The 72,089-nt window shown below is 42.1% G+C and overlaps 1 long non-coding RNA gene across 1 annotated transcript; it reads right to left on the bottom strand.

The window, feature by feature from the left end:
- Positions 1 to 36,863: 36,863 nt before the first annotated feature.
- Positions 36,864 to 62,026, bottom strand: LOC120497538. Its single transcript, XR_005626531.1, has 3 exons — positions 61,885 to 62,026; positions 61,505 to 61,621; positions 36,864 to 36,952 (listed from the first exon to the last, which is right to left on the bottom strand). It is a non-coding gene; the product is annotated as an uncharacterized LOC120497538 (long non-coding RNA).
- Positions 62,027 to 72,089: the final 10,063 nt, after the last annotated feature.

Below are 72,089 nucleotides of genomic sequence, written 5' to 3'. Positions count from 1 at the left end.
CTCAAAGAATTTATGGCAGTATTACCTTTCCTAATTGCAAGACCCAAAAGTAACACAGGTTTTTTTCTCTAAATGCATCATCTTGATTTGTATTCTAAGAGGTCACAGGAGTTCTCAGACGCTGGAATAAGAACTCGTTGTTGTAGGTTCTGTCCAAACTTAGCATAAAAAAATATAAAAGCCTTAGAAAGCCACAGATAAAAACAGCCACAGCAGGAAAGGGCAAAGAAAGGATGGAAATGTTTGATGGGGGAGGAGAAGGAAACAGCAGAGCCCTATTAGAGACTGTGAGGAGAAGCCATCCTCACATACCAACCAGTGACCATACAAACTGTCTTAAATATGGGTTTTGATGAAGAATTTGTAGTGGAGATGAGACTAATGGAGACTCCATACCAAATTAATGCATCAGCCCAGGGAAATCACAAAGATTCCCTTTTGGAGATATTAAACACCAAAGGTGGAGATCAGAGATGGGAGATGTAATCTTAATGAAACATCTTTCAGTGAGTGAGAGGTAATAGGTGGGAAAGGTCTGAAGGGTCCTGTAAATGAAGGCAAGAAGGCTATATCCCCAAAAAAAGGAAAAATAAGTGGATAGATATTAACTGAAGGGAGTTTCAGTCAAAATGAGGTAGGAGAGATTTGTAAGAATGAGATAAGCTGGCCAAAATCTCTGCCAAAAACCTGATTATTTGTGTTACAGCACAAGATGTGAGGACCTGACCGGTCATAAGTGATGTAGGTAGAGAAGACACAGTCACGCAAAACGTGATGTGAAAATAATGTAAAGATTAAGTTATGACATGGATCTAAGTTTGTGAAGAAAGCTGAAGACACTGCCCAGTGTGACAGGTGATTTTCCATTGTGAGCATCTGAACAGAAGAATGATGAAGGAGCTCAGCAAGTAGCACAACTAAGAACTCTTTTGGGTGGCTGTACCTTGGTCCAAGGACTAGACACCCAGGTGGGTTTCAGAAACAGGCTTAGATTCTAGACCAGAGTGAAGAAGACCAATCTGGGTAGCAGTGTTGATTTCTTTATCAGCAGCATACAGTAGTGATGAACTTTGGAAAATGAAAACACCAGCTCTTTATTTCATATGTAGTTTTGTGTACGTGCACATATAAGAGCATAATATACCTATATGAGCCAGACCATTAGTATCCTGTTTCTGACAATGGCCAGAAACAGATATAATTAGACACAAAATGTGTTCTCATTCTAGAGTTAATAATATTGAATCACAAGTCCAAAATACTTTATGTTTATTTATTTCTACACAGTTATCTTCCTCTGATTTTAGCAAGGATGAAGTTGCAGCAGATTCTACATTTTAAGAATCTTAATGTGAAAGAGAATTGTGGGGATGTAAAATGGCAGCAGGACATTTCAATGGCTTGCTCTATTTAGTCTCGCTGATGTAAATCATGAGCAAGGCAAGAAGATTATGTGAATGGGTAAGAGAAGGATGAAATACAGAATTAATTAATCCATATCCTGCACTGCAGAACCTGCTTACCTTCCTGTTAAAACTTATGGAGAGGATGTTTTGGAGTCACAGTCAAACTGCCTTTTCCTTCATAGATTTCTGCTACTTATCTGCAGCCCAAAGTATTTTATTAAAGAAAATTAGATCAAAATTTGCATGACCCATCACCCCTCTTCGCTTCTCTTTCCCACACAACAAAATCTCTGTGACTCCATTAAAGGAATACCCAGGAGCTGTTTGGACATTTTGATTTAGAGCACGTCAGAGCTCTCTGTATATTACACATACCAGACTTTGAGCAGGGAGCTGCAGTGAACAACAAAGGGCTGTGGCTGCCTCCAAGAAGAGGCTTTTTTCTTCAGTCTGGTGGGTTGAACAGGAGAAAACTGGTGGCCTCAGCCACCAAGGTTCACAGTCCTGTGTCCTCTCAGATGCTCAGACTGGCTGTTGGCTTCTAGAGCTGTCTATTTAATTTTATTTATGGGGAACAACTTCATTCCTTAATGCCTGCGATGGATGCAGTAAGAACATATAAAGGAGAAACAGGCCAGCTACATCCAAAAATCTGTTCAATGAATTTTATCAGTCTTCACTGAGGTTTATGCATCCTGCCAGCTCTCCCATATGGAATAGCACCTTGCTCTGATGGAAGCTGCATGGAGAACATGTGAAGGATCAGGTGTTACTGATCAAGGCTAAGGGCTTGAGGAGTTGGCCCACTGCAAGGGAATTTTATATTATGCCATCTTGGATGAGGCAGTTCTCCATGGAAGGCAGTACTTTCCACAACGTATGGTGACAGCAGATTGGGGTGCTGAACAACTAGGAATCTGTTAGCTCAGGGTGTTCATAAGCTCTCCAATGCATTAAAGATCACATTATTGGCTGTTTGTTGTAGATAAAACTTAAACCTAATGCAAGCAAGGAGAAGATTCTAGCACTGACCATATCAATATTAGATAGAGCATTTATGATTGTTGTCACACAAACACACACAAAAAGAAAATAAAGGAGGCGCAGCCTCACTAACATTTAGAGATATAAAGCTTTTATATCCCTCGTCCTTCTTTCCTTTGTGATTTCCACAGGATTTTTTGCTTCCAGAGATGTTATGCACTTGCTTTCAAAGGAATTAAATATTTTCATTCAGCAAAGTAATTTCACAGCAAAGTAACAGAGAGCAATGTCCTGGGTATTCATTTTCCGAGCCAATCTTTCAAAGTCAGCTTGTGTTCCAAGAATCAGGGAAGACATGAAGAGGCGTAAATTCCTCTGTACTTGGTTTCCACAACCCTCCTTCCCTGCTCTTCCCCGAGCAGAGGCTGCCTGTGCAGGGAGCAGATGAAAAGGAGTGCATGGAGCTGGAAGAGGAGAGCTCTGAACTCCCCACCGCACCGAGCCGAGCCCCGCGCCGAGCGCTGGCTTCACCTCTCATGTCTTGCACTGAGTGTGATATCACCAGGCCCATGGCAATAATTCAGTCTATTTTCTCCTCACTGTTCTAAGAACTAAAGGAGAAAGCTGGGAGTCTTAAGGTGAAAGAAGATGAGATGACTTACTTCCTTGGATACTTCTGTGCAGATGAAAAGCTAATCCTGATAAAACCAACTCTGAAATCCTTCCAACCCACCTCTAGTCAAGGTCACACATTATTAGACAAGCAAGGTTAAAGCCACACAATTTTCAGAACCAAAAGAGATGGCCGGGGGAGGGAGGAAAGGGGGGGAGTTGTAGGAAGCGGGGGAAGCATCTCCCTCCTCTACTCACGGTCTTTGATGTGTTTCAGGAAAAGAAAAAAATTAGAAACCTTCCTGGTTTTTCATGAGAGGTCCAGGGTGCGCTGAGAACTAGGTGGACAAACAAGGCCCTGGCTACTCCTTTGTTTTGCAGAGCAGACATGCTCCATAACCTTGAGGATGACAACAACATTTGTTCCTCACACAAAGATAAAGCTGGCCAGTGACTGCACTTCCCCCTCCCCTCGCCCAACCACAAGCAGAACAGGCAGGATGTCGAACAAAGAAGCAGCAGAAACAGCAATGAGCATTACGCTCAGATTAGAGGACATTCAGGGACTGTAAAAGATCCATTAAAATAAGCACAGACCCACTTTCAATGAGGAAAGGGTCTTTTCTCTCTTCTCCTTTGGTTTATATTGTTAATCTTTCTTCCTGGATGACTCCTCACAAATGCTTTTTGTTTTCTCCTGTGGTTTTACGTGCCAGGACTATAAGGAGGAAGGGACTGAGGCTCTTTCTTGGCAAGATTTCAAATCACTTCCATAGGAGACATAGACCCTATTGCCATCTCTCTAAGGGTATAAATTAAAGGAGTGGTGATGAGCAGTCCAGAGCAATTCAAATGCTGGTAAAGCTTAGGTCCTTCTCCAGTCCCTCATTACAGTGAACGCTGGCATCTGCTGCACAGGCTCAGCTGGAGGAATAAAACTACACATGGGAAGAAGTGGATGAGCAGAAAGCCTGCATTTACATTGCATCATCCCATGATGACACAGAAATTACTAATTATAATACAGCATGGAAGGGGAAAATAATTGCAGACAATTCCCATGGCAAAAAGGCCACCTTTGGATTATATATATATATGTGCATATATACACACATATATATTGGACATATTTTGAGTAAAGCTATCATTTCAGAGAGGCAGCTATTTTATGTTGTTTACAAACCTTTTGCCAGAGTGAACGCTACTGTGATGGCATTTTTCTTTCAATTTATCTGTCTTCCTCCCTTATACATATTTAGGCAAATAAAAATTATTCTTGACAGACGTAGCCCACATGCCAGCTTCACATTTTCTGCAGGTAACCTATTTTCATTCAGCTTCAAATACATCCTATAATTTTTATTCAGGACTCCAGCCATTTGTACCAAGTGAAAAGTTTTCAAGGTGCCTCACAGAGTCCCAAACACTATTTCTGGGAGAAGTTGCGAAATAGATATTTTCACAGTTCTTTCACCTCTTTTCCTCTTCCCTGACAACTGGTAACTGCAAATAAACATCTCCAAATAACACAAAGCTGAGCTTCTCATTCAGGCTTGGAACTGAATTTGTATAGGATGAGATTTGGATTCACAGGTCTAGAGGAGAACATCTTTCCCCCAGATGGATGCACAGGAAGTATCTTCCTCTTGAGTGTCAGACTGTGTCCAAGCCTGCACCACTCTGAAGATGAAGGAAGTTTTCCTTCTCTCCAGAGGTCTAAGCTACACTGGCAGTCAACCTGTTAGCTCTCATGAGTTCTTGATGAAGCAACCTGATGGTGATGGCATTTTGCACTGCAGCCAATGAGGGGGATGATCTACTGACATCTCTTCTCGTATTTTGTGGTGACAACTCCCTCATGCATCTTTGTACTGAGGCCAGGAGCAGATTCATACCCCCATCTCAGAAGCCAAAAAGGGATTTTAACTGGTTTTAGAGTTATCTTGATTAAAGCAAGTGAGTTTGTCAGGTTGTCTCCAAATTAATCTTCATCCAGTGTGTCCATCGCAGTGCAGCCAAGTCCATGTGGATAACTGGAAAATTACTTTTTCTGTGAAATAAATAACCCCGGAATGAGGAAAGTGTTTAAACAAGATGAATGAGCAGGTTCCAGATATACTTTTTGCTCTTTGTGGCAACAGTACTCATGCAGACACCTGTACACATGCATAATGAAGGGGAAATGGAATAAATGGCAGAGAGTTTCAGAACTCAGTAGTGTTTTGGGGTAGCTGGATCCAAATACTTACAAGCAACCCTCCTTTTCTGAAAAGCACTGGAAAAGAGGCCAGATTTTTTTTTTTTAAATTCGCCTCCTAAAGCAGAGCTCCAATTGACCACCTATAACCTGAGGACCTCAGGGGGTTTCTTGCTTTTCTTTATTTTTAATCTTAATCACAGGATTTCAGCTGTCATCAGTGTACTCTCAAAACCAGATGTTAGATTCTTCTTGTCATCTTCAAAATCCACTTCCACTTACTCAAATGCTACTCCTATGCTTCCCTGGAAACATTCTGACTTTGTGTTTCTGAGCCATCCCTCTCCCAGCATTTTTTATTTCTAGGTGGCTGCTGTTGTTTATCAGAGCTTTATGTGTGTTACAAAGCAGAAACAATTACGTGGGGGAGGCCAGGAGCATGTTAACTACAATAAAAACAGTTGTCATAAACACTCTGCATCTTAATGCACAGCCTCAATCTTTACGTAAGATTAATTAAAGAGCAGATGTTCTGTCACACTTTGCACTAGGTGTGGTTATCTCTGAGATTCTGGCTCTCCCATTTGCTGAGCTTTAATTTGTGTTATTATGCATTTTGAGCCTGAGGCATGAGTAGTCAAGTGGTAAACATTAGATATACAGAGCCACATTTCCAAAATGCACCTTCACTATTAGGCTGGCTAATATGATTCTATTCTATTTTAAGACAGATTTGCTCCCCCCCCTCCACAATCCACACCTCTCTTTTTCATTTCCTTCTGGCATGTTACATGGCAAGGAGGCAGACCACTGGGAGAAGACAGACAGACAGACAGACAGATATATTCTGTGTGAGTGCATGAATTTGTGCACATGAGCAACAGTAACATGAGGGGCTTTGTGTAAAGGGAGCCATATGTAGAACATTAATTGCACATATCAGCCACTGCTGCTGAAATTCTTTATCTTACACACAGAAGAAGTTTCTACTGAATACCCTGCATTTTTTTTTTTTTACTGGAGGTTTGCTTACCAGCTACATGAAGGCACTTTTTTATTTCTGTTGTTTTGAATCTGAGGCTCCAAACTGAATTCTCATTTTCTAAATGCAACTGCTGGAAATTGATGCCTGAAAACTTTTCAAGCAGTGATCAAAGTCTGATGTGAATTAATTTGTCATCATAACAGAGCGCTGCTTACAAGTCATTTCAGGCTGGATTTCAGCAAAGGCAATAGATATCTAGGTTGACAATTTCATTTAAAAGGATAGAAAGCCTTACACTTTTCTTTCATTGGTATCTTGATTTAATGAACATACAAACACATCATCACCATATGTTCTAAATATCAGCTTCAGTGCTTGTTCTTAGGAAACATCTTGGAAAAATGCCAATGAGGGAAGCTTGGAAGAAGCTTGAAAAGGTTTTGAGACATATTGCTGCAGCTTGGGAAAGCAAATCCACTGGTGACTAATTACTCAAGAATTTAATTTGAATAGCAATGTCAATAAATTGCCAATACATACTTAACAGATACATAATGACAGAATCCATGCTAAGCATAACAAAGCCAGTTGTGTTAGTGACTGGATTTCCAAATGCATATGAAACATTAATCTCCACAGCAGGTCATAAATATGTGATGAAAATGTCAGGTTTCCTTCCTCACTGTGAAACCCTTGGATAAGGTATTATCACAAACAAGACTCTGGGCCAGAGGGTTGTTGGACACTTGTCCTTGCATCCTGAATGTCATCCTCCAATGGAGCACCCCACTCCCCAACTCCCACCTGCTCCCTGATCCCCCACAGAAAAACCCCCACGCCAGCACACAACCCTCCACATTTTCCCCACCCTTAACATTCCCACATCTTTGATTTTGCTTTTTCCTGCCCATGAGTGCCCCTTATAGTATTTCCCATTGATTAGTGGCACTTATTTGTGTGAAGTGACTCATCAACCAAGGCCTCCACTGCTGGCTTTTGCTAACAGAGGGCTTTTAAGCTCTAGCAGTCTTCTTTTTTTAGACAGATTTTTTTTTTTTCCACAGCAGGAAACTCAGTGAGCTTGAAATAAGAAAAGTGCTGACAATGCTGTCAGAACTTCAACCAAGGCCCCTAGGACAATGTAGTTGAATAGTCAAGTGAGATGTGGTTTCATTTCCAAAGTACTGCTCCTATCCTTCAACAGAGACAATAATTATTGAACAAACCTTCAGGTTCACCCACATTTTTGTTCTCTCATGTTTGTTTTATTTGTTTTTTTCTCTCAATTCGATGAGAGCCAGACTTGCCAGCTAATGATGTGGTGGAGGTGGTGTAGAGGATTAACGACGGGTATCCGTGAAGAGCTTTGTTCTGAGCACTAAAATATATTTAGGTATTCTCTGCAGCCCAAGGGATTGACAGCAGGATACAAAGCCTTGTACCTCTGCGTGGTCAATTCACAGCCACTCCAAGTTAATAAATCATGAGAGCCACAACCCCTGCGTGGCTGCCTGTCAGATGACATGAAATGGCTTGGGGTTTTTTTGCGCGTTAGCCACTTGTGGGTGGGTTTGGCAAAACAAATTTGAGGCAGCTGATGCAGTCTCTGGCTTCAGCACCAGGGCTGCCTGGCATCTCCACCTGTTCCCACCAGAATTTGGTGGGAACTATTACCACCAATTCACCAGAATTTGGTAAAGTTAATTGCAAATTCAGGGCAAGAAAGTTGAAAGGTCATTCCAGTTTTCATTGCTAATTCCACACAGACCTCCCAGCCTAAGCTCACCAAAAAAAGTGCTTTCTTTTACTTTTCATCAACAAAATGGTCACAGTTGCATTGATGGGACTCGTAGGACTTAGGGAATGTGGAGGGCTCCATCAACAACACTGGAGAATAAAACTTGGAGAAAAAGATGTATCACCACTCAACTGACTCCCCAAATGAGCTTTTGAGGCAGTCTAACATCACAGCTTCAAGATAGCTTGCTAGGCTTCTGGAAAATGCTTCAAAAAATTCCTTTTCTTGATGAGAAAGACTCACCAAGCTAGCCCTCCTGGCCACTCCCCAGAGATGAGTGCACTGGTCCAAGGATGGCAAACAGGCATCTCTCTGGAGACAGAGCAGATTTTGAGTCTGTCCTGGAGGAAGGTGGTCTCTCTGGTGGAGAATAGTCTTCCCCTTTTTTAGGTTTCACTTTGAAAAAAATAAGTGAAAAACAAGTCAGCCATCAACAGCTGTAAAACCAGGCACAGGCACAAGAAGAACCACCAGCTCTGGAGGTGAAACTGAGCAAGGGACAAAACAAGGAGAAGAGCTTTGATTGATGGTTTATTTATTTATTTATATTTACCTTCCAGGTTCTGCCTATCCATCAGCTTGTGATGAAGAAGGTATTTCTTGCTCAAGTCATACATTTCTTTCTGTTTTAATAAGAACAACTTCTTATTCTGGAAAGCCAGACCTCAAACTCTTGAAGTCTAGTTTTAAGCAAGCTCAGCCTTTCTAATGTAAAGGCAAACAACATTAGACTCTTTTTGCAGTCTGAGTGTGAATTAAACTCTCTGTCTAGACACCACATGTACTTTGCTTGGGCTTGAGCTAGGATCCTTTAAGATCTCAAAAGCCAGTGAGACAGATTAGTACTTGCATGGGAGAACTACATGAAAGGCTGAGTAACTCAGCTAAGAGCACAAACAAATCAGCTGAAAGTAAACTTAATTCAGTCTTCCTTTCTGGCTTAACAATGTGTTCTGCAGGTTCACTCTCAAGGCCGTTCTTTGAGTTTCTTAGAGAATTACAAGAGCTTTTTTTTTTTTTTTAAAAAAAAAAAAGAAGAGAGAGAGAGAGAGAGAAAGCGAGAGAAAGAAGAAAGAGATCATACTGAAATCTAATCCAAAAGCAAATATCAGCCCTGCACTTAGACAGGTTTATCTCAAGGTACTTTTATAGCATGCCATAATCTCACTATTATTTAGGGTTTGCAAAGTGACAGTGCAGGCAAAGAACTGACAACTGCTCATCCTTTCTGAGGCTTTGTTTTATGGGGCAGCAATAAGATAGAGAGGGGATGCATAGGTAAATGATGGCAGTGTTTGCCACTATCTAAGAGCAACAGAAAAGATATTGGGAGAGAAGAATTGCTCATATTCTCTCACAGCAAAGATGAGTTGATTCAGTGTCAGGGGGAAGATACCACTCTCTTAGAGATGTGCCAAGGAAAAGGAGGATTCAAGGAGCTCCCTTGACCCATTTGTGGGAGGCTGAAATGGCTTGATGTGCCATGGTCACACATGATCATAGACCTTCTCTGAGCAAGCAGGGGTTAAAAAGCCCAATTCCTTTTCTGAAAGTACAGTGTAATTGTCTAACTGTTGGGTGTTTACCCATTCTGGTATGCACCACACATAGTTCGCTCCAAAAAAGAATGTCACCTCTTCGGTGTCCATTGCTTGTTGACTTTTTATCACAAACCTTTCTTCCCCTCACAATCAGCTTTCAAAGTAATAGCTGCATCAGCTGGCAGAAAAATATAGATATGAGGCTTTTTTTTTTTTTAAGTCACAACTATCTTATTCATCCTCCACTCTTCATGCAAGACGTTTCTGAGAGACGGACTGAAAAAAAAAAAAAGACAGCAGATGAGACAGTCTCTGCAAAAAAAAAAAAAAGCTTCTAATGAAAATAAGTAAAAGAGACAGAGGTTGGGAAAACAGTCATGCCACTGCTATTGTATCTGGGTGGGGAGGAGATGCTTTCAGACAGGAAGGGTGTAAGCTCGTGGCAGTACATCACGCACACAGATAGCTTTGAACAATCCCTCTCAGAAACCCGGGGAACTGCGGCCACGTAAATGTGTGCTCACTCAAAGCAAACATGCTGATGGCTCCTCCTATCCAGAAAATCAGCCAGGTGGTATCCATCTTAAAATGATTACAGTCTTCTGGAAGGAAAGGTAGTGTACCTTCTGCCACCCACCACTTTCTTTGACAGGAAAACACAGCTTGGGAATGAAGAATATCCTGGAACTGAAAATTATGCCAGAACCCCCAAACCCGACTACAACTCTTTCACCACAATGTAATCCCTCTTCTCAAATTATTTAAGCAGACAGAAAACAATAAACCATGTTCAGGGGCTTTGTGGGGGCCCTGTGTACAGAAAGGAGGAAGGAAGTGATTGGTAACGATGGAGACAAACACAACCATCCTCTTGAAATGCTAGCTCCCTTATTACATTTTCAAGACCTCTTGATTGAGACGATAACTTACTGTTTTCTGCAGCCATTATTGAAAGATTGTGCAGTCTCATCTCTCATATTTTTCTAGTATCTATTATGTGTGTGTAAGACGCACTCTTAATGTGGAGGTAAAGAAAGGGAAGCTGTATTATCTTTCTGCTGGAGAGGTTTTATCTTTAGTGATTGCATTAACCTGAAAGAAACACCAAAACCCCCTCTAGCACACTTGTTCTGCTCCACCACTCGTCTCCTCAGCTCTCACAGCTCATTGCAGCTCTCTCCCTGGAAGATCAAGGGTCTGCTTAAAAAGAGTACAGCATTCAAGCCATGGGAAAATCCCCAGAGGAGCTTACATCTTGTGATCCTGGCCTGAGGAAGGTGTTGTTCCTGGCTTCAGCAGGAGCTGGGTGATGCTGGAAGGTGCCAGCACAGACAGAAGTGCAGTTAGTCCATGCTGGAGGTGACAGGCATTTATTATTAATGAGGATCTCACAGAGCAGCTCGGCCCTCAGAAATCCCCAGCACTCTGGGGACAGCAGAGATGTCCATTTGTCAGCAGAGCAGATGCCTTGCAAAGATAACTCAGCCTGACTACACCACGTTCCTGGGTTAATTTCCTTCTCCAGGGTCCTCAGAAGTGAACATACACCAGACCTGCTCTGGTATCAGCGACATCCATCCCCAAAGATTCTCTGCTCTGAGAGCAAGCAGGATCTGGACAGGATCAGGCTGCAGGAAGCCTCGGTGAAGGACCAAAGACACAGCTCAGAAGCAGGGTGATCAAAAGCAGCATTCCCAGGAGCGTGGTGCTCCAAGGTTGCCACGCACTGGATGCAGCAGGCAGAGCAGAATTGGCATGCACGTGCAGGAGAATTCAATCCATGGTGGGGAGAAGGGTGTGTGGCACACCCCAGCTGTAAACATGCAGACCAAACCATCCAGGTTGGTCTGCTGGAAAGGCTTAGTGCTGTCACTAAGGGCCACGAAGATGAGGAGGGGTCTGGAGCATTTCTCTTGTGAGGAGAGACGGTGAGAGCTGGGCATGGTTAGTCTGGAGGAGACAGAGGGGGGATCTCATTAACACACACAAAAACCTTGCAGGTGGCAAGAGAATGGTTCCAGACTCTTTCCAGTGGTGCCCAGAGACAGGACAAGGAGCAGTGGCCATAAACTGAAACATAAGACGTTCCACTACATCAGGAGGAAGAACTTCTTCCCACTGGGGGTGGTAAAGCACCTCCAGTCTTCTGGAAGCACCCCAAACCCAGCTGGGTGAGGCCCCCTGTCACCTGCTCCAGGTGACCCTGCTTTGGTGGTCTCCAGAGGTCCCTTCCAACCCCCCCCTTTCTGTGATTAAGCACCAGGCAAGGAAAGGAAATTTTCAAGCACGACAGATGCAAACTACATTGGAGCTTCTTCCCTGACTGAAAACACTAAGGAGAGGAGGTTGTGGAAAACATGGAATTAAAATGAGTGCAAAATGCTGGTGGGCAGACCCTTAGAAGGAACACCCTCACGAGAAGGTGCTGGGTGGATTCTGTAAGGAAAGAAGCCTCACCCTCAGACAGGTTCTGGATATTTAAAGGACAGGCTCAGAGCCAAGAGGAGAATGGTGGGAAACAGCAACAACAGGCTTGGTACCCCAGCAGAGGTGTAGCAATCCATAGCATTGTGCAAATCCATTCCTGTTCATCTCCCAGTGATTCCAGCCATGAAGGAGCTCAGCCAGGTGCAAGTTGTGCCAGGTTTCTCCCAGCCACACACTCAGAAGGATTTCAGCCCTGTTAGTGCTGTACTGCTTACCAAGCCAAGTTTTGCCTCAGTGAACCCACAGTTTCCTGAATACTGTGATCAGAAATCCCTCATTAATTGAGTTTTCTCCATTTTCTTTGGGGGTCCAAGGGCAACAGGGAGCATTAATGGAGCAGCCACCTAAAAAGGCTGTAACATTTTACTGAAAGAGGTAGCTGTTGTTTTGCAGAAGTAAATCAAGGCAAAAAGAAATGGTGTGATATTCCTCAGGTAACAGAGCAGCAAATAGGTGTATTCAAAAAGAAAATTCAAACCTCCCCATAAATAGTCCCATGTTCTATTTATTTTTGCAATGAGACCAGACATAGGAAAAAAAGATTTTTCTGAGACCAGACACAGGAATAAAAGAAAGAGTGCAGGAGCAGTGCTATTTTGAAACCTATATTTAATCAAGAGCAAGCAACACTTTATTTTTTTTTTTTTTAATTCCATATGTATTAAAACAACAAGGTGGGGGAGATTTCTCCCAGCCTTAGCATTTTCTGTCAGCACAAGGGGTTTAGAATAGCCAACGCAGTGTTCCTCACAATGATGTTCATCACAGAGGTGACATTTGTCAGACACGGCACGGGCACAGCATCAGCTGAAGGCAGAGCTGTGGCTTCCTCAGGGAGAAAATCTCATTCCTGGATTAACTGATGGACCCACCTTATCTCCTTTTGTCAGCACGGTGCCATCTGGGACACTCCTGGGGAAAAGTGGAGGTTCAGAGGGCTGCCCTTCCTTCCCTGAGTCCAGTTCTCCCGGTGCTAATCGTATTTTATTTGCTACCTGTGATTCTTGCCCTGGTAACCTCACATTCCCTTGGTCTGGGGACAGAGCAGCATTAGAGCCCTCTGGAAGATAGCACAGCTAATCAGATCAGCTGCTAGATGAGCCTGAAATAATACCCCTCACCAAGAGAAGACAAAAAAGTGAATACATGAATAAACAGGGTACAGCACTTGGGCTGCAGATCAGGAGTAACATCCCTCAACATAAATGGAAGTTTGTCTTCCAGAGTGCCTTCAAAGGTGAATTTTTCTGCAGTGTTCCATGCTGTGGAACTGCAAAGGGTGGGCAGAGCTGAGTGAGGGAATGTTGGGACGGAATGTGGGGATTGTCCCTGTCCACAGCTCTGTCTTCTTCCTGGTCACTTGAAGGTGGAGCACTGCTGCTGATTCAGCCACTCACACCCAGCACACAGGCAGGTGGAGGTGTGTTCCTGCCTCTCCTGCCTCAGTGGTCAATCCTCGACAGCACCACAAACCCAGACTGGGACGTCAAATAATGAGTGGTATGAACAGATAATGGAATTTTCTAGGCTTGTCTAATTCTTGTGGTCACAAGCAATTCCTGACATAGCTCAGATGAGTTTAATTTCCCCAAGACATTTCTGTAGATGTAGAAGAGAAAAAAACCCAAAAACAAACAAACAACCAAAACCAAACAAACAAAAAAACAAAAACAAAAACAAAAACACTAAAAAAACCCCCAACAACAAAAAAACCAAACCAACCAACCAACCAAACAAACAAACAAAAAAGAAAAAAAAGAAAAAAAACCACCAAACCATAAACAAACGCCAAAAATCAACAAACCCACAACAAAAACACCAACCAACCAAACAAACAAACAAACAAAAAAAAACAAACCAAAACCAAACACCAAAAATCAACAAACCCACAACAAAAATTCACTGTTGCACACTGGTCAGATGCACTGCACATTGATTCATAAGAAAAGGAGGGTTTATAGACTTCATCCTTCTGCAGAAATGGATTTTGAAGCCCTTGTATCTGAATGATCATGAGGTATTTGCATGTATGGAGGTCTCAGGGTCCTTACCTGTTGACCACCATTAGCTGCAAGAGCATCCTTTCACTGTGAAACATAAAGACTTTCAATTTTACAGATTATTATTTAATTATTGACCAGCATCAGGTTATCCTGGCCTAGTGGGAATTCTCTTTGGCCACACATGCTGTGATATAATACAGAAACATGAATCAGACAAAGAAAGGAGCTCTTTTTAATTTAAAACATACATCCTGATTCCCATTTATCCTATTATGCACCTTCACAGCAGATTAACATGTCATTCAACTAGAAAACCAAAGAAATACAGCAAGGTGTCACACACAGCAAATGCCTCCATGACAGAAGGCACCACCACCTTACATACACAAGGGAGCTTAAGCAATTAAGGATAAGAAATATTTTCTTAACAGGAAAACATGCACCATGCAGCAAAAGCAATTCCTTCCTCTATTTAAACTGTAAAGAAATATTCCCCCATAGCAGCAAGCCATGATGGATGGGAGAGTCAGTCAGTTTTTAACTACTGTAGCAATACTGCAGTTATCTTGATTTACACCAGCTGAGGATCTGAACACAGTGATCTTCAATGATCTGCCAAAAGCTCAAACTTCTTTTGTTCTTCCTTCAAAACATTTTTTTGTGGAAAAGAACGGCAGTTTCCAGGCATTTTGCCATGGTAATGGCAAGGGTCCACCAGGGAAAAATTCAGGATGTTGTCCTAGGAGCACAATCACACTTCTTTCCTTTTTTTTCCCCTCTCTCTCTCTTTCTTTTTCCTCTTTCCCTCTGACTGATGTTTTTTTTTTTTTCATGAAGGAACAGCCACAGTAAGCCCAGGATCAGTTTTGGGAACACTCACAAACATGTCAATCTTTGCATATGATTACTCACAGAGGAGGAATGCATTATATAACTGCTGTCTTTGTCTGAAATCCATCAGTCTTCTGGTTGTTTAGTGAAGACTCTCAGATGTCCTTTCTCTTCTCCACTTGCAGTTTCTCTCACCCTTGGACTTCTCTAGTGCAGCCTGCAGTTTCCAGAGGAAGAGGAACAGACAGATACTCTTTTGGTAGCTGTCAGTGTCTATTCCTGTAAGGGATGGAGAGGTTGCTCTTGATCATAGAGAGCAGATAGTCTTTGGCTGCAGACTGACTACCTTTTCCTGCAGTAGTATTCAGCAGGAAATAAATACAGGCAAAACCAGAAAAAAAAAAAGGCAAAAAAACCCCAACCAGTTTATGAGTAACAAGTCTTACATCAGCACCAATTCCCAAAATGCAGTTTACTCAGGAACACAAATTCTGTCCCCAAGAGGCCAACCAGCCATGCCACAGGTCTACTCACAAGTATGAATTTCAACATGTACATACAGTCAAAGGCTTGTTCTTTGTGCTGTTCTCAACATTACTGTAAATTAGCATATGATAATGCTATTTCTCCTATTAGAGCCTTGGTATGTTTTGCCCTGTAGCTGTGATTAGGGAAAGAAAAGGAGGATAAGCTTAAAACCTGGTTTTTTTCCCCCAACTAGGTTAACACAAACACAGCCCAAGTTGTGCTTATAAGAAAAAGCCATTTCAGAGCAGGCATAATATTCCATGCCTGTTATTAAAATACTTGAGCTCATGCTGAACAGATTAATAGGGCTGAACCAGCAAAAAAAGAAATCTCATAATGCATTTCTTTGCAGGGATTCCGCATCCATGTCGCATTCTTCATCAAGGCAGGTACAGAAATTACTTTGCTACAATGCCTTTGTTAAAGCCCAGATCCAGCTCAGAATGGTGTGTGTTTGACACTCACTTGTCCCACGTGTCTGGACACACATACATGTGCAGAGGGGCGACAGCTATTGCAACAATATGTGGTCACTCACCACGTGTTTGTACAAATATCATCTTCTCCCCAAACTGGCATCCTATTTGTTACTCTAAATGCAGTGCAGATTGCTGGTGACTGACAGTTATTATCTTCCCGGGGCTGCTGGGTGGCAAAGCCATCAATTCAGCTGACGTGAGGCAGAGGGGAATATTTAACCTGCAGAGGCTGGGAACCCAGCATTCCTAAAAAGACATCTTGCATACCTCATCTATTACCACCACAACTGGAGCACACGCCTGTGGCTTTGGCAGGCCCTTCCTTTGTTTGTTCTGTATCCAGGTCTTGTTGCTGCTGTCATGCTAGCAACTTGCATGATCACCCAAGACAGCACAAATAGATATAACTTAATATCTCCTCAGGAGATTATTACGGAGCTGTTATGCTTGAAATTAGGCACAATGATGCATTCTGCATCAGGAGCGCACAATCAGGAGCAAAAGGCCTGTCAGCAAAGCAAATTTCAGATGAGGCACGCTAACACTGAGCTGGAAAAGGCCTTCTCACCAGCAATCATTCTGTGTGGGTAGTGAGATATTCCAGCCAGCCAGCCATACATCATGAATATCAATTACCACACGGACACATGCAAACAGACGCGCACATGCACACACACAAACACTGAGCTGGCTTGCTAATTGTCTGATAAAATCTGGATGCTTCATAACAAAGTGATTTCAGTGGCTGCCAAGAAGAAAAGTCTTTGTGCAGCAAGATATTTTAGCAGGAAAAAAAAAAACCCCAGAGGATGAGTAGAAATGAGGATTCAGTTCATGAAAATGCGATTTCAGAGCTCCTTGCTCTGGATGAAATCTGCTGACACAAAATCTGACGTTGGGAATAGGCTGATGTTGGGAAGGCTGCACATCAAGTTTGAGTGAAGAATGGAAGAGAGGGGGATCTCTACATGATTTGTTTTTGATATTCTGAGAATCTTCCCTTCCTGATACCTTGCAACAGGCATGAAGGTGACTGTCAGGGTCTTGCTGTGCAGCATCTCTCTCTCCCTCCTTCCCTCTCTCTCTTTGTATATCCATATATCTACATATCTATATATCTGTGTATCTGTATCTATATTTATATATCTGGGAGACCCACCAGATTTCCATGATGGCTGCAGCTGTGTTCTGAAGGTTCATTCAAAGCCTTCAGAATATGTATATTTTGGCAACTATGGTGGGGAATCTGGCTCGGGGAGACCTCACCTGATTTGTGTTCTATCATCACCTGCATCGTTCTTACTCCAGACAGAGTGGGAGGCAACTCTGCTCAGTTTTGGAGGAACACTGGGGGAGGAGAGAGGATGGAGCTATCAAGATGTGTGCTCCTCCACATCTGTTTCTCTCCCCAGTGCTTCAGACCAAGTATTTCTTGCTTTCTCCAGGCTGGAGAACAATGCACCTTGTTCTCAAGGACATTTTCCTGCTTGTTTTCATTCAGGCAAACAACTCCTTTTTAATCCTCTCCTTTAAGGTTGGTCTGATATTTTTGGTGTTGTTCTTGAAAAGCAGTTAAAAAAAAAAAAAAAAAAAAAGCAACCAAACCAACAAAAGTAAATAAATCAGCTTATAGAAAACAATGTCTCTTCCACTTGTCAGATTCACACACCATGCTCCACATGGTGGGTCCCACCCAATAAGGTTGGTCTGATATTTTTGGTGTTGTTCTTGAAAAGCAGTTAAAAAAAAACAAAAAAAAACCCCAAACAACAGAACCAAATAAATCAGTTTATAGAAAACAATGTCTCTTACACTTGTCAGATTCACAGACCATGCTCCACATGGTGGGTCCCACCCAGTTCCATGAGTCCACTTTACATCACCATTGTCATGTCGTGGGTGTGCTGATAAAAACAGATAAGAGGTTGGGATATTTCCAAATTCAAGAGGTGGGGTTTTTAAACTTTAACAAAGAAAAGAAAAAAAAAGCCAAAAAAATCAAGACACAACACCTCTGAAACCAAAAATAATTTTAAAAATCCCAGAAATTTGTAAAGTACTACTTATGTACATTTCATTAAAAAAAATACTTCATATTCTGGATGGTGATTCAATTTCTCTCCATCTTTATGAAAACAATTGAAGAATCCAGTATGAACTGAGCCATGCCACATGCAGCCTCCTCCCCTCACTTGGTACATGTGTCAGAAGCAGAGCACTTTGGCTTAGCACGAGGTATTCCACAAGCTCATCCCATTTGCTAGTTTAATCCTCATCAATACTGCTATCCTCCACGCTCCACCTCATCCTCTGAAAAGAAATGCAAATGAATGAGATTTATAGCCTGGGATGTTTTAAAGTTTTCAAACAAGGTGGGGCTTCCACTGCCCACCAGGCTCAATGAGGAGCCTTTGGCTGCAAATTCCTTTGACTGAGCAACTCTGTGTGCATGTCAGCAACACTGCCCAAGAGTGCCAGCATCCTCCACCCCCTTCTTTGCTTTCTTAGAAGCACATTTCAAAGCCTCCTTGGACTGCTTGGCCTCTTGCTGTGCAAACAAGCAAAGCAGGGCACATCTGTAATCACAGTAGATTCTTCTGTATGCATTGACTTCAGCCCAGACTTAAAACCAGTGAATATGTCCAAGCCAGGGATCACAAGTTCATTCATTCCTTCTCAAGACCCTGATATTCTTCTCTCTCAGTTGGGTTTCTGGGGACTAACAGCACCTGGTTTTGCAGTCAGTAATTCTCAGACTGATGGCAAAAAAAACCCCCACCATCACCATCCCCCAGCATGAAACACCAGGATGATCCCTTGAAACAAGCTCTCTCATGAACTTGGAATGAGCTTTTCAATGTGGTTTTGCCACTCATGGGTATTTTTGGTCGTCTTTCCTTTCTTTCTAGAAGACCCTAGGCAGACAGTGATATTTCACTGTCTGGCTTGACTAGGGTGACTTAGACCTTCAGACAAAAAAGAGGACAGAAGCGAAGCTCAAGGTTGTGCTAGCTGGTTCACTGTCAGCAGACTACACACAGACCTTTCCCGTGTGAAAGCCAGCACAGCTGGTGGGGCTGAGATGCCTGGAATGTCTTGGCAGTGTGACCCAAGCCCAGACAAACTCTTTCAGGGCAGCAGCACGAGTTTGTCCAACATAGCCACGATGATGAACTGTTGTTGCACAAAGTAAAATTCATGGTTTCCGTCCTCTTGTAATGGTCAGCTGTCCACATCACTAAAATAACCTGTGCTAATTGGCACCTACCTCAGCAGAGAGCCCAATGATTAGAAAGATGTGGAGAATGAACTCCAAGCTTGAGGTGATACCTCTAGGTCAGAGATGAGCAAAAATTGGCAAGACAAGTGAAACAGCCACTTCCTCTACCTGCGCTGTGGATGAATAAAGGACTTTATATTCCAGAACTGTCAATCTGGCTTCTTCTTCTTTTTTTTTTTCTTTTTTTTTTTTTTTCTCCAACAGCACAAGTTTCCCTAACAAATAGAAATTAAATTTGCTCGAAATTCAACCTGTAGGGAAAGGAGCTTGGCTCTATTTTAATGGCCTCTTTAAAAAGGAGCAGGAGGAATAATGGACAGTCTCCGTGCTACTGTGTTAACAAGCTTCCATTGTTGATAATGGACACCCTAACACACTGTGGAGAACAAAGTGCATCAGGTCTGCACACACTGGGCAAGGAGAGGGCTGGAAAACTGAAACCTTCCTCTCACTTTGCATCCTCTCTCCTAACTATTTCCACCTGTGCCAGGAAAGTTTTCCCAATGTCAGGAGGTGAAAATGACAATTTATGTCGGGAGAGATGCAGGGAAGCATCAGGCACTAGTAAAAAGTATTGGGATGAACAAAAGAATTTCTGAGTTATTAGAGAAGAGCAAATGCAAGTTTCATGGATTGTGAACAAAAATGAGTCTACAGGAGTGGAAAGCACCTTATTATCTGTGTACCTCAGACAAAATTAAATCTTGAAGGAATTACGAAGAGGAGCTTCCTAAGAAATGGCATGGAAAGGAGACAATAAACAGCAATGCATTTCAGGTGCACGCAGCTCTCTTACTGTGCCATTCCCAGTGTTGAGATGCACCCGTAGCTTTTGGCAGAGTGAAACACAGAGCAGCAATATCACCTCTGAATCCTGCCTTTGCTCTTGCTGCAAAACCACCAAGCACAGCTGACTTTACAGGAGTCGTAATCGTAACCCAGCAGAGGAAGGATGGGGGAAGTTCTAATCAGTGGAGGGCTAAAAAAAAACCCACACAGAATGTTCAAAGACATATTTGGTTGGCATTGGTGGAGAAAGTAGCATCAGCGAGAGGAAGTTTGGGGATTTTCAGCACGCAGGTGAAACTAAATGTGGTTTGTGTTTTTTTTTCTTTTGGTGAAGATTTGCCACATCTTCATCAAAAAGAAGGGACAGATTTCTGTCAGATTAACATCCAGTGAAGAAAGCCAACATTTTCCACTACCACTGGGCAGTCTCTTATCCTCCACCACTTGAAGCCTTTGACTGGGAGGCTGATGGCCACACCACAAGATGATTTTGATCATTAAAATGCAGAGTGGGCTGTTAAAGGTATGTGCTGAGTGCTTTGAAAGGGTTCAGGTATGTAAATGGATGGAGCATCTGTAACAGAAATACAAGAATGGGACCAAAAAAAGCATTCCAACCACAGATAAAATAGCAATAACCTCCAATGCAGACCTAGAGTATGCACTTATAGTGTCTACACAACAATACTTACTTCAATTTCTCCCATTTCCCCAGGCTCCCAGGAGCAGCATTTGCCTTGCAGAGATCTCTTCCACAGTCATTAGCAAAGCCTTGCATCAGAAAACTGATCAGCAATACTACTGCATCCATACACATATTATCTTAAGTGAATTGACAGTGTTAGATTCTTCAAGAAATAAAAAAAATCAATATGAAAACAGGCAATCCAAGCAAAGGCAGTTTGTGTAAGGAGAATTTTTATACTGTTTGCAAAATGAGAGATCTCAAATTCTCTTTATTGCTGCAGCATGTTAAAAGCTAATTAAGAGATGTTTGGTTCCCTAGAAGTATTTCGAAAAGTAAATTTCTTTCCATTCATATCAACATCTCCCTTTAAATTTTTCTTTCAAAAATCCATGAAAACTTTAAATTTCCAGTGGATAAAGGAAAAAAAAAAGGAAAACCTTTCTCAGCTTCTGAAAAATTAAATAGAGGAGTGCTGATATTTTAGAGAAGAAAATTAGCATGATTGAAATTCTAGTCCCTGACCAAAAAAAGTTTCCATAAAAAAAAACGTTTTGATCAACAAAAATTTTACATTCTGCCTAATCTATACATGCTTGATTGAGCCATCTGTTTTATTGGGGTGACTTTTGGATAACCAGTGTAGCCAAACAAACAAGAATGACTGGTACTTAGTCAGGAGTAAATTAGAGTAAGCTTCAGAGAAACATATTTAGTTATCGCCAAACAGCAAGAGTCTTGTTTTGAGGTGTGAAATTATCCCCACTGCAGCACAGCAGGAAGAGAAGATTTGCCCCCGGGGTGGATGCAAAGGAGATGGACCTCAATCTGTTTTATCTTTATAAAAAAATTGCTGCTCCGTTTGCAAGCCAGTGAGGGCCATGGCATGAGGGGAGGGGAAGAGAAGGGGGGAAAGAAAAGGCTGAAAAGCACCAGGAAAAAAAATCACCTCCTCACCAGTCTCTCCCTGCTGTCCAAGAAAACACCAATAGAAATGCCAAGCATGTTCTGCCCCCCCTCTCCATGCAGGAATTCTCAGGTTTCCTCTCCTCCACAATGTTTTGCTGCTGCTTCCCTCACTCACCTACTCCTCTCAGAAAACTTCTGCCCTGCTCTAACCATCTTGGAGACCAAAGGAGCTGCCTTCGGATGATTTAGTATGCTTTCTTCCTAAATTATTATTCTGCTCATCATGCCACAAGGATGCCCCAGTTAGAAGAATGTGTCTGAAAAGATCAATGACCAGCTAGGACATTATGGTTAGTGCCTCACAATGCAGCCATTCAAAGCTTCTCAGTGACAGCAGAGAGCAAGCCTGGGTTTTCTGATCTAAACACTCAAGCTTCCCTGTGCTCAAGTAAAAGGAGAGCCTTCACTGCCTGCGAGCTTTGAAGAGATGGGAACATGGGGAGGAACAGAGCTGTCTAAAAATTTCCTTCACTCGCAACTTAAAATGTTCTTTTAGGTGAGGCAGGGGCCAGGCCCTGCAGGAGAGAGGGAAGGAGGCCTGCACTGGAGGCAGTGATGGGACTGATACCTCCAGGAAACAGATGAGAATCTGGCCCAGAAGTGTATTCAAAACCTTGTTTCCTCATTTTGGAGGAAAATTCCTGGGCCTTGCAGCACAGACAGTGATTTATTTGGTCCTTTGGTCACCTGAAATAAAGGCCAATAGCATTCCCTTCCTCCCCCTGCCCAGCACGTCCATTCAGTTCAGCAGTTAATCCAGTGGATTAACATTATAGAGCCTCTTCCTATTTTTAAATTTGACAGAAGCCATTCCACTTCCTCCTGGGCTTCCATTCCTTGAAGCATTTTACTGCTAAGAAAGCAATCACGTTATCATTTTGTAATGGTCACCACGTTTCCACAGGTAACATGAATTCTACTGCATTTGTGAGTAAAATTGTATTTTCATTGCACATAAGAGTAAACATGGGCAGTGGCTATTTAACAAGTTAGCTCTCAGATAGTACTTTAAGACATCCAACTCTTTCTACCACACAACCAAACATATTTTCCCAAAGCCACTGAATGATTAGCAATTTTTTACATCAGGAAAGGCTGTAAGCTGTGAGAATAAAATATATTTTGCTGTTTACTTTAAGATTTTTATGGAAAACAAACAAGCAATCCATCAAGCTGGCTGAGTTTGTCAAGTTACTGGAGACCAGTTAACTGGATGAGAGTCACTGGAAACAGTTGAGTAAATATTTAAGAAGATCAAATGGAAGAACATTTGGTACAGCACAGCTTGCTGAAAGATTGCAAAGATACCAGCATGTTTCAGGAGAGGCAGGTCACGCCTCAGAAAATTGCTGGAATTCTTTGAAAGTGCTGTATTGCCACCAGGACAGACAAGGGAAATAGAGTGGACTTCGTGTTTCAAAGTATTTGACAAAGTTCCTTGCTTGAGGTTAATGACCTAAGGAGCCAAGGCACAGTACAGAAGGAAAGTTGCTGGAGTGAAAATTGACTTCAGGGCAAAAACCACAAGGAAACTGTAAATATAATTCGTGAGGTGGGAAGAAAGTTGCTGGTGTGTTAGCAGGTGAAAAAAATGTAAGGACCTTCTTGGGTAATTTTTTTAATAATAGACCTCAGTGTTGTTTTTTTATCCTTCACTTCATCTCTTAGTCTAAGTAATTATTTATAATGTACTGGATTCATAGCTTGAAGTCTGCAGAACTATTCTTTTAATCCAGGGTGCAGGTGGATTCCTGCAAATTGGGGTTACCCCCATGCCCTGCTCTGCAGTGGGGGAAGGAGGGTTGAGCTTGTCCACTCTGCCCTCCCTGCCCTGCACATTGCCTGAGGTGAGGGCACCAAGTCCAGGTTTTCCAAACAAACGCATTTTTGCATTTGTAAGATATAATTTTTTAAAAAATGGTCAAAAGTACAGAGTTTTTTCCCAAACTATTTGTAACCCAGAAAACCAAACAAACAAAAAAGTAAACAGTAACATTTTCACCACTTGCAAATAAGACGTTCACAGATGCTGTTCTCCAGAACAAATGTACAAAAGGTACAAAATCACATGGAGCAAAAGGGAAAAAAAAAAAACAGACTAGAGAAAAAATTCAGTAAATCCCATAAAGGGATGCATCAAATATTAGAGTACCCATTTCTAAATAGCTTAGCAGTGATCAATAAGATATTTTAATGGCTATAAATATGAAAGAACTGGAAAGTCAGTTGTCACAGAAGGCTGGTGGGTCCAACTGTGTGCTTCTAAATGCAATTCCCCACACCACTTGCTGATAGAATAATGACACCATTTATAATAGCTTGTTATTTGGGTCTGTAACATCATGTATTAATGATTTATTAACCATCTCTAATGATATATACAAATGGACCATGAATACAGCGGGTGCTTATCATGCATGGATTTAATAAAGTTGCATTCCCAGACTCAGTTCCCTTTTCTGTCACTTTGTTTTGAGACCTGAGTCTTCACTCAGTGGCAAAACCAGGGCCATGGAGAATTCAGAACGAGGTGTTTGGTGCAGAAAGGCATCTGTTCCTTCTGGCTGACCATGTAGATGATGAACAGAAGGATTTAAAGCACCTGCAGTACGTGCACCAGTAAATTGTAAATGCACCTTAGCCCAGGTACACAGCATATAAACAGAATAATGTCTTGAAGCAAAGAATAAAAAGCAGCAATATTTGCTGAAAAGGCAACGCTACGCTTTATGGTGTGGGAGAGAGATTTGGGAGCACTTGAAGAAAAGTCCCCCGAGCCCCCAGCTCCATCTACAGCCCTGTACAGCTGCAGTGAACAAAGCAAATGTGATTCTGTATTACAGCACAGGAGCATGAGATAAATCAAGGGAGGTGGTAGTAATGTAAATGTTATATTTATAATGGAAATGCTGATACAACCCCTGACTTACAGAGGTGCTTGGCAGGAGCTGCCATAATACGGAGAGATATCATTTTAGCAGTGTTTGCAGAACTGATCATTGTGTCTCGCAAGGAACACCCTGTGCTTGCTCTTCAAGACACAAACTGCTGGCTATGAATCAGCCAGAATGACTAAATACACACTGCACAAGCCTAACCTGGAGAGAGAGAGAGAAAAAAAAAATTAAATTTATTCAAATACCATGTTTGTTCTTTACATTTCAAAAGCTGGAGGAAGCAATCAAATCCATAGTACTCTCTTCTTCTTCAGTGAGTTGTATTAAAAAACTCAGTTGGTTCAGGAATTATTGATCTGAATTGACAGTGATGTTCTCAAATTCATATAAAAGAGTCATCTCATTGCAAGCCCATTTAAAGAATCTGTGGTTCAGAATTCAAAAAAAAAAAAAGTTCTCATGGAACATAAAAAAAGAAAAAAGGAATAGAAGAAAATAATTTTTGAGAAGAGATGGTGCAAATCATTTTGCTTTAGTATCGTGTAATTTGTCAGAAGCAGACAAAAAATTCTTATTTCAATTTTTTGTAGGAAATGTTGCAAGATTTTTAGCTTGACAAAACTTACACATTGGCAGAAACTATTGGGAAGGGGTGGCTGACAGGAACAGAATCTTCTGATGCTGTTGGGGCTAAGCTGTGAAGGTGGTACCATTAAATTTGATCCATGTGAAAGTGTTAATAGTGACTAAAATCAAACCTGACAGTAAAAAAGCAGTTTTTTTAAAAAATGCAATACTTTCTGAATCTTTGTGAAAGAAGTAAGAGTTTTTATAGCAAAGCTCTGGGCTAAATGAGGAAATTAAGTAACCAACATTAGAAATCAGAAGAGAATGTAGAAGTCTAAGAGTAAAAACACCCAGCCATACTTTCAAGTGCATTAGAGCACCTAATTCACAGGAGTCAAAGAGTTGGAGGGCTTCAAAAACACTCCAAAGTGCCTATCATGTATGTGAAAATAAGCCCAGACCTAAGAACACGTAGCACACTGGAGGAAGAGCATTTAGCTCTTGAAAGAAGGGAGATGGAGCTCAGCAGTTCTGAGTTCTCTCTGCTGATCACTATGAGACCCTCTCAGTAACAATAAATAACAGGTGAAGAAGGTGTAGAAGTTGCTGTGGAGAGAAGAGTATTAGAACAAAATGGTTTTGTACACACAGTTCTTGATAAACTCTGAAGATTGCTTCCATTCCCATCCTCCATTCCTATGCTTTTTTATTTTCCTTCTTCACCAAAGTGAGGACTAAAATCCAAATTCAGCAAATTCATCTCTCCCTTTTGACTTCAACACTGGCTGCTCCGTCTGTCTCAAAAGAAGCTGGAGCTTCTGTCCCACTTCAAGAGGTGAGGTTGCTAATTCAGGGAGTAATGAGTTCCTCCAACTTTTTAAAAGACATTTCTTAGCACAACATGGGCTTCAGATAGCTTCATGCCATGAGTACAGTTTGGTGCAGTCTCATTCTCTTCCCAATGGGCTTTAAGACTTACATGGAATGCACAAAGCCTTGGAAGAGAAAACAGACACCACAGAAATTTCAATTAAGGAAAGACGAAGGAAGTGCAAAGAAAGCTTTTTCTGTGGGTGAAATACAAAATCAAAAGACAGCCTCCCAGCACTGACATTCTTCCCTGGTTTTGCCTTTGGCTGGCAGCATAGGAAAGGACTTTGGAGCTTTGCCACCCACCTTCCCCTTCTTGACAGCCAGGTGAGATTGGGTTCCCTCTCAAAAACTCTGCAGCAACCCCAGATCACAAGGTGGGAAAAAAACCACACACATGAGAAGTTGTACCAGAAACACGGGGATATTTCCAAGTCAGATGGAAGGTTTATCATGTCCCTGAATGAAGCATTTAAGCTTGCATGCCCTAATACCCTAAAAGCCACTGGGCTTGCTCCTGTGCCTGAAGTTGTACCCCTGCCTGTGCATGTTACCAGAGCAAGGCTTCAGGCATTGTTGTGGAGACAAAACCTTGCACAGAGATACAGAAAAACACAGGTATCACAGCTCATTTTCCATTAAAATTGATTCATGTCTGTCCTCTTGCACTGAGGGTGTTTATGACACCGGTGACTCACAGGAAAACAAGGGCTATGGAGGTGACCATGCTCATAAAACACTGAAACCTCTGCTAACAAACAGGAATGGTGATAAATATGCTGTGCAGGAGGTATTGGATTTATACTGTGGCAGATTCAGAAGAAAGAGCATCAGAGATACACATCTCAGAGGCACTTGAGCTGTAACAGAGCCTCACAGCAACTGGAAATGCCGACTTCTCTCCAGCATTTTCTAAGCTAGTCTTGATCTTCACAAAGAATGCTAGCTGTTGGTACAGAGGATTGCAGCTCAGCTTTTTGCATAAAAATTCATGAGACAGTATCTATTTCAACTGTCTTATACAGCAGTGAAGAGGAAGAGGGGGAAAAAAAAGTTTAGCCCTACAACTGAGACAGGATTCATTTTGAGTAATGATTGCAAACCAGCGGTGGAAATTACAGATGCTACTTGGTTCACTATTATTTTGCAGCTTCTCCAGTAATCTTCAGTGATCATTTATAACAGCATGTCTGATGACTTTCAAAACATAACTGGAAAGGATACTTCTGTGGAAAATATGGCTACTCAGAGGAGAAATCAATCTCTGCTGCTCAGGGAGTCAGCTTCATGGGGAATATCCTAATGTACAATGGTAGAAAGGCCCTGGCAAAACACAATAGAGGACAGCCTTGCTTGTGTAGGGTAATAAGAAGCTGAGGTGACCGAAAAAAACCCAGAAATGGCATTAATATGAAAAATTAACAAGTAAGTAAAAAATGACAGTAAAACAAGTAAACACTAAGAATGCTTTTTCGAAATGATTCGTTATTCCCTGAGGAAAAAGATGAATAAGGACTTTTGTTAGAATGGTGAAGTTCGTGCAGAACCTGGCAAAGCAGCCATGTAATGGCAACAAGAAAGTAATAATAAGTAATAAGCAATGGCAACAACCACGTGAAGTCACTGGGTGCTTTGTGGCCCATGCAAGTGGAGAGTGTGGTTCCCCCCTCCACTCACATTGGATATATGTCAGTGTCATGTGAGCCACCATATCACACCATCTGCAGGCTCAGCCAAGAGGCCCCAGACTGAACAGGAATGCAGAACTATCTCCTTACAGTTTAAGGAACACTTGGAGCAAATACTTCCCCCCAAAAAAGCCTGAAACAGGCTATGGTAGAGCAAGCAGGAGGGTGTTTCAATGAAATTTATGTGGTTGCTAAGGTAGTTGAGCAATCATATTAGCTTCTTTGGTTTTCTATTACAGCTTGCAGAGTGTTCAAATTTACATTTAAACCACTATAAAGCAAAGAGGACAGGCAAGGGTCTCCTCTGTCCCTGATCCCACACCTGCCAGTCTCCTTCTGCTGTGGCTCACCTCCAGCTTCCACCCCAGCTCAGCATCTCTTACACCCTCACAGAGGTTTGCCCAATTGTTCTGCAGCCCAGGGTTGCTCTGAGTCACAAGTTCTGCCCAAACTTACATCTGTCTGGGTTTTTGGTTGTTTTTTTTTTATTTTTTTGCTGTATAATGCACCACTACAGTGGTCCTGGCCATTCATGTTCAAGACAAACACATGGTGTGCACACACATGCATATCCATTTCAAAGAACGTATTAAGTGCAGTTCCAGCTAAATTGCAAGGTGCAATTTAATACCAGCAATTAACTGTGCACATATTTTTGAATATGAACTGCAGCAGCACAAGTGCTAGCAGTTAGATGTCTTTTCATATGGTGAAGTTTAAAAATAACTTTAGGGTACTTTTGTCATGGCAAATGCTTGCACAAGGTATTATTAGAGCAGTTATTCACACAAGCTGCAGACAAAATGTGCACCATGGTAGACAGTAGAGGCATCTGGGAAGTAAAAATGCAGAAGAGATAGAAAATATAACCAGGAAATATGCAAACACTTGCTTGGATTTCCACCATGTCTGCAGCCAGGAGCATGCTCTAATTGGCTCTCTATTTCATTTGTTCAAAAATTAAGAGGCAAAATCATCATAGGCAAAAACTGATCATGGTGTTAGAACAGCACTCATTCATCTTTCCATTTTATCCTATATAAATAACTTGGAACTGGTCACTTTTCAACTTTGGGAGTCCTTCCAAGTGAGAACTTTAAAACATTATTTCCTACCAAGAAAAGAAATGTGGAAGGAAATGCACAGGAGCATGTGCAGGAGTCCCCATTAATCAATCACAAGTGAGATCCACTGATGAACTGGATAAATGTGACGAACTGGACTGCAAACCTGCCACGTATTGATGACTATCATGTGGACACCAATGAGTCCTATGGAGTGGAACCAGTCCTACAGGACTGAATTCAGGATGGAAAATGCCTGGGAGCCCCAAACCCCAGATCTCCAGTGGCTCTTCCACGTGGTGTGAGCAGCAGGAATGGGTGCAGCTGCAAGAACCAAGGTCCAGTGGCAGGGAGCCAGAGCTGACCTGACCCTGAGGAGCCCTGGCAGCCTCGAGCAGGGAGAGAAAGGCAAAACCATCCCAACCCTTCCATGTCCACTCCCACAGCTTCCCCAAGGCCTTGTTGCCAGCCAGCTGAGCAGAGCTGCACATCTGTCGGGGTCAGCTGTCACTTGTCTCTGCCCCAACCACTCATGTCAAACTTGAAGATCTCTCATCTCCTCATATGCAGATGACACATCCTTAGAAGGATCAAAGTCAAGCCACCAGGCACTTTTGGCAACATTCCAGGACTTCCGAGCCCCCCAAGGGTTGTCTTGGCAGCTCTGGACATCCGGAGTGATGTGCTGGGTTCCAACACACACCCTGTGGGCCCTGCCCATGCAGAAGTGGTGGGGGAGGCAGTGTTTCACGTGGCTGCAGTCAAAGAGGCTCTTCCCACAAGGGACTGGCTGCTGCTGTCCTGGTGTCTGGTGCCAGCGTGTGTTTTGTCACACTTGGAGCACGTGGAGGTGTATCTGCATATTCTGTACCCAGCAGCTGCAGAAAAAAAGGTCAAATGAAGACGACTTATAGTTGGAGGTGATGGGGATTTTTGAAGGAGTTTTGAATGAGTTGGAGATGGGATGTTTGAGTTGCTTTTGATGACGTGGTTTATTGTCTTATTTTTTACATAGGTAGGAAAGGTAAGTTTGGTTTACATTGTTATAGTACTGTTTAGAAGATCACAAGACAAGTTACAAGAACTTTTAAGGAGTTATTGATTAATAAAACACTGCCAACAAGGATATTTTTATGTTTTTGATCAAACCCTTAAATATTTCATCTTATGGACTTATGTTACAGTGTAAGCTTTCTTAGCCAATCATGTTATGACATAGAAACCTACAGTAATACATTCTAATCTCTTTGTTTACTTTTGTAGTTATTTTATTTTTATATCTTCAACTCTAAAACTCTAAACTTCCTTTTACTTACTTTAATGTGTCTCTGCTTTAAGCTATAAACCCACATTCTCACATCTAGCACCTAAGTTTGGAAGCCTTTTCCAAGGTCTCAGATCAAATTTTTTGTTTAATTCTAAGATTTGGCTTAGAGGCCCAAAGCTGGATTCCAACAGGAGGTACTGAGTAGCAACCAGTAGTGATGGATAATGGTTAAGAATGCACGTGGATAAAGCACCCTTTTCCTGGGATCACATGCTTGTTCCTAATCACTTCTGCTCATTTCATTTCTTCCCCTCCTCTCCTGCTTCTGAGAATTTTGCTGTCACCTAAAACAGCTTGAGGAGCTGGAGCTGGTTTTCTCACCAGGATGCAGGAATTCAGAACTCCCCAGCACACAAAAAGGAGTCCTTAATCTGTGATTAAACCTCTGCATCAGTGGCACCCTGCACTTCCAAAGCAGAGTTGGGCTTTCCTTCCTGAGTGGGTGACAAGGGGCAAGAGAAGAAAATGTGAGAGCAGACACTTCTGTGTTTCACTAAGCAGCCTGCTCCAGCTGAAGGCTACTGGAAGTAACACATCCTTCCACCGGAAGGACAACAGCACAGGTACCAAATAGTTAGCCAATATATTTTCCACGGATGTCAATAAAATCTGGAAACAAAATTATTTGACTCAACACAAAAAGACAAGCCAAACCAAATCAAATGAATGAAAAAAAACCAAATCAAAACAAAACCCAAAAAAACCAAAAAAACAAAAAAACAAAACCAAAAACAAAACAAAGCCAAAACAAAAATCCAAACAACCAACAAATAAACAAACTACTCAAAACCAAACATAAATCCACAAAAAACCCCAAAGAACCAAAATATCCCACAAAAATCAAAACAAAAAAGCCCTGAACAAACAAACAAAAAAAAAAACAACAAAAAAAACCCACAAAACAAAACAAAGCCAAAACAAAAACCCAAACAACCAACAAATAAACAAACCACTCAAAACCAAACACAAATCCACAAAAAACCCCAAAGAACCACAAAAATCAAAACAAAAAAGCCCTGAACAAACAAACAAACAAAAAAATCCAACCTCATGCCCACTTTAAACATTTTGCCAACCTTTTTATCATGAATCTCATGACACTTGATGTTTTCTTGAAGCCCTAGCTCAAGAAGGAATGAAACAGTTTTCTATTTAATTAAAAAATCTTTCTAGAGTTTAGTCATGAAAAATAAATAAATACAAAAAGGAGTCCTTAATCTGTGATTAAACCTCTGCATCAGTGGCACCCTGCACTTCCAAAGCAGAGTTGGGCTTTCCTTCCTGGGTGGGTGACAAGGGGCAAGAGAAGAAAATGTGAGAGCAGACACTTCTGTGTTTCACTAAGCAGCCTGCTCCAGCTGAAGGCTACTGGAAGTAACACATCCTTCCACCGGAAGGACAACAGCACAGGTACCAAATAGTTAGCCAATATATTTTCCACGGATGTCAATAAAATCTGGAAACAAAATTATTTGACTCAACACAAAAAGACAAGCCAAACCAAATCAAATGAATGAAAAAAAACCAAATCAAAACAAAACCCAAACAAACAAACAAAAAAAAAAACAACAAAAAAAACCCACAAAACAAAACAAAGCCAAAACAAAAACCCAAACAACCAACAAATAAAAAAACCACTCAAAACCAAACACAAATCCACAAAAAACCCCAAAGAACCACAAAAATCAAAACAAAAAAGCCCTGAACAAACAAACAAAAAAAAAATAAATCAAACCTCATGCCCACTTTAAATATTTTGCCAAAGCCAACCTTTTTATCATGAATCTCATGACACTTGATGTTTTCTTGAAGCCCTAGCTCAAGAAGGAATGAAACAGTTTTCTATTTAATTAAAAAATCTTTCTAGAGTTTAGTCATGAAAAATAAATAAATAATTAGATAAAAACCAGAATGTACTCTGACAGACTTGAGAAATAAGAAACAAAATGAAAATAGTGCTCTTCCATTATTAATAAAAAAAATAAAGGTAAGTTAATTTTTAATGTGACGGTGCAATTTTTGAAACCCAATTTACAAATTTGAAGTCCTCTCCCAGCAATATTCTTCCACTCTGTGGAAGTCCAATAGAGCCAACAGAGTCAATACATCATTCCTTCTCAAATGCCTTCTTGAAACTCACCCTGGAGAGCACAAATTCTTGTCCAAGCTGCACATGATCAGCCAGGTTTCTTGTAAGGGTTCACTGATACCTTGAATAATTCTGCTGTCTCACCTTGAATTCTGCTGATTCACCCTGAATTCTGCAGATTCACCTTGAATTCTGCTGTCTCACTTCGAATTCTGTTTTGTCACCTTGGATTCTGCTGACTCTTCCTCTCCTGCCTTACACTTGGGTGTTGATGAAAAAGTCACAGCCGGGTTACTGCCACTTAAGAAGTCAACAACAGGTGAAACACCAGAGGTGCTCACACTGTTTCCACGTGGAAGCTGCAATGAAATCAATTAATGAATTAATTTTAGCTGGCTTCACTGACAGGTGAAACTCTGCCATGAATCCTCGCAGTGGTCACGCACTTCGGCAGGGAAATTTAGGGTCCTGGAGCTGTTGCACATGCAGAAGTTGTTTCCACTCCTGTCTGATGTGTCCTGATGCATTTCCAGCACCACAACTGATGTCTTCCTGGAGTTCTCTGCATCCTCTCTGGAGCCTGGAGCACCACCTGCTTGAAGAAGATGCAGAAATACTGAAACACACGAGGCCATGGCCTTAAAACTAATGGGTTTTCTGACAGGGGTAGAACAGAAAAAGAGTAAATTCATAACAACACAGGCCCTGTTGTGGTTTGAAAATTCCATCCCAGCCTTCTGTGTTTTCCTGATTGGGCTCACTGCTGTTAAAGCTGTAATTATTCACACGGTTTGTAGTATATTGTAGATACCCAGAGCACCTTGTGTTAATATATTAGGAATGAGACACAAAAAAAACCACCCATCTCCATATTCATAGTTGAACACTGCAAGTGAATTGCTGACAGAATGTTTCCTGGGGTGGAAAGAATGGAGAAGTTTCTGTTTTATGAGTTGCCAGAGGGAATAGTTTCTAATGCACAACTTGTGCATTTGGTGGAAAATGAGCACAGTCCCAAAAACAACACCCTTAGCTCAAGGTTTTCCATTATTGAGTTGTTTTTATTTTATTTACAATGCAAACAAAAGTGCTGATTATCATGATTCAGCACTCTCTAAGAGAGATGGGAGCAGTAAATAAGAGTAGGCAGTGAGACACAGGGACTTGCCACCACACCCAGGGCACAGCATTTCTGCAGGTTTCAGATATTTTGGGAATGATGTTCCTTTGCCATGGATGTGCACTTAGACATTTCTTGCAGCTGAGAAGAGGACCAGTGTCTGACTCTCTCCTCTGCTCTTTCGTGGCCTTCTTAAAACCTGCAGATGTTTTTAGGGTTTCTTTTAAACAGTGACTTTGCAACACCTGGAGACCATTTAGAACACTTAATATAGTCCCGAGCTCAAATGCTCATGTAGAAATGATTAGAACTCTGCAGAGGTGGTAGACACCAGCCTTATCTTGCAGGTATCATCTGTTCAGGCACATCTCTGGGGCAGGGCCATGCCTGAATCAACAGTCCCACCAGATGTTGTGGGGCTGTTCGAGACCAGATAAGGCAGAAAGCAAACATCCACCACGACTTCTCACCACTAACAACCTCACTGAATTTTTCATGGGGCTCCTTGACTACAATTCGGGCAACAATTGCCTTGCCTGAACTCACTGTTCAGTGCCATTAACCATAAAACCCTCCACATGATCCTAATCTGCTTGGTGGGAAGAAAGGCTCTCCAGGAATTGCCAGATCAGGCTTGGAGAAAGTTTCACTGACTTCACTGGGTGACCAGAAGCTGTGCTGCCTCCAGCCCTTTGGGACCACAAGCATTACCTGAAGGTGCTACAACATGTCTGGGTTCATTAATTGGGTTGGGTTCATTAATGAAGTTGGTTTATTACCCAAAGGTTTGGTTTGTATGGCCAGTTTTTGGTGGCCACACTCTCACTTCCCTGTGGCTGGACAGGGGAGAGAAAACTTAAAGAAAAATTAATGAATTGAGATAAGGGCTGGGACAGGTCACTCACCAAACACTGTTATGGGGAAAAGAGACTGAATTAGAGATATTGGTTGAATTGGTTGCTAGTGAAATCAGAACAGGGTAATGAGAAGTAAAATAAACCCTTAAAAACAGCTTTTCCCCCAACCCTTCGTCCTGTCCAACTCAACCTCCTCCCCTAGGAGTCATAGGAATACAGGGAATGGAGGCTGGGTCAGTTCATCACATGTTTTTTTTTCCACTTGTTCAGGTGGAGGAGTTGTTCCCCTGCTGCACCACAGGGTCCTTCCCACAAGAGACAATTCCCATGAACTGCTCCAAGGGGAGTCCATCCCCAGATCAACAGTTCTCCATGAACTGCTCCCACGTGGGTCACACTTCCATGGGGTCAGTCCTTCAGGCACAAGCTGCTCCAGTGTGGGCTCCTCTCTCCACAGGGTCACAGATCCCTGCCAGGACCTTGTTTCAGTGTGGGCTCCTCTCTCCACAGGTTCATATTCTCTCTCAGGCACCCCCCTCTTCTCCCTGGGCTCCTCCAGGGGCTGCAGGTGGATCTCTGCTCCCCCATGCCCTCCATGGGCTGCACAAGTTTGGGGTTTTTTCTCTTTATTCATTGGAGATGGATGCTTGAGTAACAAAAAACTGAATCATGTGAATCCTCCTCTACAGTCAAGACTGATAGTGTGAGAGAGGACAGACTGGATCAGAGGGGAAAACCTTTAACTGGAGTTCAGGAATGTTTCAAGGACATGGGTAATCTGGCTTCAAGTTCCCAGATATGTGTGGCCTTGGTCGTTCAATATCTCATGGCTTGACCTCTACAGTGAAAGCACCTGGCAGAATGAAAAGGAAAATTTAAGAGAAAACAAGAAGAATGTGGGGGACTCTGCCACTCTTTTAGCATAAGGACATTGGTCAACAGGACTTGGAAAGGCAGGAATTCCAGACTTGAGAAATCATCAAATGCAAAAGGAGTCCTTTGTAGTTCTACTCTCAATTGTTTTGCCTGGCAGCTTGAAGCTCACACAGCTGCTGTTTTCAGTTTTGAGGCAGAAAGTGCCACTGTCTGTGCAGGTTTCTGCTGGAAGTTGAAGCCATCCAGAAACCACGAGGAAGAACTCTGCCCACCACTGCACCAGAGCTGGAACAGCAAATGTGGTCCCATGGGTGGGCAAAAATAACCCTGATGAGAAATTCTGCCATTTCCATACACTCAGGATGATCTTGGACCACTCTTGACTCTCATCAGTCTGGCACATTCAGAAACCTGTGTGGGGACATTCTGTATGATGAAAGCCTAATTCACCATGGTATGTAAGTTTTTAACACTAATACCCCTTCTTACAAGGATTTTGTGTTAAGAAGAGGGTTTTTTTCCACTAAACTTGCATGGTTATAGAAATAAAAATGGCATCATGTACAAACTGGAATACAAAATAAAGAATGCATTTGAGATCTAGTACATGTGGGGAATTTTTTTTTTTTAAAGATTAATATATTTCGTATATCCATGCTAATGTGGTATTAGCATTTGTATTAAGGACACCTGAGTGCCCCAGCTGAGGACAGATCCCTGTGGTGCCTGAAACTCAACACACCCAGGGGTTAGAAATCATATTAGTTCCTTCCTTAGATGTTCTCAGACAAATAAATAGAAGAAACACATATTCTCATTTTACAGTCGGGCAACTGAGGCATGAAGAAAACTGAGGCACGCAGAAAGGAATTAATCACCATTCACAGAGCCTGAAGTACACACCAGTGTTTCTCAGTCTTACACCTAAGTGGTAAAGCTATTCTTTTTTTTCTACATATTTTCTTTGAGACTCTTTACATTTTGTTAGCTAAATACAAGTGACGGTGACTTCAGTCATGATCCAAAAGAGTTCACATATTTTCCTTGCCATAAAGGGATGCTGCTGTTCATCAAGGCACATCTGTAGGGCACATCTATGTATTTTTCCCAGGCAATTGTCTTCCCACTGCGTGGTGTCTCACTTCTGTCTTTATAACATATATAAACTATGAGCTGGAGCTCTTTTCCTTAAACTGGTCATAATAATCTCTCCCCACATTAAAAAAATAATAAAAAATCATGGCCATTTATTTGTAGAACTTGGCAAACAAGCTTCTATTTTCAAAAGAGGATGTCTGCACTAGTGAAGAGTGAGTTCCCCCCACGAAGAATCTGGGTGTGTTCCTGGGCAAGACTTTGGCAGATATGGGAGAGGAGATGAAAACACTGCAGGAAGTGGGAACCTGCCACTGACTGCTCCAAACAGCAGAGCAGTTTTATTGACAGATACATCCAAGTGCATATTTGTGCATGCTTGTGTGGAAACTGGGGACCCTGTCCAAGCCAACAGTAAAGGAAAATACAGCTGGATCCAGGGCACAGTGTCTCATTTCTAAGGATACTCTGCAGATTCCAAAAAAAGCAAAGCATAAGTTCTTCCCAGTGCCCATCTCACATTGCTGGAGAAATGAGAGGTACACAAAAGTAGAGAAGTTGCAGATATGGACTAAAAATTATCTGAAAGAAGAAATCCACAGTAACTTCCATGGCCCTTTGATGAGGTCTCCAGGGAGCAGATGATCAGCAGAGATAACATTGTGAAACTGTACAGCATTTCCTCTGTCTGTGTTACATATTTAGCAATGTACCATCAGGACTGCAGAGGACAGCAGTATTTCTTGATTATACAATATCATGTATTTATTCAAACTCTTCTGTGGAAGACAGGAGCATAATACATTATAAAACTATTTATTTTTCTGCCACTTCCAATTTTTTTCTCCAGTCGCTCCCAACTCGTTGGTTTCAACATCCATGATACATGAACTTCCCTTCAGCTTTCATTCAGAGATATCCACTAGAGCTGAAAAACAGGAAAAGTTTGGCTACAGCAGCAGAAAAAGCACATTCAGACCTGCACCTGAACATTTTGTTGTAAAATTAAATTATTTTTTTTCTGTAAAGGAGAAGAGTTTCCCTCCTCTTCAGCTTATCAAGAAAATTCTTAACATTGTTTTGCTGAATTACAGATCAACATGGGCTTTGGCTAACTGAGGTTGTCTTACATAACCTGCTGCTGTTCAAATCACTGGAAACAATCCCAAGACTTAGGTAGAAATTTGTGTCTTTCAGACAAATCTTCCTCCTCCTTATGCTGCCTTTCCCCCTTATTTATTGAACTGGTGACCAGAAAATGTCGGGAGCAGGGGAAAAGGCAACAGCAAAATGATTCTTGACTGACCCAGCAGAGGAACAGACCTTCTGGCACTTTTCCAGCAGCCCTGACATCGAGGTTATTATAGAAATCCAATCACATGCTTTACAATTAGAGCTTGGGTTATCAAAATCACTGGCTTGTTTTTCACCACGTCTAAGGTGAAAGGTGACAGAAAACAGCAAACTAACAGAGGACTGGTAAGTACAATTGTCAAGCAAGTGGGCAAAGCACAACAATTAAGGAATGGCCATTGGGATTAGGGTCCTCAGCCCTACATAAGACCTCTGACAATGGTTTTGAAGCATGACTGACAGAGGATCATGACTGCACTGTTTGGAGCTTGGATCCTGTAATGCCCCTCACCGGAGCCCTGACACAAAAGTAATTAAATAAATCATACAGAAAAATGGCACGTCCTTCACACTTGGGGCCACAGACCCTGCTCATCTCTCCATGACACACATGCGATGATGACGGGAAAAAAAATATTAAGGAATTCCAGTACAACCAACATTATAAAGCTCTAATTTCAGTGACAATTCTTCAGGCAAACACTGGAAAGAGTTAAAATGGCCCAGTAATTCCCCAGTCTTGTCTGTCTACTTTTTAATTCCATCACCTGCTGCCATCCAGAGAATCTCAGGTTAAATGATTTGATCGTGCCTGCTCTGTCCAGGGCCATGACACAGGGAGGCAGGAAGGTGCTGAGAATTTGAGTGGTGTCAGCACGGGGTGAGACCTCTGTGCTGCCCAGGGCCATTCCCTCACCCTGGGTCTTTACAGGAATTCAGGAGCTGGATGAGCTGGATGCCAGGGACACAAACTCAACCCACCAGGCAGCACAAAACAATGGGCAAACGCCTGCAAGGGTTGTGAACAATCTGAAGAGTGAAAGGAAGGTGCAGCCTCCCAAGACTGTGCTTAGTTTTGTTTATCACCAGCGATTAACCCTGCTCTAATTTACACCCTGCTAAGCACACCCGGGTCACAATCCGTTTGTGTGAGGAACAACACGGGATTCAAGATCCAACTCTTGTTTTTCATTCCTTTAAGCAACAGCTGACATAAAGTCTTGTTCCAGATTGTCTCTTAGCAGCCTGTGGAGGGATCATGTATTCTGGGCACCAAACCAGCATCAACACTCCCGGGTGGGGATGGATGGTGAGAGGAGAAAGACAAGTGGAGGTATGAGCATCTTGCCAAAACAAAACAGCAGAGCTTCCTGGCTTCTCCCCAGCCTCCACAATTTACTGTCCTTCTCAAAGGGAAGAGGAAACCCCAGCAAGGAGGATTCCTGCAGGCCCCTCACTGGGTTGTTCTGAATGCTGGGGAGGAGAGTGCCTGCCCTGGTTGTGCAGGAATGGGTGATTATATCACACAGCACAGCCAGTGGGCACATCCAGGGAATATGTTACTTAGGAAGTGAAGCAGTTGCAGTGAGCAGAAACTTGAACCATTTGCATCTACCTGGGAAGAAATAATACCTTTTTTTCCTGTGCAGAAGTACAAAAAGTACATGGCAACACAACGGAGACATGTTCTTAAGTAAACAAGTGTTTAAAAAAAAAAGCTGTTGTAAGAATGCAATGGTTGGGCATTCAGGTTAATGCGTTTGCCAGGGTTTCTACAGCAACACAGTGAATTAAGCTTCAGTCATGATGAAATAGACTTCTGTTTTGACTATGTAGGAATTCAATTCACATGTCTTCCACTCTCCAGCTCGCTCAGTCTCCTTGACTCTTTTCAGGGGAGAGAAGGAGAACGAAGGAGGCACCACCCAGAGTCCATTCAGCCTGACAATGTGGCTGCTAAAGTGCACACGTGTGGACTGACCACTTCACTGTGCTTGCAGCACAAATGTTACCTCCTAAAGGTGAATCTGCTGCTGCTCAGCGAGCTTGGGAGATGCTGAGTGCTTCAGAGTCCCGTTGGCTTCAAAGGGAAATCCAGTATTTTCTACAGCCTTCCTCCACTCTAGGATCAAGACCTCTGAGAAGCAGTTCAAAACAGCATTGCAAACTACAACTCACATTTTAAAACTCTGAGCCTTTTTGTGCCTTTTTTTCAGGATGCTTTGGACATCCTCCTTTGCCTGCCCTCATGTGTTATGTAGAAGAAACATAACTGGTTTATTAATGCTAGCTCCAAAGTCACATACACATGCATAGACACACTCTCAGACAAATCCCTCTCTCTATTACAATAAATATCTCATAAAAAATTACATACCCTGAATATATTCAGCAGCAAAATAGCAGCTGTTGCATAGTTTGAGGGTTTTTTATTTTTAACTTATTAATATGCTGATCAGATTCTTGTAATCAGAAACAAGGGACATTAATCTCATAAAATATGTAAACTGTATTTTATCTGGGAAAAAAAAAAAAAAAGGGAAAATGTCAAAGCTGTAGCTTCTTTCTTTTATTTTCTTTGCTTCATGAGGTGAGAAGACATCTGCAGGTGGAGTTGAAAGTGACTGCAGGTTGCCACCACAGGCTCAGAGCAGAAGATGAGAGATCAAGTGATCACAGACAGCTTTTAGCGCACGGTTTAATTTTTGTCCTGATCAGTGGCTGCTTGGAGAGCAGTTCTGAGTCACAGTTCATGTGAGCAGAGCTGGTGGGTGCCTCTACACCCACCTCAGAAGAGCCATGTTTAGAAAAGGTATCTCTTGTAAACACAGACAAACAGAGATTCAGGTCAGCACCCACAAGGAGAGTGGGACCCTTTTTAGTGACTAAAATAAGTATTTTATAGCACCACTAAACAAGGAGAAGAGGGGCTGGCCTTCTCACTCGCTCCCATGACAGTTTCTTCAGAAGAGATGCCAAAGATTGCTAAGGAAAGGGGCAAAGGCAGGAGCCATGAATTGGCAGGGAAGAGATTCAGGGACTTTGGTATCAAATCTGAGGTGTTTTAAACAGACCTGATAGGGAACAAGAAGCTATTTGGTGGTTTCTGAAAATCTCAGCTTCCCCACAGCAAACTGAACAACATCAAAAACTTGGGGTAGCTATGTGTTTAGCCAGTGACCAATTTAGGAGAAAAGAACCTGAAAATTCAGAACCAAACAAGGCAGAGGTGCATTTTGAAATTAGACTCAACAAATGTTGATATTTTATTGAGCTGAGGACACCGAGCTCTTTAGATGTTTTTACACTTTAATCAATATCCTTCCCTATGTTCATTAAAAACAGGAGTGAGTGTTTCAGACCCATGAGCAGGGAGAGAGCAATGCAAAAGATACATGAGTTGGATCAGTTAAGTTGTTTTCTAGTGATGAAACACAATTAAAAATAATTGGGTATTCTTGGGCTTGCCATACATCTCTTCAGAGGGAACAGCACTCTGGTCATCTCATAGCCACCAAAAGATACCTTAACACTGATGATTGCATCAAATCTGGTTTATCCTGGCCCAGCAGGATTTGTCATCTGACCTTCCATGAGCAGATCCAGTCACATGAAGTTAAATCTACTGAGGCCAGTCCAGTTATATGCACAAAAAAAGCAGAAAAACCTTTCCAGAAGCTTGGAGACAATAAGGTATTGCTTCCAATTTATTTATTTATTTATTTATATTTACATTTACAATTATATTTATATTTATATTTATATTTATATATTTTTATCTATTTACATATTATAATATATATATAAGTAATATATAATTACAACCGTATAGGAAAACATGAGTTGGTGAAGCTAACAACTAGAATTTTGCTTTGAGTTTTCCAAATTAATGGCACCTACAGCTGCAGCTTTTTTATTTGTTTCCACCACTAACCTGCCGTAAATTAATTGCAAACTGTGTTTTAGATATCAAATGCATACCTGAGTCTGAATGTAAATTTTATGTCTGGAGGAAACTTCTGGTTTAATATCCCTGCACAAGAGGAAAACTTTGAGAAAGATGCCCCACGAGCCATGAATTCTGTCTGAATTAAGGAAGCATTTTTGCCTGGGTTTTTTGTTTGTTTTTTTTTTTTTTTGGCAGGGTGTTTGCAGTGCTGCATTAAGTACCTACCTACCCTTAACACCCTGAAACAGATAGATTTAGGATTTGTTAGAAGCCAGATGAACACGTGGGGTAAAACACCTGTGCAAAACCTGTGTCCTGCCTCTTTCCTGGCTGTCAAAAGTGGGGACAAGGGATTGTGTTTGCCTTTGGTGGGTTCTGCCATCCTTATGTTCTGGGGTGTGGATGCAAATCGTGCCTCGTGGTGCAGCTGAGAGAGGAGCTTAACAGAAGGTAGAACCAGTGCCCCTGAGGACAGCCAAAGATGCAGAGGCAGCCCTGGGCTGTTCCACAGGCAACAAGAACAACAGCTTCTGTAGTCAAATAACAGCTCAGGCAACAGGTTCTCACCTGCACCTGCTGCAGTCAAAATGTGCCAGTTTCATCACTGAGTGCCCCACAGTGACCTCCTACCTTTCTCTGAACCAGAACTGCAGCCACAGGAAGAAATAACTAAAGGATTAAGAAAATTTTAACTGGATTTTCTCTCTCTCTCTCTCTCTCTCTCTCTCTCTCTCTCTCTCTTTTTTTTTTTTTTTTTTGGTTCATTTCTGTAGAATATGTTTTATATCTGATAACCTTTCTGGACAGATCATTTATGATCCATGGTCACTGAAATGAAAATCAGAGGACACTCAAATGTTCCGTTTGCATATTGGCTGTTTCTGTCCTTATTTACAGGATGATGGTGAAATTTGTAGTATGTAATGTCAACACTGACCCCAGAAATAAAATGTTATTTGGGAAAAAAAGCTTTGGGAAAACCCTGGTAGATCAGCAAGTAAAGGCAGTCACGGGACAGTAAGAGGCATTTAGCCTCAGACCTTGGGCTGCCACTTTCCACTTTTACTCTGATGAGCTCCAGAGTTCCTGCATGAGATATGACAGCAGCTGAATAATTCCAGTCCAGGTATTGGCACGTCTGCAGCCTCTGAGGTTTCGAGCTCTACAAAGATGCTAAAACCTTGCTCAGAAAGATTGAGAACTAGAAAAAATGCAGTGCTTACTGATAAGGCAGATAAGGGCAGTCAGACCCACCAAACAATCTGACAGAAGTTACTGATGACCCGTGGAAACAAAGCACTGGAACCAGCATAAGATGATTGCAGGAATGATGACCTCAGAGTGAGAAGAGTGATCTTCCTGTACAGACATTTCATAAACTGATGTCCAAACAGCAACTTTGAAAACGTTTTCAGACATCAGCTAGGAAAAAAAAAGGGGGGTTGGCAAGGAAGTCAGATTTAAAGGAGGTGGGAAGCAACCTAGAAATACATTATTTGTGAATCAGACTAGACAAGTGGACACTGAGCTCTTATTTTTTGAGTGCCAGCAGGAAAAAGAAGGAAGGAAACAACAACTATAGAAATATCATTCATGTATTCCTGGCTGAAGTAATTTCCAGGCCATTTGTCTGCTTTGCTGTTGGAACTGCCTTGGTCCACAGCAGAAAATCTGCAAAATCTGATGATCATGAGAAGCAAATGAAGGTGCAGAATTTCACAAAACTGAAGCAGTACCAAGTTCCTTAAAGGTACTTAAGTGCTCAGTGGAGAAGACACAAACTTTAGTGTCCAGGAAAGAAGTCCAGGTCACAGAGTCTGACAAATGAGAAAAAATTTTGCACAGCTACAGGAAGAAATCACATTCCTATTGCCTCAAAGAATGCAACAAATGGGACATTATAAAACTAAACTGTATTACAGTGTTCTTTGAACATCCTGTGCAAGCTGCTCACCTTTATCTTCACCAAAGACCTTGATGAAGATATAAAATGTTTAAAATAATCTCCTGCATTCTGTGCTTGAAATAAAAGATACTAATCAGCCCAGCAGGCTTCAGCAAGGAAAGATGGGACACTTGAATCAGACTCATAAGAGTGACTAACTTTAATAACATGGCACAGACTCTCCCTTGGGTTTGTTGCATACACAAAAGATATCTCCTTGTCTTTTTTGAAGTGCCATGCTTTTATACCACGTCAGGAGAGCAAATGACTTTTCACAAGTTTTTGTTTTGTTTTGTTTTGTTTTAATTTGGACAAACACGGAATCTTTCCCTCAGATCCTTCAGAAGCTGCAGAAGTTAACATGCCATCTGGATGTCCCTGAAGTGTAACAACAGAAACTGAGTGGCTGCTGTTATCAGCCTTCTGCACCACAAAGGCAAAACTCAGACTTTGGACTCCAAGATAAGATAAAATAAAATAAGATAAAATAAGAAATAAAATAAAATAACAAAATATTTATTCCCACTCTTAAGACATTCCAGTCTTAAGGAAGGGCAGTCACACAGAGGTATTTTGAGAGGCAAACCTAACCTGCTGGGTCAGAAGTTGTGAGTGGACAGCTAGTGCCAAAGACATTGGAAAGGAAAGGAATGGCTGTGTCTGCAGAGCCCAAAGCTCTGTCCAGGCTCACAAAATGTCTCTGTGCCTATGCTGATCACACCACTGTGAATTCATGTGTCTGCTACAGATTCACAACTGCATCAAGCTGTAGCAGCTGTAGATGTATACAACCAGAAGGGCTGAGGAGGAGGTGAGTGTGAGCCTGCTCCTCAGAGATTTTAATAGGGAAAAAATCCATCTTGATGTTGGAAAAATAAAGCTAAAGCCATCACTATCAGAGGCAATAATGTGGCCTCCCTTAACAGGCATTTTTAACCCACAGAACATCTCATCCTCAGATAGACATCTCAAGTAGGTCAGTGGCTTGTGCCCTAGAAAGATTTATTCCTTTCCATCGCCTATAAAAAGCAACCCAGATGATTAGCTCAGATTTAGATATCTAGATTTAAGTGAGCTAAGATGCTTTCATCATAAGAAGATACGATTATTTGCTTTGTTATTTAAACAAGGAATAAAAACATTATGCTTGTGCGAAGAATCACTTTCTGCCTGGCAAACAATTGTGGTGTTGGAATGCAGAAGGATGGTTTCCTTAGGCACACAGAGATTGCAGATAGCACAGCTGTAATTCATTGAGGGGCACCACATCTGAACAAAGCCTTCAGGCACAAGTAGTGCTAAAAAGCAGCACTAGAACTTACTACCCAAATTGCACCAAAACCTGACATTTTGGTCACATTGACTCTGCATGAATAAAGGGTTCTAGACACAGAAAAATTGTCCCTTAGCAAGGGGTGTAACTTCAGACCTCTGACTGCTGTAATTTGCTCCATCTCCAGTGACTCCAGCGACTCCAGCAAGACTGTGCTAAATTACCCTGCAATGGATCTGCCCATTCCTGCCAAACTGGGGTGCTCAGCTAATTATCAGAGCACCCACCTTGCTTCACATCCCAGGTGCAGCTGCAGTGGCCTGAGAGTCCATTCCTGCAGAAATTCTCTTGCAGCCTCGACAGCAACAAACACCTTTGGCTGCTCAAATACTCCAGCTGCTCCACTGGCAAATACTCCCTCGTTTCTGTAATTATTTCATGCTTTAAAAAAACTTTTATTTGATTGGGTGTTTTGTTTGCAGTGTTGTCTAATGAACAGCAGAGGATGCACAAAGAATACGTGGACAGAAGAGTACGAGGCGCCAGGTACCCTACGGGGCACAGCTTCTGTGCAAAGCCAGGGTTTCCAACACCTTGCTCACCAGAGGCACAGGGAAATTCCGGCTGCTGCTCCAGGTTCAAACACTTCCCAGCGGGGTGGACAGACACTAAACAGCAACTCCTTTCCATGACTGAGTCCTTTATATCATTTCATCTGTGTTAATTGTGCTCGTCGTCATCCGTGCGATCTCCTGAACGCAGGCAGATTTTCTCTTAACACAAAATCTGCCTCATGCAAAAATTAACACACCCTCTTTTTTCTTAATTTTGTGGGTGTTTGAAGTAGGCAGGAAACTTGTCTTATTAGTCAGTCATTGGTTGTCATCTCTCTGATTACAGATTGAAATATTAAATTCAGGGCGTTTCACCAGGATTAAAAAAAAAGCACAAACAGATGAAATACCAGCATGACTTTGTTCAACTTCATGCTAGTGAGTTAGCAAAGAAGCTGTCCAAAGCGATAACTTGGTGAACCTGAAAACAAGGGATCACAAAAACTTATGGGTTAAATAACCAGGCAGGAAAAACCACTCATCTAATTGGAACCTTGGCCACTCCCAGGTATGTTTATGTTTAAAAGGGCAATTAATTGGTTTCCTGTGTTTGGCAGCAGTGAGGAGGCCAGCAAGGAGGTCCTAAAAGAAAGTAGTATCATGAATTACCATGGGGAAAGCTGCAGCTTGTTGCTTATTCAAAAATTGGTCATGAATAGCCTACAACTTCAGGTTTAGAAAACTTTTTTTTTTCCCCAACTTTGGATGTAATTTCTACCTTAGCATATGGATGTGAAATCTGGAAATCCATCAGAAGTAAAGGCAAGTGTCTAAACACCTTCAAATGCAAATTGCTAGAAAAATACTTGATATTACAAGGAATTAATTTATGAAAAATGCCGAGATGCCTCAGACAATCAGTCTTAAAAATTATCAAGTAAGAAAATAGAACTATCTGGAGTATGAGCTAATAATTAAATCAGAGCATCTGCCATTGCAAGTGTGTTATGAAATGCTGTGAAAAGGCACATACAAAGGGGTTTAACTGGCAAAATTGTCAGAACTTCACAGCACAGAGGCTTTGGAAATTGCATCCCATTGCTGAAGTAACTGACTGAATGAACTTTAAGACACAACTTATGTTTCTCATGGCAGGAAGGATCCAGATTCAAACTGTGGAATAAAAAACCCCCAGAATCTCCTGAACAGACCAAGTTTGTAAAGACTTACAACAGATACACAGAGAGAAAAGTCTTAGAAAATTTTTCTCACCAGGCTTACTGGCAAACTTGAGGGTGAGATATGTTCCCAGAAACATTGATCAGCTCACAAGTCAGTTGTGAACAGAAAAGCAGCAAAACCTGTTATTTGCAATGCATTTTTAAGATTTATTTCTAATGTCTACTTTTTTTTGCAAATTATATTATCTGCCCGTTAATTGAATAATAGACATTGTTTTTAATATTCTGGGTTTTTTCTTTAAAAAAAAAAGTCAACAAAACCAGAAATTTTATATATAGCAGAGGTTTAAAAAAAACCCAAAACACAACTTATTGTTCTGATCTGGAATGGCAATTAAAGTAAAAATCAATTACATTTCTTCTAAATGGATCACAGATGTTAATGTTTTTGTTTTGGAACAGATACTACTATATCATTGGTTGTACTGAAAATGCTAAATAATCTAACCTTTCCCTCCCTTCCTAATAAGGAGTGTGAATACTTCTCTTTTTTAATTAAATGTTGAAAATATTGAGATTTATACAGGCAGACTTGACAGCCTTTTCTTGTTTACTTGGACTGTGACGTATATTTTTATGTATACCTCTGTATGTAAACCAATTTGTTTTTTTTTTTTTTACTAAATCTTTTTTATTAGGCATGGATCAGACAGTGCTTGTTTACTTGGACTGTGACGTATATTTTTATGTATACCTCTGTATGTAAACCAATTTGTTATATATTTTTTTTTACTATATCTGTTTTATTAGGCATGGATCAGACACTGGTAATGTCAGAAGACCTATTCTCTTGCCACTTAAAGTTGTGTAAATTTGAAATAGTCATTGAAATAGGCAGACTCACAGAGATGTAAAAACTGCAAGAGGAGAGAAAGGTCCAGGGTGTTTGAAATATCTGAAGCACATGAGTAAAATCACTCCTGCCAGTTCAACAACTCCAGATCAGCCACGACAATTAGGCTGGAATTGCATTTTCCTCCTGCAGCTTTGTATTGGTTTTTCATTGGCAATATGTTTCACCCACATCATTTGTTCCTTTGTAAGTGCATTTTGTCACTGCCAACTGTCAAGGGGTCTGCACTGCAAAATTCAGACCCAGATCCCAATTCAGCTCGTGTTCCATTCTGCCCTGAATGAGACTTCTGGCTTGGACCATCTTGTAATTGAGAGCAAACCACAGCATGTGGATTTGGACTCAGGTCCAGCCTCAGCTCCCATGGAGCCTGGAATTGTTCTGATTCCAGGGTTTGGTTCCAGGCTTCTTGTAATTTGGGCTATTTAATATCTACTAACCCTTTGGGGTTTTGGTTTGTTTTTGGGATTTTTTGGAATTTTTTTTGGTTTTTTTTTTGTTTGTTTGTTGGTTTTTTTGGGTTTTTTGTTTTGTTTTTTGGGGTATTTTGGTTGGGAGGGCCAACCGAGGAAAAAAAAAAAAAGAAAAGAAAAAGAAAAGAGCAAAACAAATAGGGGGGATTTAACAATTCTTTGCATATTTTTCCCCCAACATCAGCAGATGTAGGGAAATGACAGATTTTAAAAAAAATATATTAAGAAAAAGAAAAAAAAAAAGTGTGTGGGAAACAGCTGCAAAGTGATGTTTAAGCACACAGGACCAAACAAAGGCAGCCAGCGCTGCTGTGAAGAGCCAGCTTCCATCCTTCTGGACGGCGAGGCTCTTCCTGAAGCCATCCGGGACAAAGGAGCATCCCGAGGATGCTCGCAGCCTCTCCGACCTGCCCCGGAGATGCGCTCCAGGGGCTGGGAAGGAGGGAAGGAGAGGGAAGGAGAGGGAATTCCCGCCGCGGTCACGCCTGCCTGGAGAAGGAGGAGGACGGGAGCCGGTCACAAAGGATTTCCTGCCCACAAGCAGGGCTTTGTGCTCTTTGTGAGGTGCGCTGATCCCGCTCCGCTCCCGCTGGAAGCGGCTCCTCCCGCAGATCCAGCGAGATGGTGGCGAGGTGAACCAGGGAAGAGCTGCCAGGACAATTAAAGCGCCAGGGAGCGCGTCTGGTGGCTTAAATAAATCAAGGTTTTCTCTGTGGAGAGGCTCGTAAAGAGGGGATGAATTAATTAGAGATTACAACCAACTATGAGGGATAAAAATTTGGTAATTGAGGGAGATTTTGGTCTAAAGACAAAGAGATGTTGAGGCTTAACGTCTACTGAAGATGAAGGTAAAACAATTAAACAAATTAGAGGAATAAAAAAATTTAAAAAATTTAAAAAGCAGGAGAGGTAACTGCTAGGCAAACACACCAAACTGAGATTTAAAGATTTGCACTGAATTTTCTCCATAAATTCAAGAGTTTTTTCCCTTAGAATACAGGCTGCAGGTTAAGCAGGAATTAATTTTAGCAAGTTCAACCACATACACTGCAAAAAGAGTTGGAATAAAAGATCAAAACAGGCCCTCCTAGCTTTGTAAATAAGGAGTCCAATAATAAGCAGCTAAGCTCACATTCCAGGCTCCTGAGGACACATTGCAGGCAGGAACGTGACATGACTTTCCAAAGGCTGCATGACAAATCTGTGCCCAGACCTGAAGAGAGACCCCAGGATTCCCGACAGGAATGCTCTTTGTCCTTGCTGTGTTTCCATCCTGCCCTTTCTTTCTTTAAAGAGCTTATCCCCTTCCTGTCCCTCTCTCTTCCTCCTTTCCTCTCTGTTTGGCACCACGTCCATTCCTGCCTGGTGTCTTCTCCGTCCCTCCTCCCCCTTTCTCCCATTTTTCTGCAGAGCCTCTGGAGCTCTGCCCTGACATCTCCTGCAGAAGGACTGGGCTGGTGCACACCCAACCTCCTGGACACGTTTTCTGGGAGACACCCACGAGCTGATAAAGATCAGGCAAAGGAGGTTTGAGGGGAAAAGGAGGTTGTTACTGGTCTGAATGTCACAGATTGTGGCCAAGTGGCCACAAAGAGGGTGAGGGCTGCAGTCCCTCCTCACCAGCAGCCAACATCAGCCTTGGCAACAGCAGGGTGGAGCTGCCACTCCAGAAGAGGGACACAAAGAAGTGTCCTGGCCATGAGCAAGCCCTTAAATCCTCCTCAGTGACCTGCCTGGCTCCCACAGAGTGCTCTCCATCAGCACACGAAGAGCCATCCCACCACTGACACCACCCCAATCATTTTACTGCCATCCCACCACAGGGAATGAGCGCATGGAAATGAGCCCACAAGCAGCTTCAGCATTGGCCCTCTTAATTTTCCCAGTTTCTTCTCACCATAACACACGCATCTAAAACCTCAGCCTTGTCTATTCCTTTAAACAGTCACTTTTCCTCTATTTCCAAACCCTCAGATCAGTTCTGTTCAAAAGAAGAACATATTAATAGCAACCTCTGTATTCCCTCTAGGATACTCTCAAGTCTTACTGTGTTTTTAATCTTTGCAGAGCCCAAAAAACCAACCACATCAGGTGATGTGAATGCCAGAGTTTTTTTCATTTCTTTATGGACGTGACTAGTTAGGAGTTCTGCAAAGATTAAAAACACCATTCAATAAAACTGTAGATTTGAAGAAGGTGCATCATGATATGATTAACAGGGGATTCAAAAGAGAAGATAAAAAGAATATTCCTGACATCCATAGAGTGGTAAAAATCTACAGAATAACTGGAGCAGCATTGACCTGCTCTTTAATAACAGCAAGAGATAAAACAACCTCATCAAAACTTGGAAGGCGTCAGAAGCAGAAAGATTAGGCTGAGATTTTTGGATTTCCAGACTGCAAAGAAAAAGAGTGTGTTTAGTTGGTCTGGAATAAGTAAAACTGTAAGAATGGAAAGCAGAACAATGTGTTTTGACCATAGGCTGCAGGCTGGTGGTCAGGAGGAAGAGAGGAATTGAGTTTCTCATGTGGGCTGGGGGAGCAAAAAAAAGTGTCTACAGCACATGACATTTAAAACTGCAAGCAGAGTGCCATGACTGGTGTGTCATCTGCATTCTCTAACTTCAGTTTTCTCAGTTTGCATTAAGGATACATTCAAAACTCACTTCTTTAGAGTTTTGTTTTCATCTTGCTCTTCAAGTGTGTTTTTCCCTTCCAGCACACAGTAAAAAGTGTTATATAACAGAATACTCTACCCTGGGAAAATATTTTTTGTTCTTGTTTGCAACTTTTCACTCTTTTCTGAAAAGTTATCCTCTTTTAGGGGTAAACACAGTGAAATAGAAAATGACAGGCAGAAGAGATGTTTATTATTGCACCTTTTGAGTAAGTCACAAGACAGTGCCATGGTCTTGGCCCACCACCACAGAGAGCATCTTGACCATTTGCTGTGACTCTTTGTAGGGTGACACATTATGAGACAATAAAGCTCATCAGTGGGTGATGATTCTGTTCCATGGCAACTTCCTGTGTTTGAAATCATCATTATTCTTCTGTGCTGTAACACAAAGAAAACACTTTCATAAAAGCCTGTAAATGCCTGGTTTCAGGCATTTCTGTTACCTGGTGACTGGAATCCTTACCCAGAATTTTCCTTTTGTTTTTTTCCCCCCATTCCAGGTCACTCAAAATGAAGTGTTTGTTTTCCTCACTACAGTCAAAGCATAATCCTCTTCTCCCCACAAATTCACTCCAATTTTTTGTCCTAAGCACAAGCATTGTGCATAACAGCAAGTAGTTGCTTCCATCAGTCTCAACATCAAAACAAGAACCAAAACCCCAAATCTTGCTTTGCTGCAGATACACAGTTGACTCTCACTGAGAGAAGAAAAAATAGAGTTTTTTATAAAGATAACCCTATAAAGTTAAAGTTTGTACAGATGACTGCTGACCTAAAACTACAAAACAAAAAAGAATCAGGCCAAATCAACTGTGAGTTGTTGAGTAAATCCACCATGAGGGTAACACAGATTGAGCACTGAGTTGCAATTCTGAGTCCAGCATGTGTTTTCTAAAATAGACTGGGATCTTTGAGACCATATTTGAGGGGGCTGGAGGGTGTTTGTCTGATTTTCCCATATGAACAAGAGACCCTGACATTCTTGGACACCCTGAGCATTGACTGCCACCACTCCTTGTTTTCATCTTCCCTTTGCGCATTCTGCACCCTTGAGGAGAAAAACCTTCAATCAACACCAGCACGTGGCTTCATCACCTCTGCAACACATTTAGCAAGGGGAATATTGCATGAACAGCAGGGTAAATTTATCTGTTGCAGGTGATGAGTGCTTCATTTTGGGTCAGACCCAAAATTGAAGGAGGAGGCAGCCACCCTATTCTTCACATAGTGCTTTTCCCCTGCACTGCCCTATCTTATCAACAAGACTCAAAGGCATGAAAGCTTAGAGCTTCATCTCTGTGGCCACACAGCACCACATTTGACTGTCCCAGACAGATTTTTGCTTTCCCAGCCCTCTGAGACTCCTGCAGTTGAATTACACAACGTCTTCTTGAGCAGCATCTGTGCAGCAGGAATCTTCAGCCCACAGAAAAGCTTGGGAGACAGACTGCTTCCTTACACGTGGTTGCTTTTGTCAGCACATAAATCAACCCCTGAGAGGCCTCAGCAAAGCAGTCCTGGTCCAGGGGAGGCTGCCTTGTTTGGAGAGGAGAAGCAACTGTTCTAAGCCTGGCTGAGGAAAACAGGGAGCTGGGAAAAAGTCCATGAACCCAGAACTTTACAGTTTTGAAAATCTCAAGGTGCTTTTTGTGATAGCGTAACTTCCTCAACAGACAATTCCACAGGAAATTGCAGAACATTTTCAGGGCGTGTTTTCCAACTACAAAAGATTGGCATCATGAGATGCAGAACATTGCAGACACAGCAGAAGGATCCCACAGGAGATTAGGGAGAAACTTGCAGTATCAGACAGTTCCTCGTGGGCATACACATGGGATTTCAAAGGGACTTTTACTACTGCTTCTACTGCAGAAAAATTATATTTTTGCAAGTCTCCAGGGGATTACAAAACATTTCTGATTCTCAGAAACATTCAAGGGTTCCTTACCATATCTCTGTCTTTTTGGATCAAAACAATAAGAGTAGACCTCTAGCAGAGGAAAGAAAAACCAATTGTAGCAGGAAAAAAGATGCCTGGTGAAGCTCTGGAGGTCAAACTGCATGCACAGCACCCATGTGAAATTTCAGCTGTCCCCTTTCTGAAGAGCAGCCGCTTCTCTGAGCCTGCAGAGCCCAGCAGGAGTCCCTGCTTTCCATCAGTCATCATGGAGCAAACTCTTGGCATAGAGCAGGGAGACTTCCTCTCCCAGACAGAGCAGAAACAGACTCTTGTCTTCACATCTTCCAACCATTTAGAGCTTCTTTAAAAAATAAAAAAACAAACCTCCTTGACAGCTATTTCTCTATAATAATCAAATCATCTCAGACTCTATCAAAGAAGCCAAAGATGCTTGAAAGGTCTTTGGCATGCACAAAACTGATTTCAGTATTTTCCTCTTAGTTTCTCAGCAACTGATCTAGCAGCACCTTCAAGTGGATCAGCCTCAACTGTTGTCAGCTTGCAGCATCCCAGTTTGCATGCCTTATTAAACTGCTTGAAATTCCAAGGTACTGAGCGCCTGGGACTCCAGTGGAATTTGGTGAGATCTGTGGTTGCTTCCTCACCTCAGAAAAGCCAGGCCCACAGGACTTCTTTTGAGGATGTCAATTGCTGTCCTGGCTTCCCATATTACTTCCAAACAAGCGGCTATCACTCCCTGTGCTGGTAGGTTTGGCTTTTGAGTATTGAGTGTCCTGGTTGAAGACATCAATTTTAGTCCAACTTCATCTGTTTAAAGGGGACAGGGATTATATTACCCTGCAATTCCCTCTTAACTTTGTTCTATTTGATATCAAATATGAATTATTGACAGAATCACCCCAATCTGTCACATTTGATGAGACACACGTACCATGGAATACATTAAATGGAGAATAGAATTTTAGAAGCACATGCAAGAGAAGCTGAGAGAGAATTAATTTCTAATTCAGTGCATGAAACAAACAACAACAACGAAGAACATTATAAAGCTTCGTGACCTAACAGTAGCACAGGAAATGAAAGGTTTCAGTGAAAGCTAAAAGGGCAAACTACAGTCCCTTGTAAAAAAAACAGCTGAAAAACAGACATGCACACAAATACACACATAAAGTTCAACTACCAAATTTGATTTAAGGACTAGATTCTAAGGTTTTTAGTTGTGTTGAATGGTACCTTTCCACCAATGAATGATCCCTTTGAACCAACAGGACTACTTGTGGAACAAGGTGCCATTCAGCTCAGGAGTAAAGTGAGAGGAATCAGAATCCATCCCAAAGTTAAAAGAAAACAGGAAATTCCCTATCTCACAGTAGTCAACATGAAAAAAGAGTCAGGACTCCCCAGTGCTTCCTGCACTAAGATATTCCAGCCATCCCCACACACCAGCCTCCAGTATCCCACACAATTGTTAACAAAATTCTCCACTGGGGCATATTGGTATTTGCATATGGGTGTTGTTTAGTGAACTCAGCAGAAATCAGGGACTCCTGTGGCAGAAATGCAGCCCTGGATCCTCCAAGTAGGTTATGATGCACAGCAGAGCCAGCCAAATATGTGCACAGGAGAGAACCCTGAAATTTCATCTGAACAGGTTACCAGCACCACTGCTGCTCCTTCTTCCCTGCTAACAGAGCCAGTGAAAGTTTTTACAAGTACAGTGTGTTGTTCTCTGCTATCTCAGCTGCATTGTTTGGAAACTTTCTGTCCCTCCTGAACATAGTTTCTGGCTCTTTCTCACCAATCCCACACAGACTTTATTTGAATGAGGAGGGAAAATAACTAAAAAAAAAAACAAACAAAACATAATAACCATCCCTGCCCTTCATTTGAATTTCTCAGCCCTTGAAGTTTCAGGTACACTTTATAAAAGGTGGTAACCTTTTAAAGTTAGATTTGCCCTCTCTTCCTATGCAGTCAAAAAGACCTGAAAAATCTTTACCTCAGGACTAACTAAATTGCACCCATTAATGAGATCTGTAAGGTACACACATAATCGACTGGTCATTTTGCCCTGTTTTCTGATCAGGATAATGAGTACATCTCCTTTCTGTGGCTTTTCTCAACACTCTCCAAATGTGTAATATCACAAATAAAAGGGGTATGAATTTCTGTTGCTTAACTGGATAAGACTAATAAGCATGTGAGCTAAATGTGCAGTGGAAATTACATATCCAATAATAAATTAGGTCAAATAACAAAAGAAAACCACTATCTGAAGCTTAAAAGATCTTTATTTGTGTCAGAATTTTGACCACTATTGTGCTTGTGCATAGGTAAGTACAATTTCAGGCATACATTATGTTGAAACAAGTATTGATTGCCATTTTATCTTCTGGTTGCAATGTTCTTCATTCAAAATTTTCCTCAGACCAAATTGCTTACCAAAAAAAAAATCAGTGAAAACACAAAATTGCTCGCCTATTCTTTCTGGAGACACACTGATAGGAGTAACACACAGCAAATACATTAAAAGACTGGCTTATAAAATATGGATTCATTTACTCCAGGTCCTCAAAACACCTGCAAAAATTCCTGGCTGAGGTAAGGTTAAGGTTTAGAACTGCTGGGTATTGAGCAATTCACGCTACAAGTTTTCATCTTCTTGTCCCAACCTCCAGCAAAGGAAAACAAACATCAGCAAGGTGGCCTTGAGATGTTCTTAAAAAGGCAGAAGACCTGCTCCACGTAGAAGAGACCTATTTCAAGGTGAACCTTGGGAATAAGATGAGAAAGGGTCATTTATTCATAGCTCTTTCCAGAGGGTGCCATAAAAGAGGTCTTTAGAGTCAGCTTCAATCAGCTGTGAACAGTAGTTTCTTCCACAAAAAGCCTGGCTCCCACATTTTCACACCACATTGTGTAACTTGAACTTATATTTAATTCATTTTTCCCTTCAGACTTCAGAGTATTTAGCCATCTGTGACATCATTACACCAGCTACCAGATTCCCTTCGCTGCTAGGAAGGCTGACAATTCAATAAAGTCTAATTGACGACCTTTTTAAAAGGGCCCAGATTAAGAGTAATTAGCACACAAATGAGTAACACTCAGCATTCCGGTGATGCACTGATTTGATCAAATTCAGCATACCTTAGGGGAGATATACTGAGCAGCAGTATGAGGAATGATCAGATTTATTGCAAGAAAAACACACAACAGACATTTTTTATTTATATGCTCACAAGTCCATATTAATTGAAGATTAGCCTCAGAAAAAAAAAAAAGGAAAGAAAAAGGAAAAAAAAAAGGAAAAAAAAAAGGGAAGGTATTGTGGAAAATCAAGAAGTCCTTTAATTAATGATGATCTAGAAAGTAAAGAAAACATTCACAGAGTTAAGTGTCAAGACAGAAGAGTGACTGAGTAAAAGAGATAGGTTATGGAGAATAGAATATTTATAGAGAAACTCCACACTTAAAGTATTTACCAAGAGCCCCAGCCATGGGTATCTCTGTGTCTATGCACACACTAAGACACACATTTGCCTTTTATCATGTCTTCCTGATGGGATCTGGATAGCCAGGCAGAAAGTGGGGCTTGTAAGGAGAGCAGCTGCCTACCCTCAAAAAGAGAAAGGGATCACCAAAGAATTCATGCTGATCTTCAGTCAGAAGTCATAGACAAGCAAGGAAGACATCCCAGCACACCTTAAACACATGTGCTGAGAATATTTAACAAGAAGAGTGGTGAACTCCCTTCATCCTGGTGGAGTTTTGCTCCAAGATTGGGTGGGAAGTGTGCAGCACAGGGGTGCTGTTTCATTCTAGTCCCACATTAAGGTCCCTGTGCTCCACATCACCAGGAATGGAGCCTTTCCACCGTGGAAACAACACTGCCAGCATGGTGCAGATCCTTGTCCAAGTGCCTCACAGGACCTCTTGGACCCTGATTGAGGCAGCACAGTGAAAACACGTCCTGCCTTTGCCCCTCCACCACTGCAGGCCAGCGGGAGAAGGAGAGGAGTGCTGTGAGTTCCACCACCTCTCCCACGCAGCGCAAGCAGGACCCAGAGCACAGCAAAGCAGGGAGACAGAGAACAGAAGCATCACATAGCAGGGAGCTGCCAGCCTGCTGGCCCCAAAATAGACGTGCTACCTGAAGTGTTAATGCAGGCCTCACTCGTCAGATATCTCAGCATTTCTCCTCGGTGCCAGGAGACTGAACCCCTGTGACATCCCAGTGGGGTGTGGAGGAGGGAGGGCTGAACCTCATCCTACAGGATTCAGATTCAGAGCCTTGCCTAAGGTGGGAGTGCCAGCCCACTAAACTGTTGACTCCACATTATGTTGCAGCTTTACAACTCTCATTATTTGGTCTTATGCTGAAAATTCAGGCGCATTATTAATGTAATTTGTTTCAAACAACACCAGCTGGTTGTGATGAAGCTCTCATTAAAATTTATCACCATGATAGTGTATAAATATATACATGTATATATTTATATATGTATCACAGGTGGGCCATACCTCTCCACAAAGTCTGCTGTTGCAGATAATTCAGTGGATGTAACAAAATTAAGTAATGCTGGTAAGCAATAAACAATTTGAGTTTCTGCCCACTGGTGTTGTTTTTTCTCCATGCATGACCTTGCAACATCTGCATGCATGTCCCCTCTTGTTTTTCGTGTTGCAGTAATTTTCCACAGCCAGAAATCTGCAGGAGACACCATCTCTCCACTCAGGGCTTGGGGAATGAGATCAGAGAAATGGAAATGGGCAGAGCCACACTGAGTCCCAGCTGAAGGGTGGCTGTGCTCCCCCAGCCCCTCCAAAGTGCTTCCCTCTGGCAGAGCTCAGCCTGAAGGCTTGAGCTGAGGGGTGAGAGATTTAAGCAAAGACTCAGTTTCAGCAAGATCCTTTTAGGTCTTTTAAGTCCTTTTCAAAAATTGACTTAAACCCTCCTGTAGATAAGAACAGATCTTCCCTCTTAACCAGCACCACCCCTACAATTAAAGATGCACAATGTCTATGGTGGGTGTCCTCTATGCTGCCTGACCAGCTGATTGCCTAGAGGTTGCTCCTTCCTAGATGAGTTATTCTGTGAATACAGCACTAATTCTTTAAAAAAAAACCATAGAAATATGGTCAGGAATTGATCTTGCCTTAGACTGGGTTTTTTTCCTATCTGTCATGACACAACTTGTATGGTTGATAATTTTAGCATGGAGCAGGTTGTGGATATGTTTCAGATTGGGGCAAATGTTTTCCAGTGAGATGTCTCTAGCTGGTTGGGATGGAAAACAAGGACAGTGTTGTTTCATAGAGGGGGAAAGAGACATTAACTTTTGGCAACATTTCAGACTTTTTTTTTTTTAATTTAAGTTTTTTTCCCCTTCTATAAAGCTCACTCAGCATTATCTCCATTACCAAGCAGTCATGTTTACTGAGATCTGCCAATTTAGTCCTGCCTATATTTAGATCCAGGAAGCTTTATTTTACTTTATGTTTAATAAGACCTTTTGCAAGTGGTAAGAAGAACCCACTTTGTTCCATACTACCACAAATCTTTCATTTGTGGTAGCTAATGAAAGCTCAAAAACTATTATATTACAGAAAACAGGGGTAAAAGTGGCTCTAAATATGGTTCTATCTTCTCACTGGCAAGTTAATGACAGTATGACCAGTGACCTCCCAAAACCTTCTGCTACAAAATTCCCTCTTAAAAGTTATGTACTGTAGACCTCACCATAAATGTGAGTAGTGGTGCATCTTCCTATCAGTTCAACCATACTACAAGGGTCACTAACTATGAGTTTATTTTTCTTCACAGTATCAGTAAAGTCTCAAAATAGCCTTTTAGCAAGACTTTAGTGGTGTATAAAATATTGCTGGCACTTCAGTAGATCCTGGGGGGCTCAGTTTTGACAAACACTCAGTTGCAAAAGGTAATATGAGACTTTAAAAACATGATATGGAGGTTAAAAACATGAACCAGCAAAAAATAGGGAAAATGAAGGTTGGTGACACTATTAACCTTGGCATGGATGTCTACAGCCATGAAGAACAGCATCACATGGATGCAGTCTTAGCATCCTGCATCAGCTTGGCTCCAGATGACCTGGATACCCCTGGATGCTTGGGAACACTCCCCACGCAGCCTGGACAAACCCCTCCCAAAGAGCTGAGAGCTGATCTCACTCCAACAAAGATACCCACATGCCAGCTCACCTGGCAAATAAATATCCCTTCCCTAAATGCATACATTTCTGCTCCTAAAGCTCCACTTTTGGGAAAAAGTCTAGGTCCCAAATTTGGGAGCAAGTACATTCATCCCACCAACATCTGCAAAAAATATAACATCCCTGGTTCCTGCAGTTGGAAAGCTTTCACAGAGATACTAAGGAAAGAATCAGTTTCACAGCCAGGTAAGCACTTATTTACTGGTGAGCACAGCCTTGTAGCCTTTTAAGAAGGGTTTCACAAATTTATTTTGTGCAGGTATCATCACAAAGCCAAGCACATCAAGGAGAAGAGACATTCTGCTCTTTGAGTGTAGCAACCCCCACAATGCAGCGTGCAAATCCTGCAGTTAAACATGTTAGTTTAGATCAGTCATTTAAAAGTGGCTTTTTCCTCTCATAGACTTCACACAAAACAACACTTGATGACTAAGACTTCTGGCCTTACAGCCCTAAATGAAGATCTTACTTCTCACTAGGTATTTCAAGGTTATGTTTCAGGATGCACATGGCTCACACAGAAACAAGATGCAGAAGGTTTGCTGCATTCTGTCTAGGATGGTGCCATAAATAACACACCAGTTCAAAATCATGCCAATAAAACATCATAAAAGTACCATCCATTTTGTCTCATGTCTATCATTAAAAGAGAGAAGGCATGTTTATAAAGCTTCATTCTCTGTATGTCTTCATCAAAAACAGAAAAAGGAAAAGAAAAAAGTGTTTCTTAGAGCAGCATACAGCAGACGATATAAAAAAGGTTTGGGTTTTGGGGGTTTTTTAAGTTTTTTGGTCTTGATTTTGCACCAGCAACCAGCCCAGGAGAACAGACGTGCATTATTTCATGTTTGGATAGAAGGCAGCCCTGTCTGGCTTCATAATCTTTCATATAATTATGGAATGACTAGCAACCCTTCCCTCTGTTTCAAGGCAGACAGGTGAAAAGGGGAACAGAGGACTGTGTGATAAGTGAGCATAAATCCAAAAAAAGAAGTTTGCAGTGGAAAAGTGGGAGTCTGGGCAGAAATTTATATCCATGCATTTAATTCTTGCTTATCTTTTTCATGTGAGCTTTTCTCTTGACTGAGGAGTATGAATTACTGTAGAAATGTAAAAGTAGGAGTACCCTCCAGAGGACATCTGTTTCACATCACAGACAGATGTCTGTCTGACCCATTTTCAGGACTTGAAACAAGGATTCCAGAATATCCTCAGAAACGCTGTTCCAGTGCAGTATCATTCCCATAGCCAGAACATCTCTCTGTCTATGTGCTTTAGTTTATTCCATCCTTTTTATTTAAATTTTTCTTTTTTGCACCATTTTAAACAGGGAAAGCAGGCAAACGCCCTTTTCTTTACAAGATTTTTAATAATATTTTGCATACTGTAGATGCATTGTACTTTTTCCTAAGCAAAAAGCCCATACTCAGTTAATTCAGCTTTTCCTCATAGAAATTGTTTTCTAGGCTTTGTTCTTTCTCTATCTAAAGGAGGATGATTTTCAAAATGTGCCATTACTGTTGGACACAGATGCAATATTCCTGGGTCAGACTCTACCACTCAGGGCAGAACTAGATAATTATTTCCCAGTTATTCACAATATTGCTATTAATCCATACAATCGTGGAATTTACTCTTCACACATCTTCACATTTCTGGATTTCATTTTGCTTGTGTTCTGTGCTAAGCCTCTTTTATGAAAACCACTCTCCAACTAGTTGCTTCCCATTTAATACTTGTGCATCTGATTTTTCCTTCCCCAAAAGTAATACATTGCACTTGTCTGCCTTTATTGAATTTCATCCTATTGATTTCAGACACTTTCTTCAATTTATCAAGCCCATTTTGTATTCAAATCCTGTTCTGTTTGTAACCCCTCCTAGCTCAGTATCATATGCAATTTTTTGAAGTTTTCTACATATTCCATCATCAAAGCTGAAAATATTGAATAATACTGGACCTAAGACAGTCCTCTGTGGTATCTTATTTGATATGTTTTCCCAGTCTGACAACAAACCATTGATAACTGCTTTACTGATAAGCCAAATTTTTCAGTTTTGCACCCATCACATAATAACTTCATCTAAATCATATTTCTCCTGTTTACTTATGAAAATGTCATGTGGATGTGTGTCAAAAGCCTCGCTAAAGTCAAGATCTATCACATCTGCTTCTTCCTCCTTATCCACTGGGCCAGTTACTCTGTCAAAGAAGGAAATGAGATTGCTTTGATGTGATTTGTTCTTGACAAACCCAAGCCGGCTGTTTCTTATCACCTTATTTTCCTCTAGGTGTTTACAAATTGATTGTTCAATAATTTGCTCCTGCATTTTTCTCAGTATCAAAGCCAGGCTGACTGGCCTGTGATTCCCTGGCTCTTCCTATTTCCCCTTTTCAAAGATAGGCAAACACAGAACCTTTCTCCCATCCACCGGGACCTCACTCATCCTCCACGAGCTCTCAGAGATAATTGCTAATAGCTCAGAGATCACCTCAGCCAGTACCTGCAGTACTCCAGGGTGAATTTCACGAGGCCCTGCTGACTTGCATATATCTAACTTATCTGAGTATTCTTTAACCTCTGCACCTTTTCCCTGTATATTTAATGACTTGCTTCCCAGAGTGCGTTTCACGCTTTTAATGCTCAGAGGCAGCGATCCTAACAAGGCAGGTTTAATTTATTTTGGCTGGTGGAGCAGTCACTTTTCACTAAATGATGTCAATAAAGAAGAGTGGCTACATTCACTAAATGGGTAGAAAAGATGCCCCTAAACCCAAAACACACGATGTTTCAAAATGTGACTGCTGCTCTGCCTCTGGAGACTAAACACTCTGCGGACAGGGAAGTCCAATGGGATTTTAACACCTTCTCATGGCCCCAAAAACCCTTGCTCTGGTCAGGTCCAGTTGCAGCAGCTCAGAAAACCATCAGCTGCTTTTTTACACCATCCAAGCGACATCCAGACATCAGCCATTCCCCCACCTGTTCTTCCCACACCTGGAAGTATTTACAGAACATGACACCCATTTATACAATCAAGCTTCATACAAAATGCAGTAAGCAAATCCAACAGGAGATGAAACAAAGGTACATTGATCTAGAATTATACCTACTTCCTCAGATAAGGTTTCTTGGAGGTAGATTTAGCTACGTGTTGGTCCTTAGCTATTGTCCTTCTGCTACAGCAGCTCTGTTCCTGTTTACAAAACAGTCCTTACCTCTGTCTCTCAAATTCACACTTGACATGCCTGCTGTACTTGCAATTAGGGCAGGAGAAGCCCATTGTTCATGTTTTTCCCTCTGTCTTCTCTGCAGAAGTATTTCTCACTGGGGACCTAAAAGACAAAATATTGATTTTTTTTTTCCCCCTAAATGGCTTGTTCTTTTTTATTATGTTATCCGGGTGGTTTTAATTTCTTACTGCCTACTTTGATGTAGCAACCTAAAGAGAGCCACAGATGAAGTTCTAACCCTAAGGCCTTGAAACAAAAGATACAGCATCTTCCCTCTGTCCCTCAGAAATAGGAAAAAAAAAAAAGACTTAGTTGAAAGAAATCCACAGCAAGGAGGGTGTGAAGAAACCTTTACATTTCCTCACCTGTCGATTAACACAGAGGATGCACCCTGGATGCTGGAATGGCCTTTCTGACAGGCAGGAATCCATCTTTCAGACGGCAAAATTATTCTCACTTCAGCCCTGTGGTGAACTTCATGGCAGTCAATGCTGTGTGTGCCCGAGGGAGCCTCGGGGAAGCCACCAGGAAGCCACATGGGCACAAGATCACCACAAGGCTGGCAGCAGCAAACAAAGGAACTCTGAGCAAACACATTTCACAAGCGTGCAAGCATGTCATCTGTAATTCAAGAGGGGATTCCTTTAAAAACAAAATTCTCCCACTGCTTTTATACTCGAGGAAAGCATCACCAAGTTAAAGGCCTGCAAGTGGAAAATATTATAAGCTGCTTTATTTCAAGAGATAAATTTTGGGGAAGAAAAACTCTCAGAGGAGAAAAATAGTGGAAATAAGGAGTGATGCCATGGCGAGCTCTGTCTGTACTTCAAGCAGCAGTGGAGTTGGTCAGCCTGGACCTCAGGCAGACTCCAGCCCACCCCACACCTAACAGGAGCAGAGCAATCCAGGATGGAAATTCCATGGCCTCTCTGGGCAACCTGTTCCTGGTTCAGTCCACCATGCAAAGGACCAAATGTGCATTTTTTGCCTCAAAGCAACATCCTCTTTTGCAAGCTGTGTCTCCACACCCTGTCAGCTTGAGCCTCCCAGGAGAGCCCAGATGCTGGTACTCCTTGCCCATGCATCTTTCTCCACATCCATCCTGTCCCAGCCATGGCGCAGGAGCTTGCATTGTCCTTTGTCCAGCTTTCTGAGGTTGCCATCAGTCCATTTCTTCAGATGTCACCTGCCACAGGTCAGCTACAGCTTCTGCACTGGGGCCAGCCAGCAATGATCCTGCAGAGAGACTGGAATGCAACGTGAGACCAATATGCCACAAAAAGAAAACAAGGTGGAAAAAAGGGCAGGACCAGGGGGTAAGTGGTAATGGATGATAGAGAGACACACAAACAGCTTGTACATGGCACAACAACATAAAACTGCTAAAATCTCAGTCTTGCCAGTCCCTGGCCTGATACCACCAGAGCTGGTGAGAGTTACAAGTCTTTCAAGAGGAATCTTGGCAGGGAGAAAGCAATTTTAATGGCATTAAACTCTTCTCTCATTCCCACAATATTCATCCAGTCTAGGACTGCCTTTTACAAATAAGCATCCCTGGAGGAGCACTCTCTAAGATGTAATGATGCTGTAGAGAAAGGTTCATTTTTCTTAACTGTAAGACACTTCTTCTGCAGAAAGTAATAAACCCCAAAAATCTTAATTGCAGCCAAATATCACAGACATAAACCAACAGTAAGCTCCAAAGATGCTTTTGCATGAGGGAAAATGGGGTGGGAGAGAGCAAAAGAGAACATTCATATCTAGACCTTTATTTAAGTATCCTTTCCATTTACAAGGAGTGACGCTTGGAAGCCAAGCTGCAGACCAGGCCAAGTATAACTCCAGCAGGACTGAGAATGGTTGTAAATAAAGAAATTGTGTTCAACTTCAGCACATATTAGTGATAAATAAAATTATTCATGCACTCTAGAAGCAGAGAGAGCAAGCTTATTACAAGGCACAAAAAAAAGAGCACAATTGGACCAAAATATATTCTGCCATACAAACAGACAATCTGCTTTCTATCATTAGTTGCAAAAACAGACTTCCACTAACACCTTTGATATAAAAGAACAAGAAATTCACAGCCCTTGAAATCATTCCATCTCCTTTCTGTGACCAGAGAATTCTCAAAGTTTTCTGAAGCACAGGGACTGTAGTTCCTAACGAGGTATCTTCATCCTTTACTTACAGCACGTGCACCTCACCCTCTTCTCTGCAACTCCTAACACACTCTGTGAAGGTACAGTTTACAGAAAACCAAAAAATATTCAGCAGCTAGCTCTTCTCATTCAACTGTTCTGGTGTGAGGCCTGTGCAGGTCTTCCCCCTGCTTATTCAGGAGGCTTTTTCATCTAATTCACCAGAACTCTGATAAATTCGCATTCATGTGCTGTGTTGAGGACTCTGGGCTGGCAGAATTTATATTTTGCTTAACAACTGCATTTTCTTCAAGGAGAAAAATGAAAACTAGTGAAATTATTCCTACATGTGTTATATTCTCCAAGGTGCATGTCAAGATATATTTTTCAGCACGTTACTTAGTCATGGCCTGGAAACCTGACCATGAACAGTAGGCAGTGTGGACCAAAGGGAAGGTCTTGGTTGCTGTCCGCCTCTGAGGGAATGATTGTCTCAGAGAAAACTGAAAATTAGGAACATGCATTTCACATAGAAATGCATACAAGTAATAGGAGTACTAATAATAATTCATATGAGTAATACAAAAAGCCTGAGCTTATTCCAGACTTTGAATTCAAATAATAAAAAAATATGTTCCACACAATGGAGGGTCTGGCTGGAGAACCAAACTAATTTCTACCTCCAGCTCCTCTGATACTGACAAGGAGCATGTCTTTCTTTTGTCAGGGGGAAAGCAAGCTTGGCAGGCCAGCTGGTGACACGACCTTTTATGAAAATGAGAAGTTAGAAAGAATGGCTGCTTCCTGTGTTTATGCAGCAAGGTTGCCCCTTACCAAGCGTGTCAGTTAGATGCCGGGCTTTTCTCCTTCTCTTCCTTCAGGTTTTTTAGCACTCTTCAAGCTCCTTTCTTTGTTCTATCAACATAGCAGGTGGTCCATTTTGGACATCCAGTCAAATAAATTTATGAACCATCTGAAAAAGCACACCAGGGCTCAAGCAGAGTCTGTGTTGTTTGTTTGGGTTATTTTTAAGGGTATAGACAGTGGTCAGATCCCCAGCTGGTGTAACCCAGCCCTGCTTTACCGGCTTCAACACTACCAGGTTGCTTCTGGTCAGGTTCTCACTGCTGCAACTTGGCTGCCAGGGAAACACTGGGAGAAGACCTGACCTACCCACTACTTTGTGTGTGTTAAATGTTAACCACCTCTTTACCCCTCCAGCAGAAGGAAAAGACAGTGCTGCTTTCCCAGGGTGCCACCACAAGCAAGGTGCTAAGGAGACTTCTAAAAATGTTCTCTGAACCACAGTGGAACAGGATTTGAAACAGAGAAGAGCGGAAAGCACTGAGATACATCTGTGAAACACAGGATTTCACCTGTGCACTCAGCTGTTCTGAGGATGTGCAAAGGGCATGCTGTGTTTGCATACACTTTAAACCGGCATGTTTACAAGCTGGCTTGCAAACACTCCTTCTGAGAACTGCAGCTAGCAGAGGGAAATAAAATTAGAAAATAATTAGACCTATTTTTGATGTTTTTCCCTTCATCTAAGCCCCCCTTCTGTTTCTTCGTAGATCATTCATGCTGAGGTGGTAAGTACACACAGAAGCATGGGGATAGAGATACAGATACAGATATAGACAAGATATAAATACAGATCATATAGATAGATATAGATACAGATAAATGATATAGACAAAAATAGATTAGATACAGATAGATGTAGAGAACAGATAGATATAGATAGATAGATATAGATGATATAGATGTGCACCTTTGTATTCCATTGCATTTTCCACATATGTTCCAACAACAAGACCTGTGTCCTGCTCTGACACCAGCTCAGACAGTTACAGCCTGTCTTGCTAATGACCTCCCCAGAGTTTCTCCTGCATGCAGGCTTTCTTTCTTACCTCTCTGTCCTAAACAGCTTCCCTTCCTTTGATGCAATGCTAGTGGCTACAGCACATCCTTTGAGCGCTGCCAACAGAAGGTTCAGCTTGTACCTCCCAGTCCCACTGCACCTTTAAGGAAATTCCTGAGTAAAGTGACTGATTTGTAAAGACAGACCTCCAAGTTCACATTTGGTTTAGGTGTAAAGCCCTCCATGTTTGCACCTAGAAGAATTAATCCTTGGAGGAAATGAGGGAACATTTCTTACGTGATTTCTTTACCATGTGAGCAGACAACACCCGGTCACATCAGTTCTACACTGTAGAGATCAGATTAGCACCTGAGGATTGTCTTCAGACACCTTTAATATATGATTTATTTCAACTTAGAACTCTGTTTTCTCTTGCAGGTGGTTTCATCTGCTACCACTGACACCCTGGCACAAGTCCATCCTAGCCAGGTCTGCTATGAGAAAGCCTGTTCAACAGGCTTTGCACAACTTCATGGTCGATAAATAAAGAAGCAAGTGTTTGGCTACCCACAGCAATTTCCATGGCTCTGGGGTTCCTGACATGCTAGAGCTGATTGGTCAGTCACCTTTCTGCTCTGGCTTAAGGCACGGTGAGTGTAACCTCCTTCCATGCAATGTCTTGGAATGATGTCAAGTTTGAATGATTTCACATGAGCTTCAGAAGGTAAATCTCCTCCTATTTACTTAAACACACACACAGTGCCTGATGGAGAGCTCTTCTTTGTCAAAGAGAAATGTTTCTGGATTCTACCCTGCAAAGCAATAGAAAGAAAGACTATTCTCCTCACCTCTGATTGCTATCACCAGCTACTGTAATTTACAACCACAGGGCAATGAGAAATACAGGCTTGGAGCACTTGCTTGAATCATGTGGGAAGTCAGGCAACATTGGCCTTGCAATCTGTGATGCTATTCCAAATTGCATGTTAACCCCCACTCCTCTTTGATGACTTATCTTAGAAGAAAATAAAAAAGCAAGCTACAAGTGATGAATGACAAACAACAGATCACCCATCCAAGAGCTCTTTAAAGAAGAATCAGATAAAAAGGTGGAAGTGAGCTGGATAATGTTAGGGTCCTGTTTTCTACCCTGTTGTTTGATGTAGGATGGAGACAAATCTTCAAGCCAAAATGTTAAAGAGAAAGAAAGGTAACATTTTTAATGAACATGGACACCTCTTGTGAAAACTCTCTGCACATCATTTGTAGGTTTTCTGCAATATTAATGACTTGATTGTTATAATCAGTGCTCCTGGCTATATTAACAACAAAGAGTAGAGTGAGTATTGTTTAAAACGTCACATTTTAAAGAAAACTTTGCAAATACTCTGTTCAAGAATTGGAGAGGGCAAAAAAAATCTCAGCTTTATTATTTGCTTCCTGTTTATTTATCCAGTTCCCAAAATAGTTTTAGAAAACTGGTAGACACATACCTCATTATTTACTGGGTATATGGACAGCTCACCTGGATTAGAAGGAAAATGTTCTCGCTTGTGTCACAGTTTGATCGAACTGCCTAGCTGCATTTTGGAGATTTTGCCTTTCATTTATTTATTTGCAGTTGGACTCTATCAAAATCATGAGGAAAATAATCAGTGGCCTAATCCAGCATGGTCACACTACTCTTGTAAGTTATGGTAAGCGTTGCTTACCAAAATAAAAATCCCAGAGTACTGGGATTCTAAAGCTCCCTCCAAGAATCAGTTCCCTTCCTAAACATCAAGAACCCACTAAATAGCAAAGAAATCCTCTTGAAGGAATGTCCAGTTTGGTAAGAACCATAATGAATTCAGGCTGAGGAAAGGAAATGCAGACTCTTCCTACACACAGAGACAATTTGACAGATAATTATTCCAGTGAGTCAGTTATGAAGTAGACTTCCTCCGATAAGAAACAATTTGCCATCATCCCTTTTTGTTGTTGTTATTCCTTCCTTAGTGTCATGACAGAAGCTGCTGCGGGAGGAGGGGGAGGTCCATGGTTGCCAGCTGTTTAAGCAAGGAGGGAGAGTCTGGTGCTTTTAGATTTACAGGTATTCAAAGACCACAGAAACTTTTAAAGTGAGTTCTGACAACCCTGAAATTATTGGACTTCCTTCAAACAGGGGCAAAGGAAATGAGTTTGTCCTCCAACACACTCACTCCCAGTTCTGTTTCCTCAGGGGAACAGCAGGTGACTTCAGCCATTCTGGTTGGGGCTCTGTAGCATTTTTCTGCTTTTTCACCATTAATGCCACCTGATTTTTTTAGTGCCCCTACAGGAAGAGGTACAATGCATGAAACCTTAAACACCTTGGGATTAATATAAGCACACACAGTCATACTCCACTCCGGATATACTGGGAAATGTTACTGTTCCTCCCTGAAACACTGGTTAACTTGATCAAATGTCTTTACAGACCAGGCAAAGACTCTGCTAGATTCACTGGTGTTGAATTCAGACCAAAGAGACTCAGGTAAAAAATTTCGAACAGCATGCAGTAATTGCTCCTTAAATCGCAATGATTTTATAAAACCCCCTTACCCCAGTCAATGCAATGCTCCAAGCAGGAGAGACAGGAACATAAGTGGCTCAAGGTAAGAAGAAAAATTACAGCAGTTACTGTTTTAACCAAACATTCCCAGTTCTCAGCCACTGGTCTCTCCATGGGATGCAAGGCTGTATGTCAGGGAGTTTGATTGCATAGAGTTTGATGATGCTGACAAAAAGGTTGACAGTTCATGCACAGAAACCAGGGGGAGGGCCAGCAAGATATCATGGTGAGAGACTTCTTGTAGACCACCCAACCAGGAGCAAGAGGCAGCTGGGAGAAGTCTCAGTCTCTTGTTCTTGTGGGGGACATCAATTGACCAGGTGACTGCGGGAAATACAGCACAGAGGAAACAGTCTAGGAGGTTCCTGAAGTGTGTGGCAGAGAAGCTCCTGTTGGAGCTTGGTGAACAAGACAATGAGGGAAAATGGCCACTGGATCTGTTGTTAGGAAGAGAGAAGAGCTGGTGGGTGATAGGACAGCTGGAGGCCATCTTCGGCTTGGTGATAATGGAAAGGTGATTTTTTTTATTTCCAGAGAAGTAAGGAGGGGTGAAGCAGAACTGCCACCTTGGACTTCCAGAGGGCAGACTGGCATGGTTAGGGGACTGGCAGAGGAAGTTCCCTGGGAGGGCTTCCTGGAGGACAAAGGAATCCAGGAACCCTGGATGTTCTTCAAGGTGCAGGAGCAGATTGACCCCATGTGCTATAAGATGAGGCAGTGGGGAAGACTGGCCTGGCTGAACAGAGAGCTGTGTCTGGAATTCAGGAAAAAAAGGAGAGCTTACAACATCTGGATGAAGGATGAACCAGATTGAGGAGGACAACAAGGGTGAGGTTATGCAGGAAGAAAATTAGAAGGTCCAAAGCCCAGGGGGAACTTAATCTGGCTGCTGACAATGTAATTATTTTTATAAATTCATCAGCAACAAAAGGAGAGCTAAGGAGAATCTCCATCTTTTCCTCCAAGAATTACAGGCTTGTCACGTACCCTCAGTGCCAGGGAGGCCATGGAGGAGGAACCATGATGAGCAGAAACCTTCAGGAACAGGACTAGCAGGAGATCAGGCCTGGCCTCTCTGGGTTGAGGAGAGGCAGGTCCTGCCTGACACACCTGATCTCCTCCTGGGCCACGGTGACCTGCTCAGGGCTGAGGGAAAGGCTGTGGATGTGTCTGCCCGGACTGCACAGAGCCTTTGACACTTCTCCCACAGCATCTCCTGGAGGACCTGGCTGCTCATGGACAGGGCCCTGTGCTCCGGGGCAGGAACGGGCTGAGGGCAGGGTGGGACATGGAGGGACACCCAGCTGGGCTGGCACCAGGGCGTTCCCATGGGATCAGGGCTGGGGCCAGGCCTGTGCGGCATCCTCAGCAAAGGCTGCACGAGGGGATCGAGGGCCCCTCAGTCAGGGGGAAAGGGGCTGGAAAAGGCCCTGGGGGGCTGTGGCAGCAGCCAGACAGAGCCCAGGGGTGCCCAGGCGGCCAAGAGCCGATGGCCCCTGGGCTGTGCCAGCCGTGGGTGGCAGCGGGAGCGGGGCAGTGCCCGGCCCTGTGCTGGCCCTGCTGAGGCCACAGCTCCAGTGCTGGGTCACCTCTGGGCCCTCACACGGGGAATGGAGGGGCTGGAGCGGGGCCAGGGAAGGGAACGGAGCTGGGAAGGGAATGGAGCCCCAGGAGAGGCTGAGTGAGCTGGGAAGGGGCTGAGCCTGGAGCAAAGGAGGCTCAGGGGGGCCCTTGTGGCTCTGCACAGCTCCTGCCAGGAGGGGACAGCCAGGGGTGAGAGGGTGTCAGGCTCTGCTTCCAAGTAATAAGGGACAGGAGGAGAAGAAACAGCCTCAAGTTGTACCAGAGGAGGTTTAGTTTGAATACCAGGAAAAATTTATTCACTGGAAGGGCTGTCAAGCACTGGAACACGCTGCCCGGGGAAGTATTTGAATCACTGTCCCTCGAGGCATTTAAAAGACACATAGAAGTGGCACAAAGAGACAAGGTTTAGTGGTGGGCTTGGCAGTGCTGGGTTAATGGTTGGACTCAATGATCTTAAATTACTGAATTCCAGCTCAAATTGCTTTATCATTGTATTCTATGATTCTAAGCACCGAATCACTGAAGATGAGCATCATGTTAGGAATGCAAAGCACTTAATAAAATAAAGGCTAGCATCTCTGAAATACAAAAAACACTAACATTTGATTACCTGGGAAGACACTCCAGGGAAAAAATCATGACCACTGAAAATAGTTTTCAAATTATACACAGTACGATGTAAGCATTCAAAACTAGAGGCAAGCAGTGTAAAATGGATTTTTCCAAAAGAGCATCCAATGGTGAATTTAGGAATAATCTGCAATGGGGTCTGACTGCCCTTGGCTTTGAGCATGCTATAGCTGTTTACACCCAAGAAAAACAGGTCAAAGCTCTCATCAGATGAAGCAGGGTTGGCTCTTTGTCTGTTATCCATTGCTGAAAATTAAGATGCAAAATATTACAAATAATTGCAGACAAGAGGGAGGAAGGCCTCCAGTTATGTTCCCTTCACATTGCAGCCACACAAGAGGCTTATGGGAAAGAAAAAAAAATTGTTTAAAGGTCTGTAGTAAACACTGAACAGAAAATTGAAGTCTGATGAGACTTTTTGTACATTTACTCCATGTGGTCACTCGAGACTGATTTGAGAACTGCAGACAGCAAGACATACAGATTTTACAGCAAGGCTACTCTCCTGCCAGATAAGTCCTTCAAATTGCTGCATGGCTCCTCCTGACTCAACAGCAAGGGGCAGAGATTTTGATCAGTGATGAGAGGTACACAAATAATCACAGGCATTATTCGCAGAATTGGACATTTAGACCTTGAGCTGAAGGCCCACCAAACTCACCAGGAGATCTCCCACATTTTCCAGTGGGCTCTGGATCTGACACTAATCCAGTGAATTTTAGGGTGGGATTTCCTCTGTCCAGATATGCACTTAGCAGATCCCTTTTTTAAATTCATCACAGATGAAAACAGAGCAGATGAAAACACACTTTCAAACAGTGATGTTGATGACAGAGGGATAGAATTTGTGTCCTGAAACAATTTAAATATTGTCATCCCTCACTGTTATTTATTACAGGAGCATTTTTCCAGATTTTAATATTAAAACTTGCAAAATGGAGGAGAGGAAGGAAGAAAGACCTAAGGGTCACCTAAGGGTCATTCTGGTTCCTTCCTGCAGGAGAGAGAGAAATCACTTCACCTGATCTTCATGGTCAGAGGGAGCTGCTTCAGATGAGTTTTATAACCTTCATCCCCAGGCAGGAGCAAGACAAAGGGATCATAAACCACCCTCTTGATGAAGAGTAGTTTTCTCCTTGTTTCATGCAGATCCAACCTAAAGCATCCCCAGTCTGCTCACTCCATACTTGCTCACCTATTTTCTCCTTGGCATGTTTCAATACTGCAATGCATATATGGAGCAGGGATATATCCTTCATCTTCTGTCTTGATACCACTGGAGGGACCTGGAATTTCCAGGTGATGCTGCCTCAGTCTAAATTATTGAGTGAGGAATTTGAGCTCAGACACATGACAGAATATGACTAACGTGAGGCAGAGAGTGAGCAGGCTCTGTCAACAAAACACAAACAAAAAATACACAAATACACTCTGATATGTGTGTGTGAGTGTTTGTTTCAGAGAATACCTGCTGTGACTGCATGCTGCTATTTTTCCATTTACTAGCCCAGAAGAGATGATTACAAGGCAAAATGAAAAAAAAAATTAAAATTAAACTTTCTACAAGATGACAATATTTCAGTGCTTTAGCAAACACTTCAAAGATGTTTTGCTGTGTTGGTGTTCCAGGTATCCTTCCAGCCTGACCTAAGCCCCTGTGAAAGCCAGCAGAATCACATTCATTCATTTCCATGAACTCAATTTAGGTTTCATGTGTGTTAGCAATCAACATTATCTCTAATCCCATCCTCTATGTGT

The sequence above is a fragment of the Passer montanus genome, unplaced genomic scaffold (assembly GCF_014805655.1).
Source record: "Passer montanus isolate IOZ18808 unplaced genomic scaffold, ASM1480565v1 scaffold130, whole genome shotgun sequence".
Lineage (NCBI taxonomy): Eukaryota > Metazoa > Chordata > Aves > Passeriformes > Passeridae > Passer > Passer montanus.
The sequence above is the reverse complement of the archived record's forward strand: the minus strand, read 5'-3'. Positions and strand labels throughout refer to the sequence as shown.